This window comes from Nelumbo nucifera, chromosome 2 (genome assembly GCF_055504915.1).
Source record: "Nelumbo nucifera cultivar China Antique chromosome 2, China Antique-T2T, whole genome shotgun sequence".
In the NCBI taxonomy this organism is placed as follows: domain Eukaryota; kingdom Viridiplantae; phylum Streptophyta; class Magnoliopsida; order Proteales; family Nelumbonaceae; genus Nelumbo; species Nelumbo nucifera.
Genome location: NC_142650.1, coordinates 113,837,481 through 113,908,330, shown reverse-complemented (window position 1 = coordinate 113,908,330; position 70,850 = coordinate 113,837,481). Strand labels below are relative to the sequence as shown.

Below are 70,850 nucleotides of genomic sequence, written 5' to 3'. Positions count from 1 at the left end.
TATAAATAAAATATGTTATGAAAATAAATTATAAATCTATTTATTTATATTATGAGTTCAATTAGGCTTGTGAATCATTCAAACTAGGTATTGCAAAGCTCGAACTCGTCTCGACCAACTAATCAAATATTTAACTAGCAAGCCAAGCTCAAATAACTCGTGTCGGCTTACTTACACCGAAATCCCATGAAATAAATGTGTTAGAGAAATAAAATTAAAAGACATGTTTCCACATTGTAGTGTTTGTCTATTTGCTGCTCAATAGTGAGGTGTACCTCTGATGGTTTATGCCAAATTTATCATTACTTCCATACCAGAATGGGCGTTGAGTTTTGTATATATGAATCCTCTATATAATGACAGAATTGTGGAGAGAATTGATATTGCCATAAAAATGTAAAATAGTCCTTTTTCTTTGGCATTCCAAACGTAATTTTGTTCAAACCAATTAACAAAGATTTCTAACTAAACGCAGCAAAAGAACGATAGGAAAATGAGAGAACAATGGAAATCTCTAAGTTTCCTTGGGTTATTCATGGTTCTGGTAACATCTATAAAAGAAGCCAAAAATGATATTATAGAGTCGGACTAATCCAATTTCTCAACGATTTATCTTTGGTTTTTTCACAATCAACACAGTACAGTGAACATGGTGAGTACAATAGTCACTCACACTCCCCAGAATAGCCCTGTCAGAGAGAAACTTTCAATCAATTAGGCTCCGGCTTGTAATAACATCAGATCACTTAGTTAGAATTTAGAAACAGTGATTATTTAAAAATAAGTCATCAATGAGCGTTTGGTGATGAAAAGGCACTTTTTTCTTTTTAAATAGGAGTAGTATAAGTATTTTCAAAATGATATAAGGGAATAAGATAGGCAAAAAGCACCGGTTGCACCTTCTTTTAGGATATGAGAATGATCCGTTTTGTTTTCCAAACGTAAATAAGTGCTTATTGGTATGGTGCTAACCTAAAACAAGTAGGTATTCCTGATATAGGCGCATATGGCTAGGCCCAGAATTGTGCCATGTGGCATCAGCCGGATGAGATTTTGGCCGTCCATTCCCAACAACCTTTAACCATTTCATGGCAAGGTCAAATATAAAAGGGGTGCCCAGCTCTTGAGCCCTCGTCTCAAGCTTGATTCGACTCTTCTCCTATACTTGACTAACTTGACCATTGGAGTCTCCGCCCCTGGAATAACACCCAAGGCTTCTGACATGTACTCTCTTATTCTCAGGTTGGATTCATAGGCCTTGGCCAAGAAAACAAAGTTACCTTGTTGTCTTCGGCCCCATCATTGGCAGCAACAACTCCCAAACGGGATATATGACTCAGAGTTCAGGGTCAGTGGTGTAGTACTGAGAGATGGGAACGCTGCTTATTTAATTCCATGGCCAGGGGCATAAACATGGCACCCCAAATGAGTAGTAGACACGTCAATTCAGATGTTGGGATCAACATCAACATGCATGAAAGCTTAATTATGAGAAGGCCCAAGAAGGTAATTAACACAGGAATGCAATGGAGATGCTCCATTAATCCTAAAACTCCATTTCTATCTCATTTCCTAAAAAATGGTGCAATCAGCAGAGAGAAAGAAGGATAGAAGAAGAAAATTGTATACCTTTTGATGGCACCATAGCCATGGCTGCCCACCACTAAAATATCTGCCCTGTGATTCTCCACAGCCTCACACAGCACATTTCTTGGATCCCCTTCGCATACTTCCACTTGGAAATCGGAAATCTTTAGCCAAAAAAAACTCAAAACGATTAAACAGAAAGACAGACACTCAGACAGAGAGAGAGAGAGAGAGTATCAACTATCAACTATCAACAACAGCACTTACTGATCTGTTCTTGCAAAGCTTGTGGGCCTTGTCTACAATCCGTGATGCAGTTTTCTTGAGATCAGCTTCCACCTGAGGAAGAATGTCCCCTGCCCTTATTGATATTGGGAAAAAGAAAAGAAAATAAAATAAAAATTGATTAAGTTGGTTAATCAGATAAAAAAATATATTAGGTAGAAACCAGGGTTAATTATTACCAGGTCCAGAGAAGTGGATGACAGAGAGAGCTGAGATCTTTGCATGGATGATAATAAGCTTGAAGAGATTATTGTTGGTGGTAGAGAGAGGAGTGAGCAGATGGTCGAGGGTCCACTCCAAAGAGTAAAAGCTCTCCTGACTGTCATCCACGCCAACCACAATAACTTTCTTGTTGGACGCCATTAGTGATTCTCCCGCTTCTTGTCTTATTGACCACCACTCCACCCACCCACTTCTCCGCTGTGAGATCAATCGATGCTCCTCTCAGAGCTAGCTCCTGCTGTAGTGGTTTTATATTCCCCGTTGAAATCTTCTGATATCTGCTGCATATATAACTGCATTTGAGAGAGAGATACAGAAACGGTTATTCCGGAGAGATGTGGCTCTCCTTCAGTTACGTTTTTGGTTTTGCTGCAATTCCCACTTTCTACTGTGGCTTTGCTTCTTTTTTGGGTAGCACTCACTAAGCAGAAGAACAGGCAGAAGGGATTTGCTGCACTTGTTTGGGTTGGGCTAAATTTGTGTTCATCACTTGCATTAAGCCTTTGACAGTGTCCTACTATACGTGTCTAAACACCATTTGCACACATGCAATGAAATACTTGTCACATACATGACAACTTCTTCAGCCCAGACAAGTGTAGCAACCGCCCAACTAGTGATGGTTCAGTTGGTAGGATCTCTCATTCATTGTAGCAGAGACCTCTCATCATAGCCATTAATTGCAGGCACCCCAGATCTCTGCTTCTCATGTGGGTGGTGATGTGGGAATAGCAATCTGTGGGTAGCAGATCTAAACCCAATTAGGGTGTAAGGGTGTAAATGGATTGAATTCGGATCAAATCAAATAATATCAAAATTAAAATCTGATTAAAAATTTCGATATCTGAATTTGATTTGATATCTAATAGATATTGAAAATTAATGTTTAAATATCTAAATTTAAATATTTTATATAAGAATTAAATAATTGATCAAATTTAAATATTTATCAAATCAAATTAGGTCATATCCGAATTTGATTCGATTATGTTGAATCTTGAATTCAAAATCAGATTCTGAATAATGTTGACATCCCTATCCAACAGTTGTATGCCCCCAAGTGCAGCAGCCAGGTTTTAAAACGTTGGAACACTAGTTCAAAGAATTATTGTTTGAAGAATGAATATTGAGGTAGAGTGTTTTTTAGCTAAATTTCTTAATTCCAAAAAACCAGGTTTTAAAATGAGTTTTAATCCCAAAATTTATCAGAATTAATTTTCTGAAAAAATGTCAAACACATCCTTTCCTCGAATTCGCATGTGCACCCCACAAAACATCCCAACTGTGTATTGGAAAAATCTGCCAATAACAATTATGAAAGATATTCCAAATGAATGCTGAGATGTGCATGTGGGGCCCGCTCTGTGGGGTGCCAATGTGAATTCCCTTTCCTCCCTTTCATATAAAACAGCAAATCAATCAGCAGTCACCACCACTGCTAGATATTGCAATAACCAGCCACTTTTTTGGCTTTATGGGTTACATAAGCTTCCGCTACAACCACCAGATCTGATCCCAAGTCTACCACCGGATCTGTTCCGGTACAGAACAGAGGATGTGGAGATCACTTCGGTGGTTTGGAAAAAACAGCTTGGACTGTTTTGGGAGCTCTACAAATTATACTTCAGCTAATTCAGTCTTTATTTGTCTTTTCAATTAAAAAAGTATTAAGTATAAATACTATTTTACCCACACTCATTATCAAATGTCATTCACACAAGGTTCCCAAAACAACCCAGTGGGTAGGAATGGCAACGGGGTGGGTTCGGGGCGGGGATTACATTCCCCATCCCCGACCTTGACCCCCAAATCACCCCCATCCCTGTTTCCGATCCCCAGCAGAGAAAGGAGTCCCCCCTCCATCCCCGTCGGAGGCCCGAATCCCCAACAAGATATGTATGCACACTGAGAGTCTGAGACTGAGAGATTGAGACTGAGAGAGAGAAAGAGAGAGAGAGAGAAGGGACCGTTGCGAGAGTTGAGATCGGCAACGAGAGAGAGTCCGACGGGCGACGGCGGTCGGCAACTCAGCGATGGCAGTCGGCGACTCGGCGACGATAGACGAAGGTTGAAGCAACGATAAACGGCGAGTGGTGACAATGACTCTTCTTTGAGTAGCTCTTCTCTATCACTCAAGTATCTCTATCCTTTGTCCGATGCCCGACAGGCGAGTGGCGACAGCGATGAGACGACGGTCGGCGAATCGGCGACCAACGAAGGAATAGTGGAAGATGAAGGTTCAGAGATAGAGCTCTCTCTTCTCTCTGTCGAAGTGTTTTGTGTTTTACTATTTTAAGTTTTAGTCTTTAAAAAAACGAATAATAATTATTATACTTATATGATGTATAATATTATATATAATATAATATATATTAATCGGGGACGAGTCGGGGCGGGGATTGCATTCCCCGTCCCTAATCGAGGATTCAAGGGTAGACCCATCCCCATCCCCGACCCTATCGGGTCGGGGAGCCCAGGTACCCATTGGGGACGGGGAAAATTGCCACCCCTACCAGTGGGGGGGTTGTAGAAAGTTTCTTCAGTGGGGGGAAATTGCAAAAAATCATTGACACCCCATTTTACCCTAAGGAGTGCAATATATCTTGGTTGTAATTGGGTTATCCCACAGGGAAATTTTCTTCTAAAAATGCTTATATTCGTGCAACTCAGCCTTTTTTATTCTCATCCCGAAAAAGGAAATGGCTCAAAAAAATCTGGAAACTTCCTCTCCCAACTAAATATTGGTTACTCTTTTGGAGAGTGGTGAACAATTATTTCCCAATTAAAGAGACTATTCAATCAAGGGCAAGACAGTCTATGTACTCTTTGTAACCAAGAATCTGACAGTCTATGTACTCTTTGTAACCAAGAATCTGAATCAATATCACATCTCTTCTGCCATTGTGACTTTGCGAAAGCAATTCTATTTGCGCCCATCTTTGGAACCAAGGTTCTAAATATCAATAATACTGATACGCCGATAGGGGCGTATCGGGCAGTATCGGTCCTTTTTTTTATTTTTTTCAAAACCGATTCAGGAGGGCCAGTTTAAGGCTCCTCCACCCCTTGAACCAGTCAAAACCCCGATACACCCTCTATAAAGATGTATTAGTGCTCCCAATACAATATATATTGGCCGATACATATCGATACTTTGAACCTTGCTTGGAACATCTCATTTGATTCTTTATTTCAGCATTCCTGACTTCAATGCCTGGAGGCAATTCAATAGGCAACTCATGACAAAAATATTCCAAGATTGATAATGTGTTGGATATTCTAGCCTTATACTACATATGGATTGCCAAGAATGAGAAGTGCAACCTTAGTAGGCAAGGGCAAGGTCCCTCTCTTAAGGTATTGGAGGTAGAGGTAGGTCCTTTCCTCAACCAGATCCTTTAGGTATTGTAGGAGGAAAATCCCAAAGCCGGGATACCATTAAGGAAGTAGAGCTACAAACTATCTTTCAAGGAATCCAGCTAGTGAAGCAGAAGGATTTTTTTTTTAATAAATCTAGGAGGTGCTACACACAAGCCTCACATTCTAATATGCTCGGATTCCACGCAAGTAATTCAAGCACTTCAGGAGCAGGAGCATGAAAATCTCCCTTGGTCTTACCTCCGGCTTTTGATGAAGACCAAGAAACTTTTAGGAGCATTCGTTTTTTAGATTTTGAGAGGGGGGAAAGTTGGTCAATAGGATTTTGGTTTCCATTGACCAAGAATGGGTAAACAACTTTCCCACTTAGGAGGAAAGTTGCTAACACTTGAATGGAACAATAATGCCCCTTTTAATAATGGATTTTTATGACTAAAATGATCATTACCTTATTTACCTAAGAAATAAAAGAACATGAGTAAACACACTTACCCGGGTAAATGATAATCATTTCCTAGGTGGATAAATTTCCCACCTAGGAGAAAAGTTACTAACACTTGAATGGGACAAAACTGTCCCTTTTAATAATGGATTTTTATGACTAAAATGGCTATTACCTTATTTACCTGAGAAATGAAAAAACATGAATAAATACACTTACCCAAATAAATGCTTCCCAAGAAAAACTTATTACTTATCAAAAAACGAGTGGGGCCTTAAGTGAATTAGCTTCCTTCTCCTTTTGTTATATAAATAGATGTTTTAATACCCCGTCTCACTCTATAGCCCCAAAAGGCTAAAACTTTAAGAATGGACTTTGCTTTTTGGCACACTTACCCTACCGGGACTCACAATGTATAGGACTTGGTTAATATTGTGGTAGATGAATAGATATATTCTAGCTATCAAAGAAATAGAGTATCCGCTACAACCAGCCACAGATCTTACCAATTGAGCCAATTGGCACCTTCATGCTTCATGAATGATACATGAAACACTTGTTCTTGAAATATTTATGACTGATAGACCCTTCAGTTGCATTGAACACAAAGCCTGCAACCAAGATTAGAGGTACAGGGTCAAAATCTTTAAAGAACTTTCCTTTCCCGTAGAACAAGATGGAACAAACAGGAAACCCTTTGGACCTGATCACATCGCTTTGTCTAGTTATGTCGTGGAACTGACTGAAGCTTGGGTACATCATATAAGCACACAATATGGATCACTTGGCTGTTCCACTGGACTCAACCATCAAGAAATTGTGTAGATAGCCAAAACTTGTATTATCTGGACGTTACCCTTTTGCTACATAATAATTCATTTTTCTGGTTGAGGTTGAAATTAGGAATTCTCCCTACATGTATGCTGCAATCCTATAAACAACTTGCAGGAGCTGGTCCATAGTTTCTTCGCAAGTTCAGTGTCATAAGATAGTGCAGAGGAACTGACAGACCTACCTCTGCCTCCAAAAAAATACACTCCAGATGCTTCCTGAAATGAAACACAAATAGCTAGTAAGTTTATACATTATTCATCTACATGACATCATTGATGGCACCAATATAGGTTAGTATGCCATTACATGTTTCTTCCCAGGCCAACACACACATGGGGAGGAAGAGAGAGAGAGAGAAAGAGAGAGAGAGAGAGAGAGAGAGAGAGAGAGAGAGAGATTCCTCAAGGGCCAAGACAACATACCCTAGCAATATGGATTGCCCTTTAACGTCAGAGAAATTTGGAGATAGTAGCCACTAGACACCAATATTAAACTAAAGATACTTACTGGAGGGGCAAGGGCCGCATCGACAGTAGGCTCAACTCCACTTTCAGGTGAGTGTAAGAAACCCAGAACTTTCAGAACAACTAAGGCCAAATGAGAGAGTTGAGAAGGAATTTCTCGCATAATTTTTGTTTCTACTGCCCCAGGATCTACAGCACTGCAAGATAAAGAAATTCAACCAAAACAAACATATTTCTACTAATACCAAGTGAGTCTTTTCTTGGAAGGATCAATCTGTCAAAATTACTTCCTCATGAATCAGTGATTTTCAGGGGTTTGGAGACTCACAAATTTCTCCAAGAAAACATGTTTGGTAGAAATAATGCTGGCAAAACAATTTCTCCAAAAATCATCCAACAGTTGCAACCAAGGTTCAAAGTATCAATATGATACGCCCTATATCGAGCATATCGTATCTTTTCGTCACGATACACCTATTTACAGGTGTTTCAGGAAGCTGTTTCTTTTTAATAAAAGATATAGTTAAAAACATTACTAAAAACCAAATTTAAAAAAAAAACTAAAAAAACACAAAATCGTGTCGTTTTAAGTACCATTACGCCCCTGCCGGTACACGGGCGTATCGATACTTTGAACCATGGTTGCAACATCATTGGTAGTCACATGTTACTACCATGAAAATTGATTTAAAAAACACCTCCTGATTCACAAAGCCATCTCCCAAAGCTTCAGGCCTCATCCCAAATCATGAAAACCGGTACTAACCAATCCTCTACTAATTTTTGAGGAATTGGTCTACCAAATGGAATTTTTCACATGATCTGGGGAATCAGCTGACATGGTAATTTTACAATTCGGAATCAAGAAAATTGATTCCTACAACCAAACAACCCCCAAACCATTCGTATTAGTATAATAGTATCATATATGGTTAGTGTTTGTGAATCTTGGAAGATAAGCGTGTTTGTCTTCCACTTGTAAATTTTATACTGATGAATTAATGAAAGTGTTATTGATAAAAAAAAAAATAGTATCATATATGGTTAGTGTTATCAATTACATTATTTGAACATGTAGGGATGCCAAACCAGCACCAAATCTAATTCACAACAAAGAATGTAAAAAAATCACTAAAAAGCCTGAAATACATGATTGAAACCATGCAAACTACCACATCCTTTAGGATATTTGATGAACTTCTAGGATGGCCTAGAAACATGTCTATTAACTAGATGGTGATGTACCAGATTCAGGTAGATTTCTACCTGAGATTCATAGGTCATGGCACTCATGCACCCATTATTGGTCTCAGCTATTACTTTCTCACCACTTGCATAATGGACTTAGGATAATATGATTTCCAATAATCAGTTCATGAATTTTCTCAAAAGCATAATATTGCGAGTTTAGATCATCATATTTGGGGGGTAGGCCTTTGGCAGTCAAAATGTCTCATTCAGTTGGGTCCAAAGATTGCCAATTCCTTAGCTGATAGCCTGACCAGAACTGGAGGTGAAAGAAACAAGAGTAATAACGAGGATCTTCTATCCCAGCATAAATCTTAACTCTTTTCTTGGGCCTTGGGTTGTATTCACTTATACATACTTCATGTAGTTGCATTGATGTGTATGATCTGGACCATTGTTGTTTCCCATTCCTGAAGGGCTTTGCTGTATTTTTCTCTTTTTTAGATCAATTAACTTAAGTTTCTAATTAACAATCCAAATAAAACTAATAATAATTATAACATGTCAAGATTGTAAACACATACATGACGGAGACTGGATGAGATTTGTCCATCAAGTAAAGTTGGCGATGAAGCTCATAAGAGAACAGAAGTAAGCAGACTGTCATAAAAGAACCACATATTCTGATTAGAATGAAGAAAAAGGATAGAGTTCTGGAGACTGTACTTGCATTTATTCTTACAGCACATTTTACTTACTTTTGGAGTATTCATAAATATGAGCAAATGGGTACTGTTTTGATTTTGAGAAACATATTCCAGACAAAGATTCCTCGTCAACTTGTAAATCAAATACTGCAGCAGAAAGAAACAATGCATTTAAATTTTTGTTATCAATAAACAATGCATTTAAATATATATCAAAAAATATATTCAGATCTCCCACATGCATCACAATTCAGGCTTTTCTAGCTATATCAATGAAATAACAAAAATAAAATAAATAAAACATTTGTGAAAGATGAACCATGGAAATTGCTCTGATTGATGAATTTAGGTCCAAATAAGTGGAAGGAACTGGTGAGAGGAATCAATAAATTATTGTCCTTGACACATTGGGAAATTGGCAAGGGATAGGAACGGTTGTAGTGTGGCAATTCATGTTAACTATCTCTGTTTATGGATGATCTTGAAGACCTCCCACAAGTTGAGAACATTAACACGCAGCTGAAAGAAGTGCTCAACCACAAAGGAGAGTAGAATCTTCAAAATGGGGTAAACATCCTTCCTAGTTCCTAGTGATACAGTACATGCAACTCAGAATCCAAGAAACAAGTTATCCATTATCCAACTTCCATTGTTGTAAAACTTTGGCCTCGGTCTCAACCGATTTGGTGACCATTCCATTCAGATATCTTTCTAAACCCTTTCCCTCAACACAAAAGTCGAAGTGGAACTTCCACATCTCATAGTTCTGTCCATTCATCTTTACAAGAATGATATCACCTCTGTCTGAAGCCATTTCAGCAAGAGAATAGCACAAAATAGGGTTCGGTTGAAGTTTAAAGAAACTAAACTGAAGTAAAACTTGATCCAAAGACGAGTGAAATAGGCTGTAATAAATCCAAGAGAGTCAAAAAAACTAAAATAGAAACCCCTTACTTTCACCGGAGATTGTTCAAGATCCAAAACAAAGAAAAGTTGAACACACAATCTAGAAAAGGAAAGTTTGGGCGCAACCTCCAAGAAGAAGAGTCCACATCTCTCTCAAAACTTCACGGGTCTCCGTAAAAATTTCAGAATATGTTGAGAGGGGCTAGGCGACAACTCCTTTCAATTCTTGTTGCAAACGGAGGTCAGACGAGAGAGATCCAATAAAATCTCTCTCTCTCTGGATGCGCAGAAAACAAAAAAGGGGTTCCTGGAGAGATCAAAACAGTCCAGGACCACTCAGCAGAGATGTAGGTTCTCAATAGATCACGAAAACAAGGTGGATCAGAGAAAAGGAAGATCAAAGAGCAACCTGCTCTGATACCATGTGAACAAAATTCAGAGCAAGAAGAAAACAGATTTAGGGGTGTCAAGAGTAGTCGACCCCCACCCCAAAGAGTCTCTTTTATATTAAAGAGATAAAAGGTATGTACAGTTACAAGAATGCCCTTATAGGGCTAAAAGATAAAAAGAACAAATAAAATAATAGTAATTACAATACTAACAAGGACTACGCTAAATCAAGCTCATAATAAAAAAATTATATTTTTTAATATATGTATTTATAATATAAATAAACATTAAGTTTTTTATATTAACTTATTTATAATATAAATGAATACATTTATAATTGATTTTCAAAATATATTTTTATTTGTGATATTAATTTATTTATATTTTTAATATATTTTAAATTTTAAAATACCTATTATTGATTTATTTATAATTTTTAATATCAATTTATTTATAACCGGCTCAAGTCGAGCCGAGCTTGAATATCGCAAGTATCAACTTGAGTTGAGTTCGAGCCAAATATATGAAACACAATCGAGCTCGAGTCGTGTTTCGAGCTCTATGTTTTTGAGTCAAGCTCGAGCTCGAGTAGCTTGATACTCGACTCGACTCAGTCACACCCCTAGGAGGGAAGGATGAAGACTTCTAAGAGCATTGAGAGTAAGGAAGAAATAGCGGGGATTTCTAAGTCTTGCACCTCTCTACAGAAATTGAAATTGAAGGAGACGCCATCTGATCCTCTTATCAAGGTTGTAGAAATGAGAGCTTGTTTATCACGCACGCACTAACCTAAAAAGAGAGGTGAAAACTTCACGGAGAGGATTATTTCCCCACCAAAGGTCTATCCAAAATTTAATGGTATTACCATTTCCAACTTTCAGTCTAAGAAGGGGAAAGAAAGAAGCAAAGGACTGTAGGGTACCACTCCAAGGATTTCGAGAGGAATGAACTAGTAAAGGAAGAGAGTTGCCCCATCCCCAACAGCTTCTACCATATTTGCTGCAGATGACTGAGGCCCACAAAGAGTTTTGTTCCATCTTGAACCTCCAAAGCCACTTCCCAAGGAAAGCCTGATTTCTTTCCGAGATGTGTCCCAAGCCTATCCCACCTTCCCAAGCAAACAATTTTTCCAATTCACCAAGTGAAAACCTTTCTCTCCTCTTTCCTCCCAAAGGAAATCTCTTTGGATGGGTCTCCAATCTATTCCTAATCTTAGCTGGAACTTTGAAAAGAGAGAGGAAGTAGATTAGGGAGGTTTGAGAGTGTAGCCTTTATGAGAGTTAGTCTACTACCTTTGGAGAGAGAGTTCCGCTTCCAAGTACCCAGCCGCCTCTCACATTTCTCAATGACAGTGCCCCAAAAGCTTGCAGATGACGGGTTTCCCCTGAGGGGAAGGCCCAGGTATGTGAAAGGAAGACTCCACCCTACATCCCAGAGCATCCTTCAGACTCCACCCTACATTCCAGTCCATTCTTGGGGTTTAGGGTTAAACCATGGAATTCGTACAAGACTTTGTAGCTGGGTGCTTAATGCATCATTCACAGACCAATTCTCTCATTTATCGGGGGTGCAATACCCCTCATCAATCGACTGGAAGATATGGAAAAACAGAAATTTCAGAAGGCATGATGAATCTTGGTATAGAGAGGACTTTGTAATCAATAAAATACTAAAATGGTTAAGGGAACTGAGTATAATTCTTTCCAGTTTCACTTGATAATGGCTATGGGTATTAACAAATTGAACACTGAACGGAGAAGAAGAATACAGAGGGGTATTTGTTGCAAAGTAAAGTTCAGGGTGTCTTTGTTGCAAAAAAAAGTTCAGGGGGTAATTATCACTGACTCCATAGTACAGGGGGCCTTTGTAATTTACCCAAAAAAAACAGCACTTAGAAGACTCGAGGACTCGGAAAATATCCCAATTGATGAGGCACTAACTATTATTGTTCAAGAAATTGGATAACAAATGATAAATCTGTAATGGTAATAGCCACAATAGATCCAGAATTGTAGTTTAACCTTTATAAGGAAGATAAAAGATAACATTTTCATCATTCTTTTGAGATGGGGATCCAAATATAAATAATTACTCTTGGCCACTGTTAATATGTGGAACCAAATATCACACAAGATTTTCTAAAGGAACCAAATATATATATATATATATATGTAGAGAGAGAGAGAGAAGCTTTGCATATTGGATATTAAAGCATGCTCACCACATCTATGGGTAAAGGATGTAACATTAACAATCCGGGAAGGAACAGGACTGCTTCTAAGTAGTGGCAAGAGGAGATTAGTTAGGAAAAATGCACCAATATAATTTGTCCCCATCATCCTGTGACCACAGAAAGTCAGAAAACCTATCAGCACATGTTCTATGTTTTTCCCCTTAAAAGACAACTACATAATAACAAACAATGAAATAGCAAACGGTATATATTCCTATTTTGGAGCTCTAAAAATCACAAATAAAATGTCATTCACAAGAAGTTTTTTGCTCTATCAGTACGTAGGACTGGGATTGAACCACAACCGCATGCCTAAGATGGGAGACAGAGAACCTTCCAATTGAGTTCATATTCAAGAAACCTCAACTTAATCCCAATTTTATGTACAATATCATTCAAGTGTTTTAATAGTTGAATGCATAACACAAAGCTTCAAGACCTAACAATTCATGAAAATTAAAAGCAAATGAAAAAGGTTAATCTCAAAACTTCTCATTTGCTCATATTAAACAAAACTATTAAAGGTAAAAATTGCAGTAAAATTCAGAAAAGAGTTATTGATTAGAACGTATTCCGGTTAAGATAATGAGACAAAATACCCATTATTAACATATGAATGTAGCATATGTATCTGTGTGTTGTGTGTATACTCATGGCCAATGACTGTCTTGGTAAAGAATGAGTGTCAGTTTGGGCTGTCCTACTACAAGATCCATTATCCTTTGGGCTGTCCTATTGCCTTCTTATAGCCTTCAGTTTGCAATAAAGCATTGCTCACTACTGCAGCCACAGGCCTCCACTTTGACAAAGCTATGTCATAGCCTCTCTTATTTTAATGCCAATCATCCCATCCTAAGTTCCATGGTTATCCCTTCTATCCCCATTTATCCATCTCAATATCCTCATTGTAGCTGCGTTCATCTGGACCACTGAGGCCTAATGGTCCAACATTCTAGGACCAAAAAGTACAATTTTATATCTGTCCTGTAAATGTCTCCCATCAATCCTATTTGTATTCATCAGTCAAAACTCAAGGAGCACAGTTATACTTCACCACCCAGCATGCGGGCAACGTTCTCTTCAGTTCTGAATAAAAAATAAAGAATATCAGTTGACGCTATTTTAAACCTTTTTGAAAAATCCCACCAAATCTTCGATCTTTGTTTCAAAAAGGAAAAATAGGAAAAAAAAAAACAAAAAGATGTGAAATAGAACCCAGAAAAGGATTTAAGAACCATAAATACGTCAATCATTCCAAGGAAATAGTTAAGCATATGAAGAATTAGATAAAAATGTTATTCTTTTTTTTTGCTTTTTTGATTAAAAAATATTAGTTTTCTCATGCGTTCAGATCAACACCAATTCCTATTTCTCACTATCATTTGTTGACCCATCATAAAAGTAGGGATCATAATGAATACAATGCCAAATTATGAATTTTAACCTGCAACTCGTGATATTTTATCAAGTAAGTTTATAATGATTGTATATATTTTGGGTGCTTCCAGAGTGCATGGAACAAAGAAGGAAAAGCAATCAAAACTAAAATCACATGAACCATGTAAGGCATGTTGGATGGGGTTAGTTAAACTTACTGGTCAAAGCCTTCGGCTGTGAATCTGCATGATGTCGCCAATATCCCAGCATTGTTTATCAGGAGTTGGATGGAGGGGTGCATATCAGAGTTCAAGAGCCACTGCTTAAGGGAATTTTTGAACTTGAGCATAGATTGAAATGATGACAGGTCTACCTGAAATGCTTTAAGATGGGCGTCTCTATTTCGCTTCTTAATCTCTCTGATAATCTGTTATGCAAATGAAGGGACAAACACTCAAGAGAATGAATTGGGAGTGGGGGAGGGGGGATGATAATAAACTCAAGACTTAAGCCACACCTCTGATAACAAATCGGAGGACCGCCCGGCTGCAAATATTAGATATAGATAAATTTCAGTTTCACAGCTGCAATTATGGTAGAAGAAAGGTCATCCTTTCTCCAAGATAGAGGAGCAAATCAACTACTACTTGTAAACTCAATCAACACAAGAACTAACTAGGCATCTAGATACTAATCCTAATCGATTGATTAAGAGGTCTTGGATGGTTAGGGATATCTGAAGACAACGAACTTGATAAAAAAATGGCTTCACTTGTCAAAATGCTCTTCGCTAGATAACCAAGTATGGCCTTAAAAAGGAAGGTTAAGTCCATGAAGTTTTACAGAGCATGATACAGTAAATTGAAAAGTACCAAGAACGACATAGAATCCTTCCTTGGAAAGGGCATGCGCAGCTGCTGCACCTAAACCAGACGTGGCCTGCAACAACGAACACATATGAAATAGGAAGAAAAAATAGATACAAAAGGGAAAAGAAAGGTGGAATAGTTACGCCGGTGACGATGCAAACAGGCATGGAAGTGGTTGTGGTTGTGAAAATGGGCTGAGGAGAACAGCGCGGGTAGGAATGAGACTTCCGAGAGAAGAGTGCTCTGACAAACAACTGCAGGTGGGAGAAGACGAGAGCGAAAGTCCATAGCACCGCCATTCTCCAGAACTGTACAGAGCAAACGAATCGCAAGGCGTCCCTCCAGTACATCATTGCCGTCTTCGTCGTCATCCTTCTCGTTTTTCTCCCTTCTCCAAAGGGGAAAATCAAACTATATTTCAAAGAGAAATCCGGATCTTCTGCCCACGAATCCTACCCACAGCAATCCGAAGTGTTATTGTTTCATTCGAAAACTAACAGGCATGCAGGCTTAATTCCCACAATTGCCGCTACAATTTCACTGAGAAGCTTAAAGCCCCGTCCTTGAGATATTGCCTTCAGATACGGTTCGAAGCTGCTTAACGGAGAGCCGCGGGTGCTGGGATTTGATTAAGATAAGTAGGCTCAATTAGCAGTGGGGATGAGTTGCAGAGAGCTGTAGTTGTGATTGAATGGTTTGATTGCAAAGGGTAGGGAGGAAGAAACTGTTCGACTCTACTTTGATCGAGTTTAGACTGATCTGAATAGTGAATACGATTGGGAAGGACGCAAGGAAACACCCCTTCTTTCTTCTCTTATTTCCCACCAAAATTGCTTGTTCATCAAGGTTTCGTTATTTTCGATTCTGTTGTCTGCAACAGACTACATAGTGCATGGAGAGAGATTTTTTTATCAAAACCTTTGGTGATTGATGAAGCATCCGGCCTTCCTTTCCCTACTGCCTTCACTGGGTGGGCCGTGTAGCGAAGATGGACACCCTTCAAGCTCAACCGGCCCACTGCATCCGATGTAAATCAAGGAATTACTCCTTTATGAATTTCCCCAAAAATACAAAAATTCACAAAAACAATTTACATAGATCCGTTAAAAGAATTATTTGTTGTACAAATATTTTTTAGAAGTACTTCATGCCTGTTTAGCAAGTCTTTTCCGGAAGATCCGTTACAAGATTTAATGGTTAAAAGACAGGATGAGATTTTGAAAAGAGATCTTTGAAGACCAAATACTGTTTGGTTGAAATATTTTACATAGATCTTACAAAAGACCATAAAAGCTAAAATACAGTTTGGTAATGTGAATGTCGTGTATTGGCCAACAAACCTTTAATTTAATACGTGGGGCCCACATATATTTTCTAATGTGAGACCCACATACCATTAGTAGACATGTATGTAGGGTCCACGTACATTTTACAAGATGGGCCTGACATACCATTGATAGACATGAGGGTCCATGTGTGGACATGTATGTGGGGCCCCACATACCATTGGACATGCATGGACATGTATGTGGGATCCACATACATTTTATAAGGTGGGCCCCACATGCCATTGGTGGACATACATGTGGGGTCCATGTGTGGACATGTATGTGGGGCCCACATACATTTTTTCAAGGTGGGCCCCACATACAATTGGTGGACATGTATGCGGGGACCATGTGTGGACATGTATGTGGGGCCCACATACATTTTATAAGGTGGGCGTCACATGGCATTGGTGGACATGCATGTGGGTCCATGTGTGGACATGTATGTGGGGCCCACATACATTTTTCAAGGTGGGCCCCACATACAATTGGTGGACATGTATGTAGGGTCCATGTGTGGACATGTATGTGAGGCCTAGATACATTTTTCAAGGTGGGCCCCACATACCATTGGTGGACATGCATGTAGGTTCCATGTGTGGACATGTATGTGGGGCCCACATGCATTTTACAAGGTGGGCCCCACATGCCATTGGTGAATATGCATGTGGGTCCATGTGTGGACATGTATGTGGGCCCTACATACAATTTCCAAGATATGCCCCACATACCATTGGTAGGTCCCACTTACACATCAAATAGTTTTTGTGGAAAGATGACCCATTTTCTCTCAAGCGTGTACATCGTACCACACGTTCGAAGAAGACATAGTGCTAAAAGACTATAAAAGCTTCATTTGAAGTTTCCTAAAAATGCTCAAATTCAAGCTTCTGTCGTCTTTTATGGGTTGGAGCTTTTCCCGAATAAATCTTTCTATTGCCAAACGGGAAAAGCCCAGAATTCAAGCTTCCGGGCTTCTAAACAGCCCAAAACCCGCACGAAAAGACTTGCCAAACACGATCTTCTTTTAACAACCACTTAAGGTTGTTTGGTGACCTATTTGTCAAATCACTTATTATGTTTTTAAGCACTTACTGTGGTGGGAATGTTTGGTGATGTGGCGTAATCCAGCTGCTCCCTGCTGGATATGATCTGGCTGCCAGCAACGACAAAGACTGGGGTTCCTGAAAGAGATAGGGTCAAAGATCCCGGGGTGGCTCACTCGGCGAGGACACTCCGATGGCTAAATTAGAACACAGTGATAGTAGAGAGCTTGAAGATGATAATAGTGAGAGAGCTAGAGAGCAAAGATTACGCACACAACAATAATAATAGAACATATCTTCACCCCTAGGGGGCGAAGTCTTTATATACTGGGGTCCATGCGGGTCGGTGGAACGGTTACCGGATCCCAGTTTTGATGGGACTTGTTTGCGTGTTAGGTGGGTGAAACGCCATCAAACGGTAATACTGTCCCTTCCCGTCAGAACTGGGGAGTTGGTGAGCTAATGTGACCGTTACGAAGTACGGTCTTGTGGGATACAGAGTGTGGCAGTGTGCTCCTCGAGGTTGCCATGCGGAGGTCTGAACAGTAGGCGAGTTGCCTGTAGGATATCGGGTTGTTCGATGGCGAGCTGATTGGTAGCGAGCTTCTCGAGCTCGTGCTCCTTAGGTCCGCCTTGTCACGAATGTCGAAGTGCCCTTGGACCAAGGTAATCCTAGTGCGATCTTGTGCTGAAGTATACTTGCCCCGAAGTAGTCCTGACCGAGGTAGTTTCATCTATCCGGGCTCGATCTGTAACGAACTTGGTTCCGTTATCCTGGTCGCGATCTGGTATCAGGACGATCTTAGCCCGAAGTGACTTTAGTTCGGGGTACTAGCGTACCCAAGGTCGCTTTGTAGCGAGCTTATTCATGCTGAGTCGCCATCCGTGTTGAGTCATGTCCACGTGCCGATCTGATCTCATTGAATTGTCGCTTGTGCTGAGTCATGTCCACGTGTCTCCTAGTCATGAGGTCGAGCCAAATTTTCCTTCATCATTTGGTAAACCACTTTTCCCATAAGTGCTTATATTGACACAAATGACAATTTTAGCCCTCACTTCACTCATACATATATGTTAATAATGACATTTTTCTTATTTTTTAATAATTTGCATAAATGAAAATAAACTATAAATTAATTAAAAATTCTGAATTACATTTTACATACTATATGTATCTTATGAACCTTATATACGTTTAATTAAAATAATATATTTTTTTAAGTTATTAACCAATAAATTAATCCACAATAAATAAGTAAATAAAACATATTAATTACTTAAAAAATAAAAATTATTATTTATATTTTTTAAAACAAACATTATTTATATAAAAATATTAAAGAAGTAACAAAACAACGATTTATTAATTAAGTTATTGTGTGATATAATATGTCAACGATTCCATTATTATTGATTGTAATGTATTTTTTTATGTAACGTAGTAAAGTTATTAAGGCGTTGTTTAGTCCCATGGGCTATGGCCAAACGTGTTGTGTTTCTTTTAGTGTTGTTTGACGGTTATGGTGACATTAGACACCACTTAAGCTCAACAGTATTAAATGATAGGAAAAATATTAAAATAATATTTACCCTAACAGTTAGTTCTCACACTATGACAATCCCAAGTGAGTCGAATCCAACTTGAGATTTCCTATGCTCCAGTAAGTTACTTGGTTTTGCACTTGCATGTTAGGAGTCTTAGGACTCTCGAAGTCTAAGGTAGTAATGTGGGTTGGGGCAACACGGCCCAGCATGACTCGGCCCAAGGTCATGCCGGGCTTCCCTCTTGATAGATTCATGCCAAGCAGGCATGGCCCGCTACAGTAAGGCAGCCCAAAAAAGTGGATCATACCAGCCCAGCCCAGCCCAGCCGTTGTGAATGACTGCAAAAGCAAAATTTTGCCAATAAGACTCGGTATTATACTGTATTTAGGGGATAACTCGGGTTGGGCGGTTGGGCCAAGTCGGACCATTCAAATTTCGATAATTGAATCCACCCGTGCCATGTGCCCCTTGCTCGGTAAACCAATACGATACCTGCAGGTTGGTGTAGGACGAGTTCACATCTCCACCCCACAAGGGACCGCCCCACAGCACATCCCACTGTGCATTGGGAACATGGGCGGAGATGTGATCTCAGGTAGGAGGACTATGTCCAGTCTACTTTTCACTTGGTCCTTTCTTGAACAACATTGTATTGAAATTGAAGGTTTGAAGCATATTATTTCCTATGACAAAAGAGATTTTAGGAAGTATAGAATGAAGGACATCCACACGTATCCCCAGTCTCTCACAAAACCAGTTTAACATTACTGGAAGGAAAGAGAAGTAAGAACAAGTTTAATAGAACTTCCCCCGCAATAAAATAAAAAAATCTGCAGAATTTGAAGCTGCCAGAACCAGTAATCGTATGTATTTCCTTTTTATAACACATTCATTTGTCCCAACGCAGAATGGACAGACCTGCAAAGCCTTCCCCACTCAACAGCCACAGGATCTCTTATCATCAGACCGCAACTCCCAACTCTGACATTTTCATTATCCTCTTGTCCAGAGAACTTCTCTGTTGTTTCACCAGAGATGCCATGGAAGCAACCTGAAAAAAGGGAAATATTTCAGTTTAAAGTTTAAACCACACACCGTCTGAATGACAGTTGACATGCATCAGCATAGAAAATAGAATTTTCAAGGATAAAGAAAGATGCTGGATTTGCCTCTGCTCGAAGCTTCAAAGCCTCCCTGCCAGGAATTTCCCGTAGCCCATCCATCAAATCTACAAATTTATTTTTTGTAAACAGTGTCAGATTAGGTAAGCAAATATTGAATCATAAAACAAAATATATCAGACTATCCATCTAATTACAAAATTAAATCACTTTTTTTCATTTGTTCCTTCTTTTTTAACTTGATATCCTAGGCAGCAACTTTATCTGTATACTTTGATCATAATGTGACTGGACACTCAATAAGACTTTATCCCAACCAACACCCATTTCGCCATTCCACTTGAAACAATTCACAATTCATGTTTGTAGGATTTGAGAATTTGTCATGCTCGTTGCCAGCCTGACCCTATCCTTTATCCAGGCTGGGAACCAGCATAAAATATAGGGAACCAGCACAGCAAAACAAGTTTGGTAATTCTATGTATTGCAAGAAAGTAAAAGATCAATTAATAAGATGTGTATGTGAATGAAAAGATGAGGGGAACATATACCAAAAAAATAAAAAATAAAAGAAAAACAAAGAAAACTTCCCACTCCCATCACAGAAAAAGATCTCCCACTTCATTGAATAAGTGAGCTAATCTCCACACACCTAAGTCATCTCAGCCTATATCTGATGGCAGCATTTGCTGAACCCCCAAGGACCGAGAGTGGAGGAGCCACTCACTCTTGGCAGTTCTTGAGCCAGTCAAGGCAATAATCTTTTCCTTGACTGCATTCGCATACAAATTGGCTTCTGAAAAACCATAGCAACGATGGCATATTATGATTTTGAAAAACAGGCCATGACATTTTTAGAAAAAAATATATATTCTCTCATGAAGGAAAAAAAAAAGGAAACAAGTTTGCCCTCATATAATGATTTTTTTTTTCTTTTGCAAGGGCTTTTTATCTTTCAGTAAGGACAGAGACAGATATGTTATATGGAACGGAGTGTTGGACAGTTAAGAAACAAATATTCAAAAAATAAGTTTAGCAGAAATGCGAATGTTCAGATGGATGAGTAGGGAAACTAAAAAGGAAAGGATGAAAAATGAGCATGTTCTTAGGATCTTAGGAGTAGACCATCTACAATATCAGTGAGAAAGACATGACGTGATCTATTGAAAGAAGAAGGATCTAAAAAGAAGGGGGCAGACCAAAAGGGACATGGATAATGGTAGTTAAAAATAATTTGAGGATCCATAAATTAACAAAGAATATGATACTCAACAGAGTGGAATTGCAGAACAGGATTCATGTAGCCAACCTCATATAATTGGGACAAGGCTTAGTTGAGTTGAGTTTGTTATTGCCTTCACTACAAAGTTGTCCCATTTACAACCCCTACTCTAATTTATTTACCTTTTCTTATTTCTTTCAAAGGGTTATTTTACACTGAAAGTGCATATGTTGGCATCATATCTGATTCTAGATTTTCTATTAACATGTTTTTGGCTCTGAAGTAGTGTATTTCAATCAAACCCAGATAAATGACACTATCATTGTTTTAAACTTCTATTAAAAGCTGACTTCCAGGTTCCAACAAAAAAAGGGCAGCCCAGTGCACAAGGCTCCCGCCAATGTGGGGTCTGGGGAGGGATAGATGTACGCAGCCTTACCCCTGCACATACAGAGAGGCTGTTTCCAAGCTGACTTCCAACAACCGAAGTGAAATCTACGAATTGAATTTCATATTTTTTTTTCAATTGAATTTCATATCAAGTTTCAGCAAGTTTTGATTCATCATCATCATCCAAGCCTTATCCCAACTATATGGGGTAGGCTAGATGAATACTAATTTCACCATTCCAATCTGTTAAATGCCATAACTTTTGTTAAATCATGAGCACTGAAATAATTTTTACTAAGACCCATATCCTTTTTGTTCTACCCCTAGCCCTTCAAGCCCCATCAACTTGCAACAGATCACTTCTTATGGTTAGGGGTGTCAATTGGACTGGATTTGGCCCAATCTGGTCCAGTCCAATGTGAGTACATTATAAATGGACCAGGTCCAGTCCAATCCAATGAATATTTTGGACCATTTTGGACCGGTCCAATTCAATGTCTGGACCGCCCAATCTGTTCAAATTCATTTTGATTTAGATTGGCTTCAACCCAAACCCAGTCCATTAGCACCTATATTCTTATCTTATATCAATGGACCAGATATTGGCCTTAATCCAATCCAATCCAATATAAATTTATTACGGACGGACCAGGTCTAATCCAATCTAATAAATATTTTGGACCAGATTGGTCCAATCCAATATGTCTTGTTGGTCCATCCAATCTATCCAAATTCATTTTGGACTGGACAGGGTCCAATCCAAAACCGGTCCATTGACACCCCTACTTATGGGTGCTGCTGATGGTCTTCTATGCACATGACCAAACTATGATTGATCAATAAAAATATCACACATACAGAATACATGATTTTGGTTAAAATATGAGAGTATGCTAACTAAAACCATAAAATAAGTGTAATAGAGAAAGAAAGGGTCGTTGCATCAAAAATAATAAAAAGGGAGAACTCTCTAAAACTCAAGAAAACGAACAGACTATAACAAAAATATTTGAACATAACTTAATGTTAGTTGTATTTATTTGTAATGGAAGAGGCATTTGGATGTTAATGATATCAGACACGCATAATGGCATACGTTAGTTTCAACAAATAATGTTTCCTACTCTAAATAGTTGCTTTGATTGTATGATGAGTTCTAAATCTGTCTTGATGTTTATTCTCTCTTTTTCTTACACTGTTTGGTTTGAAAGAAAAGGTAGGGAAAGGGAGGTAAAGGTAAAGAAACCTATACAAGCCTTGTATAGGTTTCCCTACCTCCTCTTTTAAACCAAACACAGGGTAAAGGTTTATTGTAGATTCCCAATATTTTTTTTTCTAAGAAAGGTAAATGTTCCATTTAAAGGGGCAAAACATAGACCCCAGAAGCTATACAAATGACACTGTATAAATGTATACAAAGACTATTCTACTGCATAGAAAAAAAAGCAAGAAAGTGTATTACACTTTAGATTTCCAACATTTTCATAGTTTCCATAAATTTACAATATTTCTACGAGCTTTCATGAATTAATTCCACTTCCATAAGGTCTGAAGTTTATACTGGAATTGAAAGTTAAAAACCTTGGACATTATACTATTGCTGTTTTATGGCTTAATAGAGCACCACTTCCATTTGTGTCAAGATAAAGGTTTCACTTCAAGGTTCAATAAAGAAATGCTTGAATGGTCTAATAGGCTAAACTATGAGAAATAGAGAGATAAATTATAAATATCGATCAATTCAATTGCTATCCAGTTCCACAATTTGGTAAAAACAAGCATACATACATACCAGCTGCTTGAGCTTCAATCTTGTATACTGATTTAGCAAGTCTTTGAATGTCAGCCCCAGCATTCCTGCAGAAATATTTTAAATAATCAGCTCAAATGTATGATGCCTGTAGCTATATGCATGAACCTTTTATAATGGTTTTATGTGTGTGTGTGCCCATCTGTATAACCGTTCCATTGTTGTCATTAGTCCTGTCATCCTTCAAGATCAGCCCTAAGATGCAAGTACAGTAAATAGACTTGCTCTAGTCAAGTAATTCAACAACCAAAAATACATTGTCTTGATGGTCAAACACATCCATATAGTTATTTTGATGTAAATAAATGAATGAGGTACCACATTTACATTAGTTGATCATAACCACGTTTCATATCCTTTTCAGCGAGAGTTGCCCTTTCAAGGAGCTTTTTACTTTCATTCTTCATTAAATCCACAGAAAGAGTCAGCTCTTTGACATTCTTCTCAGCCCTAAGAAATTGTGCCTGTCAACAGATGTATGAACATTAAGTAAAAAAGAAAATGCTTTAGAGTATAAGAACACAAGTTTCTTTACTTCTATTTGAAGAGAGGACAGATACAGGCTTCTTACATCAATAGAAAGTGATGCAATATATGCATGTTAAACACTATATGCAACTCACCGTGTAAAACACTTGTTGAAATGGATAAATTGAGAAAAAAAAATCAATTTACTTTATAACCCTATTTATATGAACCTTCTTTGAAGAAAGATGAGAATGTACCTCCTCACTCTGAAGTCGGCCCAATGTATGACGAAACAGAAACCTTCTTGGACCTGCAAATGCAGCAACATTATACTCAAAGCTATATATGACTTAACATAAGGAAGATAAGTCTGAAGACTCCAAACAAATTAAGAGTCGAATAAGAGATGCAAAAATGCAAGGGCTCAGACAGAGCAACCCAAAAGAAAAAAGAAAAGAAAAGAAAAGAAAAGAAAGGTAGGAAGATAGGAAGGTAGGAAGGAAGGAAAGAAAGGAAAGGAAAGGGAGAAAATCAAGAGAAACAAATGCCATTTGTTCTAGTTCTTAAGTATTAGAAAGAACCAAGTTAAACTCTAAGAGAGTTTTCTTTAGTCTCTTTAAGAAAACCAAGAGAAACAATCGTCATAACTTTCAAACATCATGCAAGCATGCACCAACCAATTCTCAGTCAACTGTCTCAGATTCTCAGGCACCTCAAATGCATAACTTATGGTTAGAGTGTTAGACCACTGACCACAAGATCTCATGATCGGATAACCAATCAACCAATCAATTCAATCCCCAAGAGGAAATCTTATCCCAGATCATTATAATGTTGGCAATGATGTACCGACTCTTTTGCCTTTCATCCTCCATGTAGTCATATACTCGATACTAAAGGAAATACAATCTACACCCTACGAATGACAAAGGGTGCTGAAAAGATGTCCAATTTCCTGAAAATGTTATACATATTCAAAGCATGGTTACTTCAACTCTCAGAAAAAAAAGTAAGATTTACCTACCTCCACTCCTAAAAAAAAGTACTCGCTTCAAATGGTGTGGGACCAATACTAAAAATGAGTAACCTTTCTAATTTAATTTCCTAATTCAAATAAAAGACTCACCATAAAGATTTTCAATTCGTTAATTGATGTGGGTCTTTTCTTTTAGATAAAGTGGGTCAGCAATTTCAAACTAAACCTGATTTAATCTCCTAAGTTAAATACAAAGTCCAACCCAAGTTTACTGCATGAATAGTAAATCCCAAACAAAATAATATGTGGTTACCCCATACTTGGTATGGGGTGGTCATTAGCTAGCAATGTATTAAAATTAAATCAATGTCATATAATTAGGATGAAATAAAACCATTTATTTGATCTATATAGTTAATAATTATATTTCTAGTATTTTATTATATATTTATATATTTTTCTATAATAAATATTGTAAATAATAAACTATTCTTTGGGATGCGTATTGACAAAATGTTCCATAAAAATTCTAGCAACATTAGTATGGTATTAAAGAAATGCAAGAAAGAACAGAAAAGATTCTCATACCCCGCATAAGAAGAAGACCTGCTGTAACAGCTATTCCACCTGCCACAGCTGGGTGCTCTTGTGCACTCATCAACTCATCTAGAAAGGTAGAAGTTAGAGCATAAAATCAACACTAGAAATATGAATTAGAGAGAAAGATACATAGTGGGAAAGGTTGTATTTTTGTGACATGCCATTTTCTATGAACAAGGCACATTTCCTCTGACAGGACAGAAAGTACCCTCGCCTCCCCCCTCTTAATGATTATATAAGGGTATTCTCTGTCATTTTCAGAAACTACTTTAGGGCTTACTTATATTTCACCCCTATATAAAAAGGGGGTGTGCCCAAGTTACCACCATGGCACCATGAAAAACTATATGCAGAATAAATTCCTATTCTCAATGAACCCAAGATACATATGATAGATATTGTTGATGCACTTCTCATTCCAAACCTGATCATCTTCCAAGCTACCTCCTAGTTGAGTGATAACCAGAAAAGGAAAAACAAGGATCTCAACCATCTGATAAAAATGGGAACTTGATCTTAAGAAATGGAAAATGGGGTTAGTGTTAGGAAGAGAAAGTTAAAATATGAACGTTGTGTTTAGAGATTGTTCCTTTGATGATCCAGTTGGCTACCATATGGTATGGGCCAGGTTTTGTTTTTTATTTAAAGAAGAAGATTAGGCTCATCTAATATTTTCCAAAGGTTATATGAGGTGGGGAAAAATACTTGTTCCCATTTATGCCCATCTGTGGAAAGCTCCACTGAATAAAGCCAATTGATATGAATTAAGGAAAGAAAGTTTCATGTATTAACTCCACATACGTATTTCCATTACTGCTGCAGGGAGAGAACAATTCACCTTTGACTTTCTTGAAGACAGCATCTTCATAAGTTTTATACTGGGATTTCAACTGCGCTGTGAAAGTCTGTAAGATGTGATACAATTCTTAGCACAAGCAAAGTACAAATAGAAAAACACTTTCATAAAGTCATTGCTAATTATATGGGAGTAATAAAAGCATTAAAAAAAGAAAGATAAACTACAATCTTGAACTTAACTACAGCTTAACATACATAAACTGAAACATATTGTGACTAAATCACTATATCTTGCTAACAGAAAGACAGACAGGGCAAGTTACTATTAATTGAAACAATTCTAAATTTCTTAACAATACCACAGCATTGACATGGTTAATAGTCAATCCTTGCTTGAATTTCTTTTTGATCAGCAACGACAAAGAAGAATCTCATTAACGATTAAGAAAAAGATAGAACAAGGAGTTCTGAACAGCAAGCATGCCCAATACAAGGCAAGCCACCCAACCCATATTACAATTGTGCCCAATGCATAAACTGTCTTTGAACCCCTTGCTTAGCTAAGTTGTCTGCCAATGCCAAGCTATTTGCAGATCTTCTAACCCAACACACTTGGATGTTCATGTCTTTTGACAGCCACAGAAATCTTCTGAAAACTATTAATTGAAGCAATTCTAAATTTCTTAAAAATACCACAGCATTGACATGGTTAATAGTCAATCCTTGCTTGAATTTCTTTTTGATCAGCAACGACAAAGAAGAATTTCATTAACGATTAAGAAAAAGATACAACAAGGAGTTCTGAACAGAAAGCATGCCCAATACAAGGCAAGCCACATTTATCAAAAAAAAAAAAATACAAGGCAAGCCACCCAACACATATTACAATTGTGCCCAATGCATAAACTGTCTTTGAACCCCTTGCTTAGCTAAGTTGTCTGCCAAGCTGTTTGCAAATCTTCTAACCCAACACACTTGGATGTTCATGTCTTTTGACAGCCCCAGAAATCTTCTGAAAACATTCCCTAGATGTCAAGTCACCCCCTCTCCTTTTACCAACCATCCCACAACTACCTTCAAATCCCCTTCAATAATCAATCTGCAATTCCCAATTCTTTGGCCTTCTCTACCCCATAAACCACTGTCAAAAATTCTGTTTTCATCGAATCACCATGCTCTATTGGACCTGAAAATAAAGCACTAATAATGCCTCCCTCATCCATAATAACCCCTCCAATACCAAAGGGACCCAGGTTACCCATACAGCTATGGAAGAGCTGAACCCACCCAGATATTACAATTGAGTCCTGTGTACCCCTTGCTTAGCTAGACCATCTGCCAAGCTGTTGGCAGTTCTTCTCACCCACTTAACTCTGATAGTCAAGTCCTTTGCTAACCATTTAAAACGCCTGAAGTCATTCCTCAGGTGCCATGTCACCCCCTCTCCTTCCTTCAGCCATTTCACAACAGTTCTCGAACCACCCTCAATGATTAGGTTATTGACGCCCAACTCCCTTGCCTTCTCGACCCCGTATACTGCAGCTAACAGTTCTGCTCTTGCCACATCACCTTGTTCAGCAAGCCCCGAGTATAAGGTTATGATGTCTCCTTCCTCATCCCTGATTCCACCCCCCCCCCCCATGACTGAGGGGCAGGTTTCTGTCTTCTAGTAGATGAACCAACAATAACAGCCCAGGCCCTAAAAAAGTCTTCAACCTTAAAGTCTGAAAACAGTTTCAAACTTTTTGCCCATTGTGCCACTCTTAAGGTCATGATTTCCACCAAGGCTTCCTTACTCCTTTCTCTTTCTTCAAATATTCTTGAATTTCTTTCCTCCCAAACTGCCCCTCCTTTTAGTACAGCTAAAAACAGGAGGGCTAAACAATCCTTCCAACCTGTCAGGAGGAAACCAAAAGCATCCAAAGAGGGAGGAAAACCAATTCAAAAAAAAAAAAAAAAAAAAAAACTAACAAGAGGGGAAGAGATTAGGAGATGAAAGGCAGTTTCACCACTTAACTTGCACATAACACAGCAGCTGGGGGACAAACACCAAGTTGGCCTTATTCTTTGAAGCAAGTCACAGGTATTAATACAGCCATGAAACACTTCCCAACAGAAAGCACTGATTTTCGAGGGAATGGGAAAGCACCAAACTTCCTTAACTGGGAAAGGAGAGGACGAAGTGGCAACCAAAGAATTGAAGAAAGATTTACAAGAGAACAGACCATCAGAATTTAGGCCCCAAACCCTGGAATCCATAACCCCTTCACCCAAACACACTAAATTCAACAAGCCAAGCAACTCAGACACATTAGGAATTTCAGCTTCTCTAAGGTTCCTCTTAAAGCCAAAGTTCCAATTCAACCCAAAAGGATAAAGCTGTTGGGTCAAGAAATCAAATATAATATAGGTCTACCCTTAAAACTGAACAGGTCACAAAGAGCAGGAAAGCAGGAAATCTCTCACCCAAAGGGGTATCCCCAATCCAATCATCCTCCCAAAACCTAATTTTTTGACCCAAAGCCAAGTCATACCTGACATGATCTAGAAAGGTAGGAAGATTCTTGTGGATGGCCTTCCAGGGGGAAGCCAAGATAGCTCTACAAAGACAACCAGCACCCCATCCATTGCCAGATATGCCATGAATGCTTGCAATAACTTTGTGCCATAGCTTGCCATTCTCATTAGGAAATCGCCAAGGTTTTCATATTTAAGAATGAGCAGAGCCATATTCTTCAGCTTGACACTACCAATTGACCCAATTCCCAACCCCCCTTCTAACTTTAAATTCACCACCTCGTCCCATCTAACCAAGTGATCCTTCTTTTTTTCCCCCCCAACTCCCAAAGAAAGTCCCTCATGATTTTTTCAATTTTCCTCACTATCTCTTGGGGCATAACACTGACATGCAGTACACTGGAAGGTTTGCAAGGATGGACTTAATAAGAATTCATCTCTCCCCATTGGAATATAGTTCCTTTTCCATCCAGCCAGCCGCTTCTCAACCCTCTCCACCACAGGGGTCCAAAAACTAGCTGATCTAGTGTTGTCACCTAGGGGTAAGCCTAAATATCTCAGAGGCCACTCTCCCCTCTCACAACCTAAAGCGCTTGCCATGTCCCTTAAATCATCTTCTTTAGGTGCTCACGGTTCGGTTAACCGAACAGTGCGCTAATTTTTGAAACCGAACTGGGTAACCAAAACCGAACTGAAGTCGATCAGTTGACTGGTTCAGTTAACCATCGATTTGGTTTGTTGGTTTTGCGGTTTTTTATTATTTACAATATTTATTATAGAAAAATATAAAAATATATAATAAAATACTAGAAATATATATAATAATATATTTTAATTTTTAAATAATAAATAATATATTATAAATATATATATAATGCATATTTATTAATTTATAATGTATAGAAAATATATAATACATATAATATATATAAATATACATAAAATATATAATATAAATATATGTATACCGGTCGGTTCAGTTAACCGCCGGTTTTCTATTTTGGTTAACCAAAACCAAACCGGTACCTTCGTTTTTTTTTAAATATTGAACCGAAACCGAACCGACCGGTTTGGTTAACTGAATTTTCAGTTTGGTTTCGGTCGGTTCGTTTTTTCGGTTCTTTTGCTCACCCCTAATCTTCTTTTACATTGATTCCAGTAATTAAACTCTTAGACCAACTAACCCTCAAGTTAGACAACCTCCAAAGAGTTTCACCACCAATTTCAAATTTTCCACCCCTGCCCTACAGTCATCTTCACAAAATATCAAATATCATCTGCAAACTACAAGTAAGTAATCAAAATATTGTCTCTCCCAATTGGCCAACCTCTAAATAATTGCAAGGAGTTTGCTCCAGAGATCAGTTTACTCAGCCCTTCAGCTACAAAAGTGAAAAGAAAAGGAGAGAGAGGGTCACCATATATTTATTTGGATCATCATATATTTTAACAGCCATTTGAAATGTCTGAACTCATTTCTTAATTGCCAAGCTGCCCCCTCCCCCTTTTTCAGCCAATCCACAACTTTTTCTGAGTCACCTTCAATTACCAGCCTTTCAATATATACATAGTTTTACCTATAAAAAAAATACAACACCTTCCTGTGCCAAGCTAGGGGAGAGGGTAAGACAACCTTAAGGTTCAATATTCCACAACTATGGACATATGATACAATAGAGCACTCTCTAGCCTAGTATAGCCTCCTCTATGAAGACTATCAGCAAAAGAGTTAGCTCACCTTTGTATTAGTCTAAATAAGTTTCTCATTATGGAAAAACAATAATCTAGCTTCAAGTGATTTTAGTTACCAGCTGATACTCCCTCTCCAACACTTCTGACTTGTCTCGAAATCTTGACCTAAACAAAGCTTTCTGGGAAGTGCACTTCCATTGAAATCACTTCCTCCTTGAGGATCTAAAAGCCGTTCCATCACCCTCCAATCACAAATTCTTATTGAAATTTGAAGATTTAGCGTGGTCTTCTGTTATATCCCTTTTCAGAGCTTTAATCAGGTATACGAACTTACCAATCCAAAATGGAATATAAACTTCTTGATATGTTCCTAATGTAGGAGGTTCCCTCACTCCAAATGGAATATGTATGAGGAGGAAGTATGCACCCCCTCCCCCGGGGCAAGAAAGAGAGGGGAATGAAGTTAAACATATATATAATTTTTTTCTTCCTCTTATTGTTTGTTACTTTCAGTTTCAGCAGTGGTGGGAGAATATAAATACCTGTAAAAAATCAAATAGTAAAAACTATAGAATAACTAAAAATTCTGCAAGCAATCCATATAAGAAAGGCGTATGCCATCAACACAAAGTGAGAATAACAAAGAAAATAAATAATCCCATAGACAATAGACCCCTAAATTAAACTTTTACTAAACCCAGGGAAAACAAGATGATCGAGGGAAATTAGATTGGAAACCAAATATATCAACCGATCCTGCAAAACATATAACAAGCAATCCAGCAAAAAAAAATAATGGGAAAATTCAAGAGAAACCTAGATAGAAAACACACTCTCCACCAAAATGCCTCAAAAAACGAACAAAAATAAATTAAGAGGTAGCAACATTAGCGTTGAAAGGAGAGAGGAGGGGGGGGGAAGAGGAAGTACCTGCAATGAACGGAAATGGGTCGATGAATTCTCTTGCAGAGAACGAGCAGAACGGAGGGCGGAGTCCGTGGTTCCAAAAACGGTCTGCTTCAGATCCTCTGCGGTGTAAGCATGCCATGGCTTCTGTTCCTGTGATGCTTCGCGTGGGCTAGAAGGCCCCTCTGCCATTTTTTGTGTATAGTTTTCCCGGGTGACCATTGGTCTCCGGCCCTAATTGCCTTTCTCTTTTCCAAGCGTAGGGAAAAAGAAAAGGGTAAATTACAAAGACCCCCTTGTATTATGTGTTCAGTGACAGTCCGCCCTGTACTTTTTTTTGCGATAAAGACCTCTAAATTTTAGCCGTTAGACAAAGACCCCCTTCCACTAACGTTCTATCAGTTAACTTCAAAAAAATTTCATCCGACTGTTTAATTTTTTAAATGTCCAAACTACCAAACAGAAAAAGGTTGTGGCCAGGTATATGATTGAGGTGCATTCTTTTGCATTGTCATAAAATAATGAAGAGTGGTTTTTAACTTACAATAGTGATTGCTTACCTTTTGATGTACAAGTCAGGGCACATGAGGACCAACAAGAGTTGCTCTAAGTACCGGACAAGACTTGGAAATACAGGTTGATAACACAAGCCTAGAAAAAGTATCAAGAAAATTAGGGGTGCTCACGGTTTGGTTAACTGAACCGTGGGTTTTTTTTTTAATCGAACCGATTTGATCAATTTTTTAAAAATCTAAATTGAAACCAACCCGATGTAACTGGTTAACCGTGGTTCGGTTTTTTGGTTTTTTGTTTTGCACTCAAAGTTAAGAAAAATAAAATAAAAAATTACCTGGCCCGAGAGGTGGCAAAGCCGCGGAAATGAGAGATGAGAGAGACAACAACAGAGCATGGGAAGTGGCAGTCCTGGCGGAGTTGAGGCGGCGACCGGCATCTTGGTTGGTTGTTGTAGGGGTGAAAAAAAATCAGAGTTGAGGCGGCGACTAGCATCTTGATGGTTGGTGCAGCGAAAACGGAGATGATAAACGACAGAGAGAGAAAGAGGCACGGGAAAGTACTGAAGCAAGAGGAAAGTTGGCCACTAGGTGATACTTGAGAGGCCATCGGTTGGAGGACGACCAACGCTAGAGGAAAAACTAGGAAGATAAAGAGAGTCAAGAGACAAGAATCACAAGAGAGACTGAGAGAGTGAGAAAGCCTACTGCCTATTACAATTACTGGTTTAGGTTTTCAAGAAGGGAAAACATGGAAAGAGGAAAAACTGAGAAGGCTCTAGGCGGAGTGATAGATGTGCGCGTGTTTGTTATTCGATTTTAAAAATAACAAATTCATACATGGAGAGGTAAGGTACTAAGGTTTTACTTTTTCTTTTGGGACTTGTATGAAAATTGAAAAGGCGCCAGGCAATAGGCTAACCTGGCACGCACCAGGCACCAGGCGAACAGAGTGACAGATGCACACCAGTAAGGTTATTCGATTTTAAAAATAAAAATAAAAATATAATATATAATATATGTAATATATACATTATACAATATATTATTGTATATATATACACCGGTGGGTTCGGTTAACCGCCAGTTTTTGTGCAAGGTTAACTGAAACCGAACCGAAATTTTTGGTTTTTTAAAAATACCAAATCGAAACCGAACCGACCAGATTGGTTAACCGATTTTTTGGTTTTTTTTTTATTGGTTCGGTTTTCTTCTTCTTCTTCTTCTTTTGCTCACCCCTAAGGAAAACCTACCATCCTTGATTCTTCTTCCCAGCCCCAGCAAAAAGCTGCAGTGAAGAGACTAAAACAAAAGACTGTGTCAAAGGTTGCTAATGTAGCAACCTTGGAAAACGCTAATAAATTGGGATTAAAAACAAAATTCCCCACACTGAAGCTCAAATGTGGTCCTGTTGACAAATCTTTTGAGAAAGCAACACCTGGGATTATGTATAGTTATGAGAAACCTATCACTTCTGATGCTGAAACTGGGACTAAACCTATTACAAAGACCAGTAAGATAAAAATTTCCAACAAGATGAAAAATGAAGATATCCAGGTAGAAGCTCAGAAGCCATCCATTGTGATACGTCCACCAACAGAGGTAGATAGAGATCAACCTCGCAAGAAAATCATAATTAAGCATAAAAAAGACAGTTGCTAATGTGGACTAGGTCAAACAAGAAGCTAGCTCTGGACTGGGTGAAGAACATCAAAAGACAAAAAAGTTGATTGAGTTGTCAAGTTTTGAGAAACATAGAGAGAATGAGAGAAAGCAATTGGCTGAAGAGGCATCAAGGAGAAAAGCTGCAGAAGAGAGAAGATTGTGGGAAGAGGAGGAAAAGAGGAGATATGCAGACAGGTTGAGAGAGGAGAAAATAAGGAGGCTTTATGAGGAAAAGAAGAGGACGCAGGAAGAAGGTTAGCTGTGATTGGAAGACATGAAGATGCCAGGCAAAGGGAGATGGAAGAACATGAAAGACAGAAAGCGAAGAAGAAAACAAAGATGAGGAATGAATATTTAGAGGAGCATAGGGTAGCTTGTAGCTATTTCCATCCACCAAAGAGGAACGAAAAAGAAAATAGAAAAAGTTTAGTGGGGCGTTTTGGTAATTTAATGGCCAATGGGGGTCTTTGTCTAATGGCTAAAGTTCAGGGGGGTCTTTGTTGCAAAAAAAAGTACAGGGAGACTTTGTCACTGACCCCATATTACAAGGGGGCCTTTGTAATTTACCCAAAAAGGTAAATTATTGAAAACTCCTCTAAAGTTTCCGAACTTTGCTGAAACCTCCCCCAATGTTTAGTAATTACAATTACCTCTCCTAAGCTTTCTCATATAGTTACAAGTACACCATTTTGATTATAATCTTCTCACAATAGACATGAAAATGTCCAAAATGCACATGGGGTGACTATTGAAGCTAGTTTTTACATAAAAAGCAATACAAACTTTATGAACAACAAAAATAGAGAGTTTAAAATTGCAATTTTACCTTTAGGTGATTGATGTGAAGGACAATGTTGAAAAATAAATCAATTTTGGGAAGAGATTGGAAGGGTTTGATGTAATGATTAATATGGAGATAATATTTGGAAAATAAGCATTTTGGTCAAAAGTAACTGCATGGATGGACATTTTTATGCCTATTGTTAGGTGAATCTAATAAAAGACATCTACTTGCAATTGTGATAGAAGGTTCAAGAGAAGTGATTGCAATTACCAAACTTTAAATGAGGTTTTAACAATAGTCATAAACTTAAAAGGGAGATTTTGGCAATTTACTCATAAAAAGTAAATTGCTAAAACCTCCCATCCCATGTAACTTCTAACAATTGCAGGTCAATGCGTTGCTTTACGGTAAAGCAATGTCATTTCCTAAACTTTTCTTTTTTGACATTATTGCATTTACACCCCTTCCATTTTCTTTAACTATGAAAGCAAGCAAAATTACCAAAATGCCCAACTTTGACCGTTTGAATGGTAATTTGGCTTTTATGTTTTTATTAATACCCCTAAGTTTACTCCAAATGGAGAGGTGGCCACCCAAAAATTTTATTAACCATTATCAAAAAGGGTGTAAATCAAAATAGAGGAGGGCGTAGCCCACCTTGCCCCAAAACCCAACAACATTACCTCTCATCCCAACCCAACACAATGCTCAAAAAATAGAAAAATAAAAGCCAATAAAAAAACAATCAAGACCATTAATCTATACGATGAGACACAATACCAAGATTGTCTTCTTTAAGCAGTAATCTTGCCTCTCTTGGAACCTCATTGATGGAATTGTAAGCATAGAAGTTTCCTTCATTAACACCCTCACTAGCAAAGAAGTCGGCGCATTTGTTCCATTCTCTTAATATATGAGAGAAAGAAATGTGCATAACATCACATGTTTTATTTATTTTTTTGAAGGATATAAGTTAGATGCCAAGAGTAGGGAATTTTTGGAAGGAGAATGTCAATTAAACATTGATTATCACTCTCAACCTCTACCCCCAAAATGTTGTGAGGTAGGCAAATCTGACGGCCATCATAGAGAACATTAAATCCAACTATAATAGAGGTGCTCTCACCATAAAAAATTGTGGAGAGTAAATAAAAAAACCCTATAATGTTTTTCACTGCACCACCTCCTCCTCCACTAGTACCAAGGTTCCCACGACAAGCTCCATCCACATTTAGGTTGAGTTTGGTACCATTGTTGTTTCTACCTTAATCTTTTTGTGTTGAACAATACAAATTGGTAAGAGATATGTTTTGTCACATCACATTCGAGAATTACTTCAACTAGAATGATTTGTGAGGTAGGCAAATCTGACGGCCATCATAGAGAACATTAAATCCAATTATAATAGAGGTGCTCTCACCATAAAAAAATGTGGAGAGTAAATAAAAAAAAACCCTATAATGTTTTTCACTGCACCACCTCCTCCACTAGTACCAAGGTTCCCACGACAAGCTCCATCCACATTTAGGTTGAGTTTGGTACCATTGTTGTTTCTACCTGAACCTTTTTGTGTTGATCAATACAAATTGGTAAGAGATATGTTTTGTCACATCACATTCGAGAATTACTTCAACTAGAATGATTAGACTTTACTCCCTCAAAGAAGAAACACCATTTTGATGTTTCTAGAAACACCATTTTGATGTTTCTAGAAACAGAGTCTCCCACATGCATTTTAAGGTATGAATATTTCAAACATAAACAATCTCAAATAACAATCGTATGCCAATTTGTATTTGAACAACTCAAAATATTTCAAGTATAAGTAGCAATGGTACCAAACATAACAACACATCCTTCATTCATAAGAATAAGTTTGAGGTGGATTCCAAATGACCCACCTATTTTTCTTCTTCTTCTTCTTTTTTCCTGTATAGGTAGGAATGATGAGAATATCAAAACTAGAGAATTGTCACTGTAACAGCATTTATTCTCATTTGCAATACTAATTTTCCTCGACCATTTGTTTATCCTATAAATAAGAGAAGAAAAAGGAGATTTCTTACATTCAAATTTGGATAACACATTTCCTTCCAAATTATCCAAATAATGAGAAAATGAAGAGTCCTAGTGAGATGGTGAATTTAAGAATCACTAGAAGCTTGGTTCAACCACATGAGAATTCTATCAACAACTTGTTAATAGAATTGGCTTCTAAGTTTTTCCTTCCCTATCACAATGATCATAAAATTCATAAAATTTGTGCCCTTTCTACATTTTTTTTGTATAATTTGTTGAATTATATATATTTTGATTTTTTTTATGTATTTTCTACATTTCTACCTTTTGATTTTTTCTTTTATCTTTTTTTATTTGATATATATCGAAAATTTTAGCCATTTATGCATTTTTACTGCAATTCTGATTTTTTTGGTTGAAATATATTTTTGAAAACCACATGTTTTCATCTAAGGGCAACCTTGACAATTAAAAATGTTGATATGATAACATCAGCAACTTCGGTTAACCAGATTTTGTTCTGGTTATTTCATAATTGAATTATCCATTTATTGATTTATACAATTACAATCAATTAAACTTGGGACTTGTATTCATTTAGAATTCTCCATGTAATAAGAGCTCCTAATTGATGATTCATAGCTTTCTTAACAAAAAATAAAATTAATTGCATCTAGTTATTAGGCACGAAAAGAAATCCTATTGAATTTTCTATGAATATTTTCATAAATAATAATAACATAATTAAATTTAAATAATCATTAATAATTAATTTTACTCCGATTAAATTTAAAGTAAAGTTAGTGTAAATACTAAAGCTTAAGCTAACTTTGATGTAATTATTTGTCTATTTTATTTATTTTAACTTAACCTAATTAGTAATTTTGATTTTTCAATTTATAAGTTAATTAAGTACTGATATATATCTTTTAATAATACACGTTATCATATATTAATTGTAACTTTATTAATATCAACTTATTCGTATTAATATCATTAATTTAAGTAGAGGTGATCTTCTAATCACCAACAAACCTACACGAACTGCTGTTTTCATGAGTTACACTATAAGACCATCAACAGCCTTGGATTAATAGTTGTCCCTCATGGTACCATTAATATGGACAACCTTGGATTTGGAGGGTTTGATATTTAAGCCAAGATCTAAAACCTCAACGAAGAAGTTACATCCTCATTGAGATCTAACTTGACTATGACCCTTTTAACCTTTGATGATACTATTGAGATTGAAATTAATCTTACTAGCACCTACATCCTTGGCCCCAAATTAATGCTTGAGACTATCCTATTTACCATATAATCAAATTTTAATGGTTTATTTATTTTCATTCACATGATTAAGTCAAGCTAATTAGGTTAATTATATAGCCATTTTAGTAATTGGTTTTTAATTGTTTAACCAACTTATATTCATTTTATATTATTTAATCTTTCACTACTTATTCAATTATTTTATTATCCATTTAATTGTTTTTAAATGGTTTAATCACTTCCTATTGTTTAACTATATATCATTTAGGTTAATTAAGTTACGTGCATGAATGAGAAATGCTTGTAAAGGGCTTTTATGTCATTATCTATTAGAGGAAAAAAAAAGAGAAAATAAAGGACTGGAGTTGGGGAGAGAGATGGAAGGGGGTTATTATTACTTGTTAGAGAAAAAAAAAAAACAAAAAAGAATAAGGCCCTGTTTGGTTCACAAGAATAGGGGTCTACATTGAAATTTCATTCCCATTCTCGCTGGATTGGCATTCCCCCATTTGACAGAATGGTCATTCCTGCCCCTCCATTGGAAATAAAATCTTATTCCTGTTAATTCCAATTCACATCCCCATTCATGTCTGAACCAGACTATGGGAATAGATCATTCCAATTCTGAATTTCCAATTCCAATTGTGGACCAAATGGACCCTAAATTTTAGAGGGGATCTAGTAGAGAAAAAAGGGCTTCTAACATTTGGTTTGAAGAATAAAGCACATATGCAACCCAATCGGGTTTGACTATGATAATGGAAAATATATGATATCCGAAAAACAACTGACCAATAAATTACAATATTAAACATAGTAATAAGGTGTTATTTATCAAAATTAATGGATGGGTTTTGATTGGTCAAAACTCTTTTCATACCATATCTTTTTCGCATCATATTGTTTTGAGAAACAATATGTTTTCAAACCACATGATCCTGATATATTTTTTGGATATGGGCAACTCACAACAAGAAAAACAATTCAATTTTATTTGCACTAGTACAAGTGCATAACAGTACAAATGAAAAAAAATGCAAATTCTTATTTAATTCTGTTTTGGGTTTAACTTAATTTACTTCATTTGTATTACAATCAAACAAAATAAGCTAAAATTTGAAACAAAAATAGGTAAAATTATATATTCAAATCATTTGTGCCATTGCACTTCCATGGTTTTGCATCAGTACAAATTAATTTGCATCAGGCTAAATTCCGAAAGAGTACAAATATAAATACACAAGGTTTTGAATTCTACATACTATATTTGTATTACTTCCACTTTAATGATTTTTTGTTGAATTTCGGGCAAATAGGCAACGGTAAGGTTTTGCACTCTAAAATCAAATTTTTATCTGTATTTCAAGACACATTAGGTGACAAAGGCATTTATCTCCACAAGAAACAAAAAAAAAAAAAAGCTATTTTCTGAAAAAAACTCGCACATAAATTGAGTAAAAAAGTTAACAAGATCTTCCCAGAAATGGCAAAAAACGTATCAACCAAATAAGAAGCTAATTCTCCATTGCAAAAAAAAAAAAAAAAGGCCTTAGGCAAAGGTGCCGAACACCTAAGAAACTCACATGCAACCATCATTTTTGGGAATGTTTTACCGAGCTCAAGTGCTCAACCGTGCAATGGTGATACAAGATTTGCGTTGTAAACTAAAACCCGATGATCTGGACTTTGGGTTAAGGCCTTTATTTGGTAAAGGATACATAAACGAGAAGAAACCGAAAAAATTACAGCATAGAAAAATCCAACAGAGATCAGCAGAACAAAAAAGAAAACAAGTAAAGATTACATCTACAAGAACGACTATCACTACTTAGCTAAACTAGATGCATAACTGAAAGCGTTCAAATCATGATTGACACTGTCAACCGGCGAGCCGCACCCTCCATTTCTTTGTAAAGCTGAATTGGAAATTCAAACCTTCGAGAAGATGCAGAATACCGTTGAGAACAAAACCGATCATCTTTATACATTTACCTTCCTCGTTATCATTAGGGCTGACAAAAGTTACAGGCAGTCACATTTAAGAACAGCAGCATTTCTTTTGGGTAGAAAGAACAGCATCATTTAGGCCTAACTTCCTAATCAAAAGGACACCCACCTTCATTGCCATGGTTGCAGAAACCATAGCTGCTATGCATGAATGCTGCCAGTCCTGAACAACCATCCCTAAGAAATGCTGATCCTGGTTGTGCAATACTAACAAAAGGCTTCATGACCGTCATTTGAAGTTTTGAACAGCAGCTTTTCAACTTTTCATCATCTCCTGCAGCATCCTGGAAACATAGACTAACAAAAGCAAGGGTTTGGATTAGTAAAAACAAGTCATTTCGAGCTTTCTTGCGATAGTATGATAACCGTTATAGATAACTCTTTTTTTTGAACATCCACTCATGACTCACCCATTCACTAAACATATCCGCAAAAGGTATGAACAGGTTGACATATTCAACTGCAACCGAACCTGTTACTAAACCAAGCATTCCACCTATGGTCACATCAGCAGATAGCATGCAAAATAGTTTCCAGCTCAGTCTTGCACAATTGACAAAGATGGTAAGTCATAATTCCCCTCTTGGCCAGGTTGAACCTAACAGCAAGAACATTGTTGCAGGATTAGGGCTTGTTGAGTTGAATTGTACTGAGCTCATACCATTTGCAACTATCTAAGTGTAAGGAATTCTTGTTAGCTAAACTTGTGATCACAGATTTGTACCTGTCCACCAATAGCTGGTTGGGTGCATGGCATCTTTTATCAATATGGCATGGATGATAAGACCTTCCACATACCATAGCCATGAAGGCAGTAAGAAATGCTAATACTACTATCAGAATTGGAGAGGTACTCTCACCTTTGCTTTTACATGGTGCGATTACTGAACCACAATGATGTTAAAAGACGTATAGACTCTTGACATACAACTCTAATCCTACTAGCAAGAGTATAATTAGCATCCCTTGGAGGCAATAGGTGAAATTTGAATATTACGTAGAAACCAACAAGTTTGTTTCACTTGCATCTGGCCAACCTCAAATAGTTGGTATGAAGGCCTTGTTAAGTTCAATTGATACCTAATCTTTTTCTGCAAAACTTAAAATACATCACCATGCAGCCACATAAGAACACACTTGCATGCAAAGGTTTCCAGTTGAAGACAGGCAATTGATTCAGTTAACAATAAAAGCCTTCAAAATGTGTCTGGTACCATGGTTGTTTCTTGAAGAAACATCACCACATCAGCACCATGGCATTTTCATTTTAGTCAACCAAAATCTTATTTGGTTAGGATGATTCGAGTAAAATTGGTTATAGTGTTATACCTTCTTTTACCTTGGGTTATGTGAAAGTAACTATTGGTAGGAACAACCTTTTGAGGTTTCTTGCCCCTAGGGGGTGTTTTCACCTATATTGTCCCATGTGGAGACTACTGACTAATGGTGCATAGCTATATTAAAGAAGAATAAACAAATGTGCACTGGATTATGAGAACAACCAAACTGCTTTTCTGATTTCCAAGGTTGGCTCAAGTACAAACGTTGCCTCATGAAAGGACAATGGTACCAAACATCTCCCTAAGATGCTTATAAATAAAAAAGCTCTAAACAGGTTTAAATGTGGTAGGATGGGAGAGATGAATACCTAGCCGTCCACACAGGCATGGGGAAATGTTAGAACCAACTGCCTGCATTCAAAAAATAGCACAGAGAAAATGTAGGGAACACGATATTTTGTAGTTGATAACTGTAAGAAGAAATATACCAAAATCAAGCACTGAGTAAATCCAAACTCGCATATTATACATTCAAGACAATAAGCTCTTATGATTGAAATAAGATTTGGAAGATTAATAAGTTTAGCAACACAGGTTGTCCTAGACACTTAACAGAAACATACACAGTAAATAAAGATACAGGCTGACCCATGAATTTTGACAATGGTGTCAAGATAACTACCAAAGTAATTGCTTAATCTGAGATACCAGGTAATCCCAACACAACTTTGACCGTGAACTTGAAGTGTAAACCAAAACTAGGGTGAGCATCAGCTGAAAAGCAATTGCTTACTCATTCTCTTTCCTTCTACCCCAAAAATGGATTCTCTTTCCAAATCACCTTTATTTATTTTGGTAAAAAGGTTTAAGCCTAAAACCTAATTAATCCCTGCACACCCAATTGGTTAGTCCCTATTTGCATTGCATTAATCATGATATCACCAACGCACGCATAATATAAATATATAATAACCTTCGAATATATATCGATATTATCCACCATCCAAGCAACAGAAGAACAAGAAATGAAAAGCAGCAGATTAATGGTTATTCCACGTCTTATGTTCATCGAGAATGATCTAATCAAACGAAAGATTCAGTTCAAGCTAAGGACGCTTCCAAGATCACATCTTCGACGAGAATGTCTCATCTCATATAAACTACCTTTGTTGATGATCATGCATTCAAATTCATTGAGAATTAGAAGAAGCTCACTGTCTCAGTCATCCACATTATAGTACTTAAACAACAAAAAATTGAAACTCGGGAAAAACTTAACAAAGAGCGTAGAAAAAAAAGGAAAAGAGAATTTGTTACTTTTTTTTGGGGAGGGTGAGGAGCCCGCGTGGACATCACCGCCCCTTGGAACAAAGAAGGGGCTCTGACCGCGGGCAGTCGTCACAGCGGGACGCGGCCGAGTCTCGGGCGAGGAACCGGGCAGCAGGGAACGGAGCGGACGAACAGAGAGAGAGAGAGATAGTCAAGGAACCCAATGCTACTAAACACCGGCGGAGACGGCGCCGCAGGGGCAACATTTCGATCAGGACGGACTGCTCTCATCTCTCGCTGCCACCGTTCCGGCCATGCCACATCGCTGCAGTGTCTCGCCGTCGAGAGAACGGCCGAACCCCGCTCAGATAAGATCAAGTAGGGATTTCTCTTTCTCCTAGGGTATTCCTCTTATAGCACTAAACAGACCGGACCGGATACCGATTCCATTGCTCGAGAAGTTAAACCGGGGCAGGGGAGCGCCGTTTGGGCTGGGCTGAGACAACGTGCCACGTAAATCACAATAAAGGGTTTCGAGAGGAATTAAAAAGCGCATCGCTGATTTTCATTTTTCAATCAAAACATCATGCAGGCCCAAGGCCCAAAATTGGATAGACCTTCCTGTTTTCTATACGCTCCCGGTGCAAGTTAGAATGTATCGGGAGTTGGGAGTCGGGAAAAACAGTTGCACTTGCACCGTTGCACGTGATTTTCTCCCGCCCAACTGAAAATATATAATAAGTGAAAATCTGAAAAAAAGGAAAAGAAAAAAACATTAACGGAATTTAAAAAAATTCTTGATTTTGTTTATTTTCTTCCCAAGAAAAGGGAAAAAGAAATGATTTTCTACACAGTCCATAGCTGTCGAGACAGACGCTCCTTCGTTTTATAATTCCCTTCTCCATCGTTTCTCGCTCCACAGCTTCCTTCTTCGATGTAGTCGTAAGAAGCTGGAAATTCTTTTCAGTGAATAGGTCTTTTCTGAGAGCCGATTTTTCTATTTATAATGCCCTGTTCTGCATTGCGAACTCGGATTCGATCGTGGCTTCGGGATTACGTCAAGATACAAGCCGTTGCTGTTATTCTCATATACATTCAAGTATGGCTTTGCTTCTGCTTCCCTTTCTGAATTAGGGTTTAGCTTGGTTCTTTTCATTTTATTTTGTATTTTAAAGCAGCTTTTGTCTGAATTCTGGAGACCTAGACCGTTTGGTTGCACTCTTTGTTGCAATTTATGATTGTCTTTGTTGTATGTATTGATCCAGTTTCATTTTCCACTGCAATTAGGGTTCATTTGTTCTTTATTTTGCAGGGTTACATAGTATTAAGTTCTTGTGAAATTTAGTGAATTTGAGATTTTTTCTCTAATATAACTATCGATTTTCGTTTTGACCTGCAATTTGATATCAGTTTTTCCTTTTGTTTTTTCCCTCTGGAGCGGGTATTGAATTTTGGTTGAAACTTAGGTTTTTTTTTTCTGCATCAATTCCCATATAAATGCATTCATTCTATTTGGAAGGTATGGTGTTTAGTTTCTAATTGGAAATTGTTCATTGTTACTTATCGTTGATGTTGGGAATCTTTTTTGTTTTTCCCTGCTTTATATGTTAGATCGCTTGTGCATTGGTGGGATCTCTTGGAGCATTGTACAACGGTGTCTTGCTGATCAATTTGGCGATAGCATTGTTTGCTCTCGTTGCAATAGAGAGTAGCAGTGAGAGCCTTGCTCGGACATACGCCATTCTTCTTTGTTGTGCTATCATCCTTGATATCTTTTGGTTCATCCTTTTCACTCACGAGATATGGTGCGTCCATAGGTTCTTTCAATATGTCTAATGCTTTTTTTGGGGCTTATCACAGTTGCTGACATACTTCTATTTTATCTCCTGTAGCATAAAGTGAAGTCTTTCACTACTGGTTGAATTCCTTAGAATTTAAACGATAGTAAATAGCATCGCCAATTAATCTGGCTTCAGGTCTTTATCGTTATATAGTAGTATGTCGAGCAGATGTGATAGTCAATTTTCCACTGGAAGGGGGTTGAGAATTGAATGGATTTATATATGTTTATACAAAAGGTTTTGATGGTGGTTTCTAGTATCATGGATTCATAGTTCAATAGTGATTATAAGGTGAAGTTAAAATGTCAAGAAATTGATATTTTATACTATTGATTCCCAAACATTGTAGCCATAGTCATCAAGTCATGTAGAATATTCTAGGTGACAATGGAGCCCTAGTCACCTAGGTGTTGCTTGGTTGGTAGAATTTTACAAAGAAAAAAAAAACTAAATTCTAGGCTAATTCCTTAACAACCTAACTTTACTTTACCAATTATCATGGCATATGAATTAAAAATAGCAATTCTCTTTACTAATAATATTAGTTTTCCTCTCAAAACATATAACATCATTGTATCTAGAAGACAATATCATTTTGATTCATTTAATTTCAATATTTCAAACAAAACATTATATTCTGATAAGTATTTAATAGAGCAATTTCACATTAAAAAATATTTTTTTTATCAGAAACGATAACTTTCATTAGAGATAAATTAAACTGAAATACAAAAGTCAACCCTTATTAGAAAAGGTTGATCCAATAAACATCAAACATTACAGCATTGCCCAATAAAGTCTCTCCCTTATAGTCCCTTGTTTTGCTAGGGCATCAACAAAACCATTTGCTGATCTCCTTACCCACTTGAAACAAACACCCACCTCCCTTGTTATGCTAAGAATTTCCCTTATCAGCTGTCTATATTGCCAAATTCCCATCTGCCCTGATTACATCCACCCAATTACCAACTTGGAGTCTCCCTCTATCTCAATTAGCTGCCCTGATTTCTGCTCTTAAGGAATCTCCAACTCCTATTGGACCTGAATACATATCCATTATCTTGGCTCGAGCTTGGCTCGTGAGGCTCGCGATCCGATCTCGAATATATATATATATATATATATATATATATATATATATATATAAATATTATAATTCTTAATTTTTTAAATATCAAATAAAAAATATTTTTTATATATAATTTTTTATTTTTATAAAACACTTTTCCTCAAATCAAGCTCGAGCTTATGAGTTTTTGACTCGAGCTCAATGTTCTAGCTCAAACCGAGCTCAAGCCTAGTACAACCTTGGCGAGCCGAACTCAAGCCTCGTACTATTCGGCTCGGCTCAGCTCGAATCCACCCCTAGTAGTTACTCCTTCCACAACCTCTTCCTTGGATCTACAACTACCTTTGAAGATCCTATTGTTTCTTTCCTCTCACACTGACTATAATACAACATCTCTAGTGGCTCTCCACATGATCCTTCCACGAATCGTTGGTTGCCTGCAAAAAGTTGGATCAAAGAGGTTCACCACGCTCGAGGAGGGAGTCCAACTGTAGTCAAGGAGAGAAGAGAACCAAGACCAAGTAAAGAACACAAAGGGACATGAGATTAGTAAATGTGAAATTGTCTTACCAGAACCTAAATAGAGACAACAAACATGGGGGGAGAGGCACATATTTGGCCTCTTTTTCTGCAATAAATCCAAGGTGTTGATTTTTTGGGAGTGCCACTTCCCAGCAAAAGGCTTGAATTTTTGGGGGTACAGGGCTACCCCACACCTCCTTTGAAGGAAAGTTCCCTATAAGGTTAGAGGTTTGAAGCAAAATGATATAGAAAGAAGAGCAATTAAAAAAAAACCAGAAGGGGAAGGTTTCCAAATTCTGCTATCTCTACAAGACTGATCAAGAAAGACTCCCCCTAATTGAGTGATCAAATCATCAACCATCCCCATTTCAGAATCCCTTAGACCTCTTCTCAAGCCCAAATCCCAGGAGGTATCAACAAACACTGAAGAGATCGCTTTTCTTTTGTTTTCAAACAAGGAGTAAATAAAAGGAAATCTATCTCTAAGGGAGTTTTCACCAACCCAAACATCTTCCCAAAACAAGACTTTATTTCCAGCGCAGACATTTCACATTAAAAAATAGTGGCAATTAAAAAAGGTTATAATTTTATGCCAAGAAAAATATATTAAGAGAGTAATGAAAAGGGAAAAAGAACAAGGGGCAAAGCCCTTTTTCTATTCAACAAAAGAATCTCTCTTTAATTCTTTTTCTTTTCTTAAAAACCTTGGATCCTTTATGTTATAATTGTAAAGCCCTTAAACAAGTATAAGTAATACACAAAGTGTAATTTTTTTTTGAAAGGTGATTTTTGTTCTAATGGTAATATACAGAATGTATTATAGGATATATTAATATTAACAGGCATAGTAATAAGATGTAGCCATAGCAATAATATTACAAGAAAGTGTTCACCTTGTATTTTTATCACCTAGATGGGCATCTTTTTTCATAATAACCATGGCGTTAAGGTGAGACACCCAATTAAGGGCACCTAGATACCTTGATACCCATCATTGTAGCTTTGCCTTATGGGAAAACTCAATTAATTTCTTAGTGTTATATTTATGCACTGTTTCTTTTAATGCTGTTTTGAGAGAGGCAGAGGCAGTATGAAGGAGCATGAATTTATGAGTAAAGATCCCCCCCCCATTAGAACTTTTGAGCAGAAAAAATCTTGATTCATCAAAGCCTTTATTGATGTTGAGCTACTGCTTTCATTGTCAAGTACATGCAACTAATGAATTAATTCTCTAATTAGTATTTTACTTGTTTGGGAACTGGTACTCAGAATGAACTTATATTTCAAGATTCATATTGTTATTGGGAAGTTGTAATGTCCAAAATCAACTTTCTATGAGAGGTGGGCAGCTAAAAATAAATGTTGCTTAATCAACTTGGGAAGTATGAGTAGAATTAAGCACAATCCTAGTATAAACATTAAAAAATAATAAATCAAACTGGACTTCATGTATTTACCAAAGCTAAAAAACAAGTTTGTAAAAAAACATGGATTTTCAACTAAGATAACTTAGACTCAGGGTCAGGGAATCATGGGGCAGATAGGGTTATAGGCCTTAGGGATGCTAAGGTTACTACAAGCTTAGTTTCCCTTGAAACTCATCTTTCCATTTTTTATCTTCTTCTTCATCAAAATAATATTCACCTCCTCATCTTCCTTCCTTTTTTATGTATTTGCATTACCAGGTCCATTTGGTATTGGAGGTTCATGATTGGAAGAATGAAGGTGGGGGACCATTGTATTTGATCAAAACAATAACTATATTAATGATCTAATAGGTTAAAAAAAGAAAAGCAACCCCTTGAGAGTCAGGACCCTACCCAACAGAATAAAATATAAAAAAAATCCGATAGTTTAAATGAGACATTATGAAAAAAAAAGAGTTAGCCTGGATGGTAGAACTCCATGTCCAGTACATCTTAGCTCTCTTGGAAACATTCTTGACCAAAGTTCTTTGCTAGAGAACATGCAAATCTCAGGATCCATCCGAGTAAGGTGTTCTTCCTATTTAAATCTTTAGCCTCTCTTACATGATGTCACATCAACCTAGGGGATTTGGAATTCCCAGTCATCCATCAAATGACAACCCGAGAGCCCTCCTCTACCCAAGGATCAAAATTTTGATACAATACGCCCGATACAGGGCGTATCGTATCTTTGGGGTCCTGATACACCTGTTTACAGGTGTTTTGGGAACCCTCTTTTTTTTAATAGAAAATATACTTAACAACATCCCCAAAAACCAATTTTTGAAAAAAAAAACTAAAAAATATATAAACGCACATGGTTTTTAGTACCGATGCGCCTCTGCCGATACACGGGTGTATCAATACTTTGAAGTTTGAACCATGCCTCTACCTATTCTTTCTCAACTCCCAAAGAGAACAAAAACGTGAGATCCTTGAGCATCACCAATGTCCACTTCATGAACTCCTTGAGTGGGGGGGGGGGGAGGGTTGTGAGTTGTGACAAGGGCAGTCCTTTATACTAATTTGTTTGCGCATTTCAAATTCCTAACAAGGATGGCAAAATGTTATTTTCGGGATCCATTTCCGAGGAGACTATTTAGGCATGAAATGCTGCTTGTCTTGATGCTCTTAACTATTTAGGTAGGTGTGCAACTTGGGTACCCGAGTTTAAGACTTTACACTGTATCGGGCCCAGGCCCTCAGGGCGAATCCATTCAAAATTTAACAAAAGCTCAACCCAAGTCCGTCCAAGTTGCACCATTATATTTAGGCACCTAGTATTCTTACCTGGGTAGTTTGGGCGATTTGTAGAATGCAGCTAGGTGAATCTCAGCTGGTAAAATAATGTTGTGCTACCACTATCATGTCAGAAAAGCAATCTGGAATGGACTTCCAGTCATGTATTATCATTTAGTTGATGGATTGTCCGACTTTTATGCCAGAAATGGGGCATTTATTGCTGACTTATACTATGAACTGGGTTTATCTTTGCTGTTATTTTCTGATTCACTTATTTCCCCCCTGATATTTGGTGGTTCTACATCTCCTTGTATTCTCTTCATGAAATGCTGCTACTCTGTGAGCAAGGAAATCCTTATAACTTTCCTACCTCACAATTCCAGATAATATTAGAGGATATTATTATTTTATCTTGTAATGCTAAACGTTTCAGTCATGTTCAATTTTCAAAATTATGATTCGTTGAACTTACCTATATCTTTCAGAACTATATCTTCATATGTCAATGTTATATTTGATAAGGAAATTTTTATAGCTAGGTTATTGCAGCATTATACATTTTTGGTTAACTAAGTTGTTATTTGGTAGAACATTCTTTATATTCTCTATATCATGCTGTGCAGCTTATCTTTTTGGTTGTTTATGTTAGTGTAATCTTGTGTTTTCTAGAAAGCAATATGCACTTTTTGACTCATATTTTGTGCACTTCGGATTTATATTTTATGCAGGAACATTTCTTCTAAGAAGTATGGAGGATTTTTTATCTTTTCAGTGAGGCTTACTCTATCAATGCAAATTATTGGGTTTTGTGTGAGGTTGGCTTCTTCATCATTGTGGATTCAGATGTACAGATTGGGTATTTCATCTGAAGAAAGTGCATTCTCTCAAGAAGCAGATTATGATTTAAGAAATAGTTTTTTGAGCCCCCCAGCTATAGTTTGTCAGAGCTCTGATTCTGATGGTATTTTAGGAGGCTCCATTTATGACCCTGCTTATTATTCATCTCTCTTTGAAGATGCTCAAGAAAATGGATATCAGGTAGGGTGCATTTGATTTATATGAATTTGAATTGTATATGTCTTATTTGAATGGTTTTTTGCTCATTAACTGCATCTTTTATTACTCAAAAGATTAATTAAAACATCCAACGTGTCAAGGACTGCATTTTGACAAGAACAATAGTACAATACATTGGTTGAGGACTATGGATTCCTTCCAATCCTTTTCCTTTGATGACCTCTGGAGAAGTTGGATAGGTGTGGCGGTGAGCTCGTCCAGAAAACATAGGGTGGTTGCTGACTGGCCTCCTCCGCCTGAAGGGAGTGTAGAGTTGAATTTCAATGGGAGTAGTCAGGGTAACCCAGGACCCTCTGGAATAGGAGGGATTTTGAGAGATAAGGATTGCAACATATTAGCTCTTTTCTCTGGTCCAGTAGGTTTGGGAGACTCTAATAGGGCTGAACTCTTAGTGGCCCTACAAGGTATTCAAATTGCACATCAACTTGGAGTGGAAAATTTAATAATTGAAGGAGATTCTAAAGTTGTGGTGGTTGGCTGGCTGATCCAGATTCAGGGGTTTGGTGCTACAGGGATCTCTTAAAGAGAGCCAAGTGGTTAACAAGAAACATGTGCATTAGTTTACACTGGGTGGGAAGGTCGGAAAATGCTTTGTCTGATTGCCTTTCTAAACAAGGGGTTAATAGGGAAAATTTGTACTGGGCTGCATTGTAATTTCTTGTCTTTTGCTCCTCTTTTGCTTAATCTGTAATTCCTTTAAAGGAGAGGTTGCACCTTGTGCCTCTCCTTGGGATGCTTGTCACAGTTTTCTCATCTTGTTAATAAATTCACCATTCAATTATAAAAAAAAAGATTAATTAAAACAGTATACTGCTCTACAATAGAGCCATCCCACTTGTAATTAATAGTACAAATAGGCCCAATTAGTTTGCTGTTTAGTCTAGTTAATGAACCATTCAATTATCAACAAAAAAAAAAGATAAATTAAAACAGTACACTGCTCTACAATAGAACCAGCCCACTTGTAATTAATAGTACAAATAGGCCCAATTAGTTTGCTGTTTAGTCTAGTTGGTGAAATCCATCTAGGTACCTATCTAGTTCTATAAATATTTGGATTTTTCAATCTTTAATAGGAGCCATATGCTACATATAAATATTTGGATTTTTCAATCTTTAACCCGATCTTTTGTCATCATCATCATCATCCATGTCTTGTCCCAACTACATGGCGTCGGCTACATGAATCCTGTTTTTCCAATCTGTTCTATTTAATGCCATATCCACTGTTAATCTTTTGTTACTCAAAAGGTTAATTAAAACAGTACACTGCTCTACAATAGAGCCAGCCCACTTGTAATTAAGAGTACAATTTGGTCCAATTAATTTGCTGTTTAGTCTAGTTGATGAAATCCATCTAGGTATCTATCTAGTTCAAAATAGAAATTTTGCATTTTGTATTGATCAAGGTGTCATTCTAGATATGAAAATACATAGTAGGAGCCATATGCTACATATAAATATTACTAGTGGTCAAAAAACGTAAGATACATCTACTAATTGTTGTAATTTGTAAAGACTTGAATGTTGAAACCAAGAAAAATTGACAAGTAAACATGGAGGTAATTCAGATTAACAATTGAAGCTATTTTTCTCATTGAGATGCTGCTTATGGTCATATAGAAAATTGTTGACAAGGTGGTGGATTTTTGCCAGAAGAGCTTTTGAAGAATTTGAGCAGAGAGGGAAGGCAAAGATCCTTAAGAAAACCACTTTAGGGGAAGGGGGAGAGATTTGGAAAGAGGAAGGAGGGCAGGAAGATTTTTTTTGATAGGGAGGATTGATTCTAGCTGTTAGGAGGAGCTACTAGGAGAAGGAAGAAGGAAAGAATCTCGTTTACTTTGTTTTGTAGCTTTGCTTTTTAATTTTGTTGGAAGGTTTGCTTTTTGGGAGTTGCTACCTTAGTACCTACTAAGTGGTTGTAACCAATTTTATTCTTTCTTTTGATAAAATTTATTTTATTATAAAAAAAAAGAAACTATATAAAAAATTCAGGTGGCTGACTCAACTTGAGGCCAGAGAGAATTAGATAGGTACGAAGGGCTAAAAATAGCATGGCAGATGAATTAACAAAGCAAGAGGTGGGGAGAGATCCAAATGTTTTGAGTGCAATTGTAAAAGAATGCCAAAAAAATGTAAGTAAAAAGAAAGAGGAGAGATAATAGAAGTTACCTCCTAAAAGGATTTTTGTATATATGTACACTTTATTTTCCATGATTAATAAAATTGAAGGTTATTTTTCAAAAGAAAAAAAGAAGAAGAAAAGAAAAAGAGTTCCCTCATTACAAAGGGTCTTCACTGTTAAGTTGAGCATAATAACTTCATTCATAATTACTGATAAAAAAAACTTCATTCATAATTAACAATTAAAAGTGCACCTGTCACACACCCAGCAATGGTGTTATCCTTTTAAATCAGAAATATTACAACAAAGCCCAAAAGGCTCACCCCTAGTAATCCCTTGTTTAGCTAATGTGTCGGCCAACCCATTTTCCGTCCTTCTAACCCATCAAAATGTTACACCAATCTCCCGTGGTAGACACCTTATTTCCCTCACAATCTGCCTATGAGTTCAAATTCCCAAGTTGTTTGCTTTCATCCACCCTATTACCAGTTTGGGACCCCCTTCCACTTCAACCTGTTGGGTTCCATCTATTTAGCTAAATGCAAACCTTGGAGTGGGGCCATCACTTCAGCTCTTAGAGAATCTCCCACCCCTATTGCTCCGAAGTAGAGAGCCAACAACCTTCGTTCTCCATCTCTTACAACTGTCCCTATGTCTGATGGGCCTGGATTACCCAAGGAACTTCCATTGCTGCGCTGAAGGGGCCCACTATTCTATCATCACAGCCTTTGAACTTGAGCAGTGTAGTGGCATCTTCCTCTTTTAATCTTTAGCACATAGAGATGCTGTCAATTGCTTCAAGGGCTAAAGATTAAAACTGAAGTCAAGAGTCTTCAACCAATGTGCTACCTAGATAGAGATGCTGTCAGTTACTTTTTCCTTGGTCTTTTCTAACCCCTGAAATATCCTGTTATTACTTTCTTCCTAGACTAACCAATGTATTGCTGCCCTTGTGGCTCTCCACATTGTCCTTCCCCTCTTCTTTGGCTGTCAAAAAAGCTTGAGTTGAGGCCTACCACATCAGGGGGAGTGTTTCACTACAACGAAAGAGAGAAGAAAACCATTCCCAAATATAAGAAACAAAAGGACACTAGATGTGTTATTGTCTCACCACAACCAAAGCCAAGGATACAAACATGGGGAGAAATGCACCAAAAAGGCCTCCTTCATTGAAGCACATCACAAGTGTTAACCTTCTTTAAGAACTACCTCCCAACAAAAGGCTCTAACCTTTGGGTGTACTGAAATGCACCAAACTTCTTTTACTGGAAAAAGACCCTACCAGGTTCATGGAGAGGAGGACATTGAAGAGAGGAACAAGAGAAGAAACCAGAGGGGGAAGCCGACTAAATTCTACTATCGGAGCAAGAAGAGTCTAGGGAAACTGCATTCAAGAGAGATAGGAGTTTGTGAACGGCTTCCATCTCAGAGTCCCTCAGTCTCAACCCCAGATCCCAAGAATTTCCACTACCACAGACAAAGGAAATGGTTTTCTTAGCTGACTTTTCACTACGCATCTACACCTGGACTTTTGTCTAGGTAATGGTCATTAAAGTGTCATTTTGTTTTGATCAGTAATGTAAAGTTTTCCTAACCGTGGAGATAAAGTGGAGTGCATTCACCAAGCCTATAGGTTGGCCTAGCCTTTTTTTTAGGCTAAAATACAGGTTACCAGTTTACCACCTTACACTTTGGGGGTAGTGACACTTAGCCCCCTGAACTTTCATTTGCGACAAAGACCCCCTTGAACTTTCAGATTCCAACACTTTTCCCCCAGGGAAACCAGACTTCTTAACGAGTTTCTGATGGAACCTAGTGTATAAAGAGGAGGAAGATTGGGAGGGGCTGGTCAAATATTGCAAAGTAGAGATATAGGTGGAAGGGGATTAGGAGAAATAAGGAATATTAGCTTTTTTTGAAGATAAATAAAAAAGAAAATTTTGTTACTGTGAAAGGAGTATTAGCTTGTCAGTGGTCATGGTTTGTGAAGGTGGGAGTGATTCCTTCTATGTTGGGTCATTTGAAGGTGTTTTTTTATCATATAGTTCAGTTTCTCAACTGTGTTATCCTTCAGTTTGCTTAGGATATGTGGAACTTTCTGGTTTTCTTAATTATCAAAAAAAGAAAAAATTTCTGGTTTTCTTTGTTGGCTGCTTTATGTCGGGGGTTCTAGTTCTACATGTATTTTTACTATATAGATTTCTGGGTTAGCAGGGTTTGTGCTGCTGTTTATCGCTCTACCCTGTTGGTAATCTGTTATGTGCATATCTTCTTTAGCTTTTTTTGTTAATAAAATTGTTTATTATTTTGAAAGATATCTTGTGGATGATATAGAATGTTCTAGGTGAGAGCAGAGTGGACATCGACAACCTAGTAGATAGGGGGGACTTCATGGACTGCTAAGTACTAGGTTCCATCAGAACCTAGCAGTCCATGTAGGAGAACTTCATGGGCTGCTAAGTGATAAATGATGCAAGATTTTCTCTAGAGAAATCCAGCCTCTAACTCTCATGGAGAAGGTACCAAGTTCTGCCTCCACAGCAGCAGATAGGTGGGACCACCGATGGAGAAGTGTGGTGGCGATTGAGAAAAAGATTCTGGTCTTAGAAGGAAAAAGTAGAACTCCATCGATGTTAAAGATCAGGGAAGAAGGGAGAGCTACGATTCATCTAGTAGGAGATGCGGTACAATGGCTGAAAGGTTTCACCAATGGGGCTCTGTTCTCTATTAAGATCGGGGGGTGGAAAAGTACACTGAATCTCTCAAGGAGAAGGTATCAAGCCAGTCTAAAATTCAACCAGAAAGGGTGGTTTTTGTAGATTGTAACATTTTTTGGAAGAAATAGATATCAACCAGAAAGAGGTTGGGGTTGGAGATTGTTGGCTCAGAAGCTTCAAAGTTTTTTGGCACTGAAGGATGGTGATTTGGCTATGTACAAGTCTCTGGCATTCATTAAGGGAGAACCTTCTAAGCTCCCATCGTGAGTCCTTGGATCGAAGGAGAGACTGAGTGCCGTGCACAAGAGAAAACACAACAACTTTCTGTGGAGGCTAAGATGTGCAGCATCAAATTTCAGTAGCTAGCATAGGAAAGGCTCACAGGTTAGTTCTGGAAAACGATTTTAGATGCTGGGAAGGAAAATTGATCGTTAAGGCTGGGAAGAAGCTTCCTAACTGGAAATTGATTGTAGAGGCTATTATGAAGAAATAACAAATTTCCTCTGGGGTTTCAGTATTTCCCATTGATGACAGAAGAGCCATTCTGGATACAGAGTAAAAAACGATTAACTTTAGGTTGATGGAGACTGAAATGGGGGAAAAATGGTCGTTCTCTTGCAACAAGGTGGAAGCAGTGGCCGGAGCTTTTGAGATATTATCGTTTGGTGGTTTGGCCTACCTTTCAATCTATGGAAGAAAATTTCCTTTGAAAGGATTGCGCAGGTTCTAGGGGGATCTCTTTTATAAGTTTATGTTTTTTTTTTTTTTTTTTTTTTAACGAGCAGCGAAGATGAAGATTACCGGCATTTTGCCGTAGGATGTTCCTTGGATGATTGACATTATTGCCAACGGTCTATGGACCAAGGTCTGGTTGGTCATGAAATTTGAAACCTCGCTATGGAGGAACGGGTTGGAGGTTGAAGAAGATGCTGATTTGGAAACAAATAATACGCGTGGAGATAGGAAGAGGAGGGTTTCATTTCCATTAGTCTATGTTTGGTTTGAAAGAAAAGGTAGGGAAAGGAAGGGAAACCTACCTTTTAAAACATAGCCTTAACAACGCATGGTCCTTTGGAAGGAGAGCATCTGAAAGTTTTTTTTGGGTGAAAGACTTAAACCTCCCTTGATGTTTCTAAAACATCCCCTCTATTTTCTAATTAGACTAAAACCTCCCCTATGGAGTGACGTAATCAGACAAAAAGTTTCCTTCCACTAGCCTTTGTCCAAATTGCTTTGTATATGACATCATGTGAGAGTTAATTTTTTTATAAACCCCTCATTGCCCCTTCGCTTGCTTATGAACAAGTATCGATGCACAAGATCGAGGTCGTACAAATACCATACGATTAGCGTCAACATTCACTATCTGTGTATAGAGAGATTCAGAATACAAAATACCAAGGGTGGACGGTGAAGTGATTCAGAATACAATCGGTATATCCTAGTTTTGTCAAAAAATAAGAAACGGTTTGTTGTCCAGTTCGGTAGCTATTTTTTTCTATAAATCTAAAGAATTTTTAAGGCCAAAATGGTCTTTTCATTAATACAGTTAAATATAACGCCACCTTATTCTGACAGGGGAGGTTTAAGTCTTTTACTTTTTTTATAATTGGAGAGCATCTGAAAGTTGAGATCCAATTCGAGGCAGGCCTTGAAAATGAGAATTGTGCAAATCTCCCTAGAGAAAATTTTATTTTGACGAGTGAGAATTCCCATAAAAAAGTAAATAGCGGTGGGGTCCACCGGCCCAGTTACTGAACTCCATGATATGTCGATGTTTGGGAGAGTTGGGGGCCCAATTAACTCGGCCCCAGTGGTAGAGGCTTTAGCCCAGGATGCGGGCCCAGACAGGAACCCCAATGGGTGTGAGAATTTGGGCTCACGTGAATCGCTAAAAAGGCACATGACCCACTTTATGGATAATAATAATAGTATATCATCGTCCCTGTCTACACAGCTTGATCGAATACAAACTTCTCGCCCCGACGGAGCTCTAATTGAAAGTTCAGACCTCGAAAACCAGTTGCAGTGATAGTAGGGAGACCAGTTGACGAAGGAAAGGTATAGTGCCCAAGAAATCGATTCTAGGCCCTAACAAATTAGCTTTTAAAAGAAGCAGATCGTATGCAAGGCCTGTAATGTTGGAGGTTAGAAAGAGAAGGGGGGAGGAGTGGGTCTGGGACTCTGGGTGAGAGCCAAGTACGATAAGAGTGGTAAGAAGAGGTATGAGGGAGGAACAGGGGATTGACTTGCGGACGGCCAGATTTCTTCTGTGAAAAACGATCTTGGGAGACGTCTACATGTTGCAAGTGAGCCTGCGGTGAGTTATATATACTACATCTGAGAATGGGACTGCAGACGTGGTATCTCAAGAGCCGAGGTTCGTCTCAGAAATTACAGCTTCGTTGACGACCCCTGAGGAGAATGCCCTTAAGATGTCTGGGGGGTTGGAGGAGGAGGAGGATGGGAAGAATTGCTACAACGCAGAGGATAAAAATGAAGCGGAAAATGTGACCGAGAAAGAAGGGACTACAGCTGCTGGCGGAGCTGAAGGTGGCAAAGATGAGAGTCATTTCAATGGCAACCGTTGCTTTGAGGAGGTGATGGTCGGAAAACTGGTTGTAGACTTAGGTCGAAGAAACAAGGTTGAGGAAAAAGAGAAGGAGCTGGCTAACGAGGGGACTATTAAAAGATTGCACAACACAAGAAATCATAATGCCGTGCATGTGACAAAATTTTTTCCAGGCTGAAACTAGGTCTGGTAGGGCATGTCCTACAAAGAACTTCAAATGGGTTTACAAGAGAAAAGGTGCGAAAGGAAATACGATAGCTGAGTGTGTTCAAAAGGGGTCTACAGCGCAGGATCAATCATCGGAATCCCACCTAGGGAAGGAGCAACTAGTTAACAAGGCGTGTGCTGATGGTCCTGATCCGGGAGAGAATTTGCTCTTACAAACTAGTGACAAGGACGTTGATTCAGGCAGTGGGACTCTTCAGAAATTAGTGGGAGAAGTCACAATTGGAAAAAAGCCTGGGCTTATTTTTTGGGGGTGGTGAGGAATTTACCAAAAAGGCTTTCGAGGAGGTCGAGAAGAAAAAGAGAGATGAGAAGCTGAATAAAAAAGCTCATTTGGAAGGAGGAAAGGTATGGGACGAGGAGGATACTGGGCAAGAAGGCAATCTCGTAGACGAAGAGTGAGGCTTTGTTTTTGTGCTAAGTTGAAGCGTAGTTGGTCCAAGGGTCTGGCGACAAGGGACTTCCTTGTCTTTCCTGGGGATGATTGTTGTTCTCTGGTAGAGTTTGGCTTTGGTTTATTGTGATTGTGGTTGTGATCTGGGTTTGTTTTATCACTGTAGGGGTGTTTGGTTATGTCTCTCTCTTGGGTGATATCTTATCACCTTTCTTTTGTATTCCTTTTTCTTTTTATTGAATTTTTTTATCTTTCAAAAAAAAAAAAGATAGCCTAGTAGAGACGGAGGTGGTGGTAGGCAGAACACTTGGACTTTTCTGCGGGGGAGGATGGGGATTTGCTAGGAAGGCATTTGAGCATTTTGAGAAGAGGAAAAGGGAGGGGAGAGATCAGAAAAATTGGTGGAGGGAGGTGAAATTTGGGATGGAGGGGAGGCTTAGGATGAAACCTTTGAAGGGGAAGACTGAAGAGGAGGTGGGAGTAAAAAAATAAAAAAAGAAAATAAAAGAAAATGATGAAGATGAAGGAGAGAGGGGGGGGGGAGATGAAAATACTTTCCTGGATGGTCAGAGGTTCAAGGGAAGATCGAAGGTGGGTGGTAGTAAGAAACTTGATCAGAAAATATAAGCCAGAGGTGTGATGCTTCAAGTTTCAAAGTTGGATTGCTTTGATGTGAGAGGAAAATATGAAATTTGGGGTTTGAGTTGTGGGGAATGGGTGGTACTGAATGCAGTAGGTCTTTCTGGAGGATTAGTGACAATTTGGGAGCCTAGTGTGGTTTTGAATGTAGGAAGAAGGTGGGGAAATTCTTGGTTTCAGTCTGCTTCAAGGTGGGAGATTGAGAAGATTGTGACAACCATCAGAAAATCTGTTGCAGATTGGGTGCTCATCTTTCCTGAGTTTGATATGTTTGTTGATCAGATCTAGGGGCTATCTGTTGGTATGTTCTTGAATTACAAAATGATAATTCTGAATTTTTTTTTTTTTTTGTAATTTTATGCCTTGGTGTTTCCTCAACACTCGAGTGATTGTAATATTTTTTTTTTTTATTTTCAATGAATCTTTCTTTTACCATAAAAAATATAGAATATTCTATTCTATATTATATATGCCTCTGGTAATAGTCCATCTCTTATGTTTAATATATTGATAAGTGGGCATCTCTTTTCATTCCATTCCCTGGATTTAGGATTATTTTCAATGTTCATTGTCTATCTATTTGCAGGGCCTCAAGCTTGGTATTGGTGCTGATGGCGGTTCTTCATCAGCTGCTGAAGCTCCACAGCTGAAGTCATGTATCAGTAGATCCTTCCAGGTTACTGATGTAAGTTCTTCCTTATTTCATTCTTGCTTCTATCATGTTTTTGTTTAAATCTGAACATGTGTTATTATTTCGTGGTTGTTTTCTTTCATATGCTTAAAGAAGTCCAATTTAGACTAGCTGAGAATAATAGCAGTTACTGAGGGTTTTCGGTTATCATAGTGTTGCTTAAATTGTTCCATGGAACTATGGAAGCTCAAATATTTTGTGTTTAAAAGTGTAAGGCCTTATTCCACATGAGTTTTATATGCATGCAGAAACGCTATCTACTCTATTATGCTCCAATATTTACTAAAGTTTATGTATGCAAAAGGTTATCTACACTATTTTATTGGATAAGGCCTTTCCCACACCCTTAACCCTTTTAGGCCTCCATAAGCTCTTTCAAAACCTTTTTAGTATCTGTTTATCTAGGCTTCTATTACTCAATACAAATGGGAATGGGAAGTTGTGGCAAAAAAAGGGAATGAAAAGCTAACATGTATGGGATTCTCTATTTTTGCCTCAAACTGTTGTGTGTGTGTGTGTTTATTGTAAAAGGGACCAAAGGTTTTGTATTGGAATTACATGATATGCGGTGGTTTGACCAAAGGTTTTGTATTGGCATTACATGATATGCGGTAGTTTTAGGTGACCCGATAATAGATCTTTAAGTTTTAGTTTTCTAATTGGTATTTGTGACTATCACACTTGCAGGATGAGAGTGCGGTAAACAAGGCCCCACATTTCTGATTTGGAGTAAATTGGCCGGTGAGCTTTCTGTTTGGCATCCATTCCCCGATTTATCACTGCCACCCCCCAACCATATTGGGCGAGATAATGTACAGAAGTGGGCTTTGTACAGTCACCCAATTTTAGCCATTCTTTTTCCATGTTGAAAAGCATTGATCTACAAGTCCAAATATGATAGAGAGATTAGGGAACCACCGCTTCTGTTTATTCTGGAAGAACTATGCTAATACCGAAGGTTTATGCGTAATGATGGTAGATTGTTTCACTCTTTTAATAAAATGGGCCTCACATGCAGCAGCTTAACTTCACATTGTTTGGAGCATTTCTCTCTGAACAAGCTTCATCTTCTGGCCTCAAAATATGTTAATATTATATTGGAATGAACTGCATTCACAAACCTCGGAAGCTCCTGTATGGCACACCTGACTGAGCATATCACATCTCAGATCTGTATGGACGTTCAAAAAGAGAGGGAGAGACAGAGAGGTTCATCAGGTCATTTAAATTGTTGACACCCGCTTATGATTTCATTTTCGGTCCACGTAGAACGTCAGAATAAGAAATTAGTTTCTCCCCGAATAAAAAATCATTGTAATGCTAAATCAGTTCAGTGATCAGAACGAATTATTTCTTTTTCTTTTTTATTGATAGCAGAGAATGAGACGTCGATTCCTATGTTGTGTTTACCTGCTCCAATTCCAATCAAGGAGACACGTTATTTTTAGTCCTGTTGATTTGTGACTACATTTGGTGTTGCATAAGTCAGTACTTGTTCAGTTTGATGATAGAGATGATGGGTGGTCGTTCGAAGGCTTTAAAAAGTCCCTACCAGTAACAGTAATAAAAATGAAAACATTCTAATAAACCGAAAGCAAGGGAGAATGACGGTTAAGCCCAGGGTCAGAATTTGTAGGTAAAGTACATTTGGGTAGGTGTCAGTTCGGAATTAATGTCAATTCGCGGGTGAATATTGGTGTATAGAATGTTGTTTTTTGGCATTTTGAATGTTTACAAGCCTACAGTGGAAATCAGAAATTTGTATTGGGCCTCTCTGTATTTCTCTTAAGCAATTTTCAAATTGGTTATATTACATGACATCTTTGTTTTCCCAAAGAAAAAAGGGAGAATGACCGATCAACCCAAGGTCAGAATTTATAGGCTTAAAGTACTATCGGGGTGGGTGCCAGCTCGGAATTGATGCCAATTCACGGGTGGGCGTTGATGCATAGAGTGTGGGTTGTGGTCCTTTGAATGTTTAGCTCTGCAGCATAAATCAGAAATCTGCATTGGACAAATCTGTACTTCTAAGATTTATACTGGTTTTTGTTGGCAGGCCGCAAAGGGACACATGAATTTAGTTGACATGGTAAAACCCCTGCACTAGAAAACATCAATCACCATTTTTTTTTCTCTTTTTAAAGATTCCATTTATTAACTTTTGAAAGAACTAGTTGTTACTAGTCCTTTCCAGGTTTCCACCCACCATCCATATTCGGTTGGGTTTGGGTATAACCTTGCTCACCACCAAATTTACAAAAACAAAAACATGGATACACACTATATGCTGAGATGCATGTAAACATTATATTCATGTATGTGTTTGGTTCCATTTATGTTTATTGAATAAACATTTGTGCTGGTAAGATAAAAAAAAGGTAATCATTACAATTATTTATGACAACTAAGCACCACTAAGCTCCACATCAGCGTAACAGAATAAATGTTTGATCGTTTGTAGAAGCTTTAAAAAATAATTTCTTCAAACAGTTGGCATACACAAAAACTGAAATCCACTTTTGTCATTTTCGATGTGTATGGAAAAGCAAGAGAGAGAAGCTGCTGAAGTGGTGCCTATATGGCAGCATTTATTGAATAAATGCCCACAGAACCAAACATCCTTCATATCACAGTAATGGGACTTAAGAGTTGGGACAGGACAGATTGCAGAGTGCACATAAGGTACATTAGCCATACCATACAAAGCCTAGCCTGCAGTGTCATTGGGTTGATCCCACGTCTCTTCTTTTGGGTTTAGAACCTTTAGTTCCACTTAATATTTTTCAACCATATCCCCTAACCCTAACCCTAATGGCCGAATCCGGTTTTCGACCCAACAAATGCCTATTTTTTCTTGGTTGGGTTGGTCTGGGACTGACATAAGCAAGATAGTGATGACCCTACAACTCATTAGGCAAGAACTCTATTATTTATGTCTACCCACAAAACACTACCTCCATGCATTGGAAATATCTTCCCATGCATAACCTTTAATTCTAATAAAAGAGTGAATAGCCCCATTTTCAAGACTTTTCATTAGACATTTTTACCCTTTATTTAAGTAACATACAACAAACATAAAAAGGGTATATATGTTCTTTACTTTCACTTAAAAAACTGACCACTTATAACAGTTTAAAAACTGTCCACTTATAACAGTTAAGAAACTGCCCACTTATAATTGTTCAAGAACTGTCCATAAATTATAAATAATTGTCTTGAAAACGTGCAAATGCATGTACATATTTACTAGTAACATATAAAAATATGAGATATTCTCCATATATAATTGCGATGTTATATAGGTAAGTGTGAATAGAGTTATCGTGGATAGAAAATCCGGACTCGTCATCAAATTCTTTTTCTTTGCTTTGCGCCCAGTATACACAAAAATAGGTGGATTTTATTTTCTATGGGCAAACAGCAAACGTGGTAAGGATGAGGAGGATTTGGAGAGGTAAGTTGTAAGACCAATTCAGGAGCCACCACTGAACTGACCACGTCTCTGTTGCCCCTTCTGATGCGTAAAGATATACTTTGGTGACTTTTGCAGTCGAAAATCACGCTGCTTCCATTAGTGGTAAGGCCTCCATCCTGAGTTCCTGTTCCTCTCCGCATTTACACGTTGACTATGCATGTAATGTAATGCATATTTATAACACACGTTCACAGCCTACTACCGTTTATCTATCGGCGGAATGGGCCTTCGTTAATACGACTACGACGTGGCCTTCACTTCCCGCAAGAAAAAGATGTATTCATACGTGAAATCTTTTTTTTTTTTTTTTGTGTGTGTGTGTGAACAGGAAGAACCAGACAGAGGAAGGCTTGAAAAAAATGGAGGCTCCAGCTAAAGTTATATTATCGTTGGGGAAAATCTCGCTGTTAAGGTTCTATGAAGCGTTGTTGGTTGTTAACCTAAACATGACGCCCAGTTGTTCGTTCTCTCTCTCTCTATATATATATATATAGTGGAAAGAAGTTGGTACACATGCAATGAAATATAACTATAAATTCCATAAATTTAAATTTTCTTTATTTATCAAAAATAAATTCTATTTAAATATGAAAGTAGAATTAATAAAAAAAACTAATTTTTAAATTTAATAATTTTAAAATAAAAAATAACAAAGACCACCCAACCTAAAAATAGTGCATGAATTGGACATGGACTGACTTAATCCAACTGGATGAATCTAGATCTACCGATCAGAACACATTGTTTGCCAGGTTTACATAGCCACATGTCTGGAATAAAGAGGATGTAAAGTACAACCAATGCTCCATATGTGCATCTAGATTAACATGACCAATAATATATTGTGATTAGCATATCTGAATTCCAATTAAATATGTCAGAGCTCCTTTGGCTTTACCTTTGCTTGATAATGTTCTTAGTCCCAACTAGTGTATATATATATATATATATATATAATAATTATTCATCTTGGATGTGATGCTCTCATCAAGAGTTGGATGATATCTTTACTTTTGAATGAAAAAATTGATTGTGAAGCCAAAACACTTTTGGCATTAAGGGGGTATTCTTTTTTTTTTATTTGGATTTTGAGAGGGGGAAAGCTGGTTAATGGGATTTTGATTCTCATAGACAAAAAATCATATATTCTTTTTTTAGATTTATATGGGATCAGAGAAAGTTTATTTTCTTGGGTATCACTTACGATACCCATCTCTAAGTGGATAAATAACTTTTCTACATTGAGGGAAAGTTGCCAACACTTGAAAGGGACAAAAATACTCATTGTAATAATGGATTTTTATGAATAAAATAATCATTACCTTATTTACATGAGAAATAAAAGAACATGAATAAATGCACTTATCCAGGTAAATCTTTTCTGTAAAACAATTACCTAGATAAGTACATTTACCCAAATAAATAATTTACCAAAATGCAAAGTGGGCCAAAATAAAAAACCTGATCTAGTGAGCTTTGGAATTATGCTCGATGTATTTTAATAAGACTGCCATTAATTCTTCCCTGGCTCTTTTTATATAATACCCAGTCTTGAATGATTCAATGATTATTTGCACACCGAAGTGAGAGAGAGAGAGGAACCAACAATTCATATGGGCGAAATTGTAACTTTGGAAACAGCTAGGCTAATAGTTAATTCACCACACAATAAATTTATTTTTTAGTTTTATTTACACATTAAAAGGAAAGCTATTAGATATAGGATGGGTAGACTCTCCTGAAAATTGGGAATAAGCAGACTGTCCATTTGTTTTGTAGCCCACTCTTTTACTTCCAAGGAGGATGAAATAGAGGGGGCAAATGGGTCAGCGGCATTGTTGTCATATAAAATGCCACGTGGCAAATCAAGTCAGTTGGACTGGAGGATCAACTTCCAACTTCCAACTCCAAATAGACCTCTTCCCAATTTTTAGGGAAATCTGCCCACCTGTTCCACAGCAAATTTCTGTCTAAAGAAGGATTTTCTTTTTTATCTGCCACGTGGACATGAAACTAGCCACGTTATAATAAGATTGACTCACCTGATGGTTTCACGCCATAGAGAGAGAAAGAGAAGAGAGAGAGAGAGTACTAAACATAAATAAATAAGAAGAAATTAAAATGGAGGAAATAGGACAGGGGAGAAAAGACAGGGGAGAAAGGAATACGCGCTTGGCATTTCTTTCTCTGCAACTTCCTTTTCTTCCCCTGTATCCACAGAATCAAAGCAAAACCCCCAAGGTTTTCATCCAAAGGTTAAAATTGCCACCTGGTAAATTTTCAACCTTAACCTTTCAAATTACAGAATACTCAAAACTTTATGTTATTTGATTTTCTTTCTTTTATTTTTCTTTAATTAAGTTGTGTGTCAACTTAAAAAGGTCGTGGTTCTTAATCTCTGTTCCAAATTCTTCTATTATTTTGATTGCTGATTCATTTAATCTTTTGGCTACATATTCTCGGTGTATAGTTTTTTTCCCCAAGATCTCCTTTTGCTTCTCTGCAGCTTCTGTTGGATTTGGTGCTGCTGAAGGAAGGTTTTGATTTTGATTTGTGGATTCGATCTCTGAAGTTGCGATTTCCATTGGGTCTTCCCTTGATTACCCATCTACCTGAAAAATCAGCTTCTTTGTTTGGTAGGAAAGTTCTTCCCCTACCCCCTCCTGCATGCAAGAAAACTTAAAATAAAAAAAAAAAAAAAACGTTTTGTCACTTTGATTAATGTCGATGAAAAGAACGCATTTCATTTTCCTGAGACTCTGGTGACTTGAAATCACAAAAAAAGTTTATTATTTTTTTTTGTTTTAGATATTTCTTTTGTTTTGTCTTTTTTTTTCCCCATTTTTGTTGAGTGTCGTATATCTGATTTTTTTTTGGTTCATTTGTTTGATGGGTTGCTATTTTTTTCTGTCTATCGATCATAAACATTTTTGTCTTGGCTTACTAATTTTTTGAGTGATCTTTAAATGGATGCTTCATATTCTGTTTTTCTTAAACATGAAGAGAAGATAAAAATGGGAGGTAGTTGAAATTTGCAGGGACCTGCTTTTCTTCCATGTGTGATGTATGATGTTGATCTGAACATTTCTTTCTTTTGTTCAAGTTGCAGAGAAAAGGGAAATATGGGGGATGCTTTGGTTTCTAGGTATTGGTGTTATGTGTGTTCTCAGGTGGTGAACCCCATCATGGAAGTTGAGATCAAATGCCCGTTCTGCCAAAGTGGGTTTGTGGAAGAAATGGATAATAGTACAGGAGGAGAGCAGGACAATCACGATGATCTGGGATCCGATCGAGCTCTTTCTCTTTGGGTTCCAATTTTGCTTGGGATGATGGGTAGTATTCGTCGCCGGAGATACAGAAGAGAAGAGGGTGATGCCCAACAGGGAGAATCTGAACAAGAGCGGGAGCTCGAATCAATTCTGAGGAGGAGAAGCTCAGCTGCCTTTCTTAACTTTCTTGGTCTTCGTGCTGGTATTGCACCCGAAATGGAAAATTCTGAGAGTGAGAGGGAGAGGGAGAGGGAGAGTGAGCGTGTAATCCTGATCAATCCTTTCAACCAGGCCATAATTCTTCAAGGCTCATACAACATGAATCAAAACGAAAACCAGGGTCATAATGCTCCCAGTTCATTGGGGGACTACTTTGGACCTGGTTTGGATTTATTGCTACAGCATTTGGCAGAGAATGATCCTAACAGATATGGAACCCCGCCGGCACAGAAAGAAGCAGTGGAAGCAATGCCAACTGTGAAAATCACAGAAAGCTCACAGTGTTCTGTATGTTTAGATGATTTAGAGATTGGAGCTGAAGCGAAGGAGATGCCCTGTAAACATAAATTCCATAGTGGCTGTATTCTTCCCTGGTTGGAGCTTCATAGTTCTTGTCCAGTTTGTAGATTTCAGATTCCCGCTGATGAATCCAAGATGGCTCCAGATGGTTCTGGCACTAGTGAATATAGGGCTGAAAATGGTGGTATAGGTATTGGTGGTGCTCTTGGTGCTGGTGGACAGGGAAGTGAAGATAGTAGTGGGGGAAATGGAAATGGAAGAAGGTTACTGGTTCCTATTCCATGGCCTCTAAATGAGTTGCTTTCTGTCTCAGGATCACAAGGTGGTAATAATTTTTCTTCACAATCATCTCCATCTTCTGCAGCAGGAAATGCTTCTCATACAGATGAAAATTGAAGATATTCATGTAGCATCCACCTCTTTCCTTTTTAACTTATTTGGTTTTCTATTTTTTTTTTTTTTTTCCTTTCTGTATATAGCCGGATAGCCCGCCCTTTGTTTTTTACCTTTTGAGTGAATTTCAGTTTGCGGAAGCTGGCTATCTTCTCTGTTGTTAATTTTCTGAAGATCTTGATGCCACTGTAATGACTTGCTCTATTATTTCCTTTGTATATGTGTATTATCTCCCTGTCTATTGTGTTGGAGAGCTATATTAACAACTCTGTTTTATTGTTTGTGTTTTCTGCTACCTTGAAGGGATGAGATTTGGGTATGGATGTCCTATCTGGTTGTCTGTACTTGGAACAGAACAGGAAATTATGCCATTTGAATTGGATTTATTGACCGTAGCCCATGGCTTCTTAATGGAAGCATTCAAAAATAAAAAATGGTTTTGTTGGTAAGTGGAAGATGTTGAAGGGGTTAAGCAAGTCAAGAAAAAAAAAAGAAAAAGGCATGTAAGCATTCATATAAATTGGCCTTGAATCTGTCTCCCGCAGTTTGCAATTCAGTCTAAGGATGAAATTCTTTCTACGGATCAACATATCACAAATGCCAACCATGAAAATTATAGAGAATTTACATTCTCTGCTGGCTTGACTTAAAAGTCTTTATTCTATTATTCTGAATGTGTGTTTCAGCTTTTCTGAATTTTGGTATGGAACATGAAATTGAGCCATTTGAGTAGGACCAATTCTGAGTTTTGGGAATAGAGCAGCCCAACGGAGGATGCTAGGTCGATTGATGAATAAGAACTAAGACTGTTTGGTTCCAGGAGTTCGGGATCTGAATGTGTTATTTCTAAGGATTAAAGTATTGGTATCGGGTATCGTATCAGACAAGTCGAATACAGATATACTTTGGAAACACATAGATACGAGAAAAAAAATATAGAAACACTTGAATACGATAGGAAAATGTATACAAATCACATAAATACATTAATAATACTAAACCAAAAGCTGAATAATCTATGAATAAGATATAAATACATAAGAAATGCATACTTCAATAGGTTATATGAAGATGAATATTACAATAAACAATACTGGGATTCTATAACATTCAAACATCATACAATAATTATCACTTTTTATTTTTTATAATTATGAATTTCAAATTTTATTATTTTTCAGGAATATTAATTAATTTAGTACTTTTACTTAAATAACAACTCTTTTTTAAATAATAAATATGTTTTCATTTTTAACATATAATGCTTTTATTTTACATATAATTGTAAAATGAAAGAAATAAATAAATCATTTAAGGTAGATAAAATAAATTATTTATAATTTTCAGTTTTTATTAAATTTTTTGGGAAATTAAATCTTAAATTATTCATTTTATTTTTTATAATTATAATTTTCTGTTTTCCATTAATTTTGTTGGGAAAATCTATTTATTCAGTATTTTATATAATAACTCTATTTTTTCAAATAATAACCATGTTTTCATTTTTAACATATAATTATGTGTAAAATAAAACATATAAATCATCTAAGGTAGATGAAATATATTATTTTTATAATTTTTAGTTTTTGTTAAATTTTTTGAAAAAATTAAATCTAAAATTATTTATTTTAGTTTTCATAATACTATTTTTTTAATTTTTATTAAAGATGAAAAACAGTCCAAAAGTAGTCAATATACAATTTTGTCAAACTAGGCACAGATACGCCTTTGTATCGAATCCTATCCACTGATATGGTGCGATACAACCCGATACGAAGGCGTACCATTTTGATATGCATGACTCGTGAGATACGTATCTGTCATGGATATGGATACAATACGCCCCATATCGAGAGTACGATATCAATACCTTAATCCTTGGTTATTCTAATTCCAATTGTTTGGTTAGGTGGAATCGGAACCCCATTCCCCCATTTGAGGGAATGACCATTCCCTACCCCTCCCTTAGGGTCCGTTTGGTTTGTAGTTGGAATTGGAATCGGAGTAGTCTATTCCCATAGTCTGTTTGGTTCAGATAAGAATGGGAATGAGAATTGGAATCAACAGGAATAGGATTTCGTTCCCAAGGGAGGGGCCGAGAATGGCCATTCCTTCAAATGGGGGAATGTCATTCCAGTAGGAATGGAAATGGGATTCCGGTTCCACTCAACCAAACAGTTGGAATCGGAAATGACCCATTCCGATTCCGATTCCAAACCCCTACTCCCATGAACCAAATGGGGCCTAAAGTTAAACAACTTGATTTACCAATGAGTTTATCCGGGGATTTTCATCGATTAAAACGATCGAGTAAGAGGGTATTTGATTCCGTTGTCATTTATATGAAAAACGGAACCAACTCATTGCCACATAGACATTTATTCTGAAATTCTGTTTGATAAATCGTTTGTCAAACAAATGTTTCGTCTCAATTTGTGTCAAAACCAATTGTTTGGAGAAGCTTCTTTTTAACGTTTCTCCCAACAGCCTACCTGTCAAACAACATAAAAAAAATTTAGGGAAAAGTACTCTACAATTCACTACAGAATTCTGAATTACAGCCCCCATAGTATACTAGTAGCCCCCCCCCCCCCCTATAAACTGTATCCTGCCCGTAGATTTAGCATCAACCCATGGTCAAGATTCATCCCTTGTATGATGGGGCTAAAGAATTCTGAGATGGGCTGATCAATCATTCATTGAAATCATCCAGATCAGATGACCACAGTACCAAAACAGCCTCTAAGTTTTTTGGTTTGATGACCTTATTGTTGTGTTGAAAGAATTTTGAGCCATGCAATTACCCTTTTGATTTTGGGCATTGAAATCATCCAGATCAGATGCTATTAAACATGTCCAAAGGCTAATGGTCACAGGGACCTGGCTTTATAGATGGAAAAGCTACAAAGAACTACCCTGGCCTGTACTTTGGGGAGTATCAACACTTAAAAAGGCCCAACTTTCATTTGTGGGATAGTTATCCTGTACTTTCAGATTCCAACACTCAAGTTCAGCCATTATCTTGGCACACAATGCCATGTGCATACTTAAATATTTAAAATCTCAAAAATATCCTTACATAATTTTTTAGACCATTTTGCCCTTCCTTCATTGAATCTCTAAAGCCATAATTCTTAACATTTTCTGTCTTCTTTCTCACACTTGAACAAATAGAGTCCTGATGAATCAATTTACAGGTAATGCCATAATTGCTTGACTTATTATTAAATTAAATAAAAAAATACATAAAAGTTGTAGAAAATAAATCAGAAAAATCATAAACAAACTAAGAATATATGAAGAATAAAGCATAAAAGGAAAAACTGAAACCATACATCCATAATGGATTTGGACTTGAGTGTTGGAATCTCAAAGTACAAAATAGCTCTCTGTGACAACTGACAAGTGAAAGTTTGGGCCTTTAAGTGTTAGGTACAAGATAAATTACCTGTAACTCATCCTTTTGAATTTTGATGACGACCCTTTTCCTGATATTCATCTCTCTATCATAGAATTGTGGGCACCCTCCAATACCTTCTCATTAAGCATCATTTGGACTTTATAGTTAATAAAGCGTGTTAGATCATGCATAAAGGCCCATTAGGCCTTTTTTGAAAGATCAGGCTTTTGATACAATCATAGTTTTTAAGCCGCCATTTACCTGGTCAGATCATTCGGCCGGAAATCATTCAGGCAATCAGTTCTATTTTACCTCAAATATAGTCCTTGGTAAAAAACCGATAAATTAGCTAATAACTCATTGATCCGTTTAATAGTTTTGGTTGGTTTTTATTTTTAATTATTTTTTTTTAATTTTTGTTGTCAGAATGAGAACGGACTATCCGTTCGAACTGAATGGTCGAACCATCAACCTGAAAATTGATGGTCAGAACGATTCCATTTCCGGGTCATTTTTTAAAACCATGGATACAATTGATTTTAGACTCTGCTTCATACCTTCTGCATGTCTTCTTACTTGTAAATTGTAGTAGGAAAATAAATTTGCATTGCACCTGATTGTCGATCATATTGTAAATTGTACTGCAATAATATATTATTGTTATTTGTATAACAATAATATATTATTGCAAATCTCTCAGTTCAGTGGCCCATGTTTCACTCTTCTTTGTAAAATAGTAGTACATAGGTAGGTAGCCCTACGCCCAAGTGAGACAGGACGTAACAGATAAGAGAAGCTCACACACAGAAATAGAAACCTTTCAAAATTAAAATTTTGTATTCTGCCTGTTTCTGTAACCACTCTTGTGAACTGATTAATGTGTGGTGGGTGTGGGTATGGGTGTTTTTCTTAACAGACTATGAATTTGGTCTATTCACTGTTGATTCTGTTTTATTTATAAAATGGACAAGGGCATTATTAAAAGACATAAGGACAAGTGGATAACTCCCTAAAATGCTGTTGTTCGATAAGAAGAACAACCCTCGATAATACTAAAGTTGTTAGGTCTAGTCATCAAACCTATTAATTGTCACTTTCCATC

The 70,850-nt window shown here is 37.4% G+C and overlaps 5 protein-coding genes and 1 long non-coding RNA gene across 13 annotated transcripts; 2 read left to right on the top strand and 4 right to left on the bottom strand.

Annotated features, from left to right (window-relative positions):
- Positions 1-383: 383 nt before the first annotated feature.
- Positions 384-2,235, bottom strand: LOC104611178 (universal stress protein A-like protein). Its single transcript, XM_010278133.3, has 4 exons — positions 2,052-2,235; positions 1,855-1,943; positions 1,630-1,751; positions 384-689 (listed from the first exon to the last, which is right to left on the bottom strand). The coding sequence occupies exons 1-4, from the start codon at positions 2,233-2,235 to the stop codon at positions 602-604; spliced, it is 483 nt and encodes a 160-aa protein (XP_010276435.1). The 3' UTR covers positions 384-601.
- Positions 2,236-6,346: 4,111 nt separating this feature from the next.
- Positions 6,347-15,855, bottom strand: LOC104611179 (uncharacterized). 3 transcript variants are annotated; one of them, XR_737576.3, is made up of 10 exons: positions 15,026-15,852; positions 14,886-14,952; positions 14,531-14,559; positions 14,232-14,440; positions 12,625-12,743; positions 9,159-9,254; positions 8,985-9,060; positions 7,256-7,409; positions 6,618-6,963; positions 6,347-6,525 (listed from the first exon to the last, which is right to left on the bottom strand). XR_737576.3 is itself a non-coding variant. In XM_010278136.3 (9 exons), exons 1-9 carry the CDS (start codon positions 15,168-15,170, stop codon positions 6,814-6,816), a joined length of 1,083 nt encoding a protein of 360 aa, XP_010276438.1. In that variant the 5' UTR covers positions 15,171-15,855; the 3' UTR covers positions 6,347-6,813. The 3 variants fall into 3 exon arrangements, 2 of the variants coding, with proteins under 2 accessions (XP_010276438.1, XP_010276437.1); XM_010278136.3 differs by having other exon boundaries at positions 6,347-6,963; positions 14,531-14,597; positions 15,026-15,855; XM_010278135.3 differs by having other exon boundaries at positions 6,347-6,963.
- A 3,585-nt stretch (positions 15,856-19,440) lies between these two features.
- Positions 19,441-31,567, bottom strand: LOC104611177 (chromosome-associated kinesin). The gene is made up of 8 exons (XM_010278132.2): positions 31,326-31,567; positions 26,227-26,293; positions 25,377-25,454; positions 24,070-24,122; positions 23,672-23,808; positions 23,327-23,391; positions 19,971-20,029; positions 19,441-19,852 (listed from the first exon to the last, which is right to left on the bottom strand). The coding sequence occupies exons 1-8, from the start codon at positions 31,521-31,523 to the stop codon at positions 19,763-19,765; spliced, it is 747 nt and encodes a 248-aa protein (XP_010276434.1). The 5' UTR covers positions 31,524-31,567; the 3' UTR covers positions 19,441-19,762.
- Positions 31,568-39,204: 7,637 nt separating this feature from the next.
- LOC148802830 (uncharacterized) lies at positions 39,205-42,495 on the bottom strand. Of its 2 annotated transcripts, XR_016082600.1 has the most exons (4): positions 40,285-42,495; positions 39,971-40,158; positions 39,670-39,857; positions 39,205-39,565 (listed from the first exon to the last, which is right to left on the bottom strand). It is a non-coding gene; the product is annotated as an uncharacterized LOC148802830 (long non-coding RNA). The 2 variants fall into 2 exon arrangements; XR_016082599.1 differs by having other exon boundaries at positions 39,971-42,492.
- A 297-nt stretch (positions 42,496-42,792) lies between these two features.
- Positions 42,793-60,140, top strand: LOC104611176 (uncharacterized). 2 transcript variants are annotated; one of them, XM_019200054.2, is made up of 5 exons: positions 42,793-43,208; positions 43,721-43,914; positions 48,978-49,287; positions 58,585-58,674; positions 59,377-60,140. In XM_019200054.2, exons 1-5 carry the CDS (start codon positions 43,116-43,118, stop codon positions 59,410-59,412), a joined length of 723 nt encoding a protein of 240 aa, XP_019055599.1. In that variant the 5' UTR covers positions 42,793-43,115; the 3' UTR covers positions 59,413-60,140. The 2 variants fall into 2 exon arrangements, with proteins under 2 accessions (XP_019055599.1, XP_010276432.1); XM_010278130.3 differs by having other exon boundaries at positions 58,585-58,683.
- Positions 60,141-64,288: 4,148 nt separating this feature from the next.
- LOC104611175 (RING/U-box superfamily protein) lies at positions 64,289-66,643 on the top strand. 4 transcript variants are annotated; one of them, XM_010278127.3, is made up of 3 exons: positions 64,300-64,439; positions 64,674-64,803; positions 65,277-66,643. In XM_010278127.3, the coding sequence occupies exon 3, from the start codon at positions 65,290-65,292 to the stop codon at positions 66,349-66,351; it is 1,062 nt and encodes a 353-aa protein (XP_010276429.1). In that variant the 5' UTR covers positions 64,300-64,439; positions 64,674-64,803; positions 65,277-65,289; the 3' UTR covers positions 66,352-66,643. The 4 variants fall into 4 exon arrangements, with proteins under 4 accessions (XP_010276431.1, XP_010276430.1, XP_010276429.1 ...); XM_010278126.3 differs by having other exon boundaries at positions 65,271-66,643; XM_010278129.3 differs by lacking the exon at positions 64,674-64,803 and having other exon boundaries at positions 64,289-64,439.
- The last annotated feature ends 4,207 nt before the right edge of the window (positions 66,644-70,850 follow it).

Bases quoted from the DNA above. Each gene is read 5' to 3' on its own strand.
- LOC104611178 (XM_010278133.3), bottom strand. From the start codon at position 2,235: ATGGCGTCCAACAAGAAAGTTATTGTGGTTGGCGTGGATGACAGTCAG. The intron at 1,944-2,051 runs GTAATAATTAAC...CAATAAGGGCAG, and splicing joins CATCCACTTCTCTGGACCTG to GGGACATTCTTCCTCAGGTG. The intron at 690-1,629 runs GTATACAATTTT...TCTCTCTGACAG, and splicing joins GGCTATGGTGCCATCAAAAG to GGCTATTCTGGGGAGTGTGA.
- LOC104611175 (XM_010278129.3), top strand. From the start codon at position 65,290: ATGGGGGATGCTTTGGTTTCTAGGTATTGGTGTTATGTGTGTTCTCAG.
- LOC104611177 (XM_010278132.2), bottom strand. From the start codon at position 31,523: ATGGTCACCCGGGAAAACTATACACAAAAAATGGCAGAGGGGCCTTCT. The intron at 25,455-26,226 runs GTGAATTGTTCT...CTACCTTTCTAG, and splicing joins TGTCTTCAAGAAAGTCAAAG to ATGAGTTGATGAGTGCACAA. The intron at 19,853-19,970 runs GCAAATCCAGCA...CCCTTTTTTCAG, and splicing joins CTTTGAAGCTTCGAGCAGAG to GTTGCTTCCATGGCATCTCT.
- LOC104611179 (XM_010278135.3), bottom strand. From the start codon at position 15,253: ATGACGACGAAGACGGCAATGATGTACTGGAGGGACGCCTTGCGATTC. The intron at 7,410-8,984 runs GTATGTGTTTAC...TTTATCTTGCAG, and splicing joins TCTCATCCAGTCTCCGTCAT to TGCTGTAGATCCTGGGGCAG. The intron at 6,964-7,255 runs GTAAGTATCTTT...GTTTCATTTCAG, and splicing joins ATGCGGCCCTTGCCCCTCCA to GAAGCATCTGGAGTGTATTT.
- LOC104611176 (XM_010278130.3), top strand. From the start codon at position 43,116: ATGCCCTGTTCTGCATTGCGAACTCGGATTCGATCGTGGCTTCGGGAT. The intron at 43,915-48,977 runs GTGCGTCCATAG...TATTTTATGCAG, and splicing joins CTTTTCACTCACGAGATATG to GAACATTTCTTCTAAGAAGT. The intron at 58,684-59,376 runs GTAAGTTCTTCC...TCACACTTGCAG, and splicing joins GATCCTTCCAGGTTACTGAT to GATGAGAGTGCGGTAAACAA.